Source organism: Lathyrus oleraceus, chromosome 6 (genome assembly GCF_024323335.1).
Source record: "Lathyrus oleraceus cultivar Zhongwan6 chromosome 6, CAAS_Psat_ZW6_1.0, whole genome shotgun sequence".
In the NCBI taxonomy this organism is placed as follows: domain Eukaryota; kingdom Viridiplantae; phylum Streptophyta; class Magnoliopsida; order Fabales; family Fabaceae; genus Lathyrus; species Lathyrus oleraceus.
The window spans coordinates 198234506-198306594 of NC_066584.1; the positions used below are offsets into that span (position 1 = coordinate 198234506).

The following is a 72089-nucleotide window of genomic DNA, read 5'->3' on the forward strand; positions in this document are numbered from 1 at the left end:
ACTTAGGGAGAGGGTTGGCTTCGAAAGAGTCTGGCGGCGGCGCAAGGCGGCAGAGTGGCCTAATGCGAACAGGTGGCAATATGAAACGGCGGATGGAAGAGTTGAAAGAGAAGGAAAATGGGTGGTTACGATTGGTTTCCAAAGTTCATCAGAGGACATAGAATGTAGCCATGATCTTGATACGCATGAAGCTATGGCCAATGTTTTGGGGTCAAGATGATGTGCCACGAGGATAAGAACTTCCCATGATTGAATTGCAGGAGTTTCCTTTTCCATGGAGGTTTGAATCTTCTTTTTCATGATAATAAAATTGTTATGTCGTTTTAGGTTACTTTGAGGTTTATAGAACGTCAAAAGGCGGTTATTGATACAAAGGTTGTAGGAGGTGACGCGTGGAGGATGTTTGCGGTTTGCATGTCTGTAGAGTGCCACGCAAGATTCATGTTGGAGATTATGCCACGCAGCAAAAGACACGTATGTGCGTGTCTATGATTTTGACGAACACAACCCTAACAAATATTTTTACACACAACCGATCATAATTTTTTATTAATTAAAAAATAAAAATAAAATTTTATCTCTCCTTCATAATCAATAAATCCAATTAAAAATAAGTTATATCTTAAACAAATTTAAATTTTTTGAATGTGGATTTACTTAAGTTTCCATCACTAAATCTCCTTTTTGATGATTTCAATTAGTAAATCACTTTGAGCATACATAGTATCTCACTTGGAGGTTATCACGGATGATTCACGAAAGTACACATTAAATATGACTTGTAAGTTAGGATAGGATAGCGATGAAAATTACAGTTGAACATATACAGTAAGAATATTTTTAATCCTTATTTCTATTAAACTTACTTTACATTATTCTTAGAATAATAATAATATATATATATATATATATATATATATATATATATATATATATATATATATATAAAATTTTTAGCATTGATATTATTTGTTCTTGTTCTTTATCTCCTAAGGATGGATATAAAGTTTTTAGCATTGATACTATTTGTTCTTTAGTTGAAAAATATTATCCTATGGATTTTAGTGATCAAGAGAAGAATAATTTGTAATTTCAACTCCAACATTTTCTATTTGTTGCTCGTCAAGCATCAAACTTGAATAATTTATCAACTATTCAAGAACTATGTTCATGTTTGGTTGCATCTGGACAGGCTGAAACTTACTTCTTGATTGATAGACTACTTCGTCTTATCATGACTCTTCCTGTTTCTACGACCACAACTGAAAGGTCTTTTTCAGCAATGAAAATTATTAAGACTAAGTTGAGAAATAAGATGGATGATGAGTTTCTTGGAGATAGCATGACAGTATATATTGAAAGGGAGATTAGTGCAAGCATTAGTTCGGAGTCAATTATTGACGATTTCAAGTCACTCGGAACGCGTAAAGCATTACTTTAAGGTAGTTTTAAGTCATATAATTTAAATTTTTAGTAATTAACTTTGTATTTATTTTAACTTTAATGTTTTATTTAAAATACTATTTATATTTTATTTATAATCTTTATTTTATGTTAGCGGTCATCCCAAATTTTTTTATCTGGCTCCGCCACTGCTTCGACCTGCACTCCCTTTGTCATGATGTCTGCAATCTGATTCTCAGTTCTGCAATGTTCCACATTCATCTTCCCATCTGCTACCTGCTCTCGAAGATAATGGAACCTCATCTCGATGTGCTTGCTTCGACCATGTGCTATCGGATTCTTCGCCAAATTGATAGCTGACATGCTGTCGATCTTCATGGTAATTGCTCCATGACTCTTCGATGTTATCTCTTCGACCAGATTCACCATCCACGTTGCTTGACATGCACAAAGAGAAACAACTATGTATTCTGCTTCGCATGATGATAGTGCCACTACTGGCTCCTTTCTTGAACTCCAAGCAACTGGTGCACCACCTAGCATAAACACATAGCCAGCTGTGGACTTTTGATCCTCAGCATCACTGCACCAACTTGAGTTGGTGTATCCCACTACTTTGTATTCTTTTCCTTCATCAGCTGCAGGAAAAAAAATTCCATAGTCGAGAGTTCCTTTCAGATACCTTAGTATCCTCTTCACCGCTGCTAGATGTGATACCTTTGGCTTCTGCATGAACCTACTCATCATACCTACACTGTATGTTAAGTCAGGCCTTGTGTGACAAAGGTATCGAAGTGACCCAATAAGTCTTCTATATTGGGTTGGATCGACATCATCTTCATCTGAATCTTTCGACAATTGTAATCTGGGCTCAATTGGAGTCGAAGTTGGGTTGCAATCTTGCATCTCAAATCTCTTGAGAATTTTGCCTGCATACCTTCTTTGATGCATCATCAAACCTCTACCACTCTTGTAGAATTCGATGCCAAGGAAATATGAAATGTCACCCATATCTGACATTTTGAATTCCTTGTTTAGATCACCTTTGAAGTCTTCGATCTCCTTCTTGCAACTACCTGTTATCAACAGGTCATTGACATAGAGGCATAGTATAAGCAATTTACTATTGATTCTTCTTACATATACTTCATGTTCAGATTTGCACTTCATAGATTCCTTCTCCCTTAGAAAACCGTCTATCTTCTTGTTCCAAGCTCTTGGAGCTTGTTTAAGTCCGTACAGGGCTTTATGCAGCCTGTACACCTTTCTTTCTTCGCCATGTTTCACAAACCCAGCTGGTTGTGCAACATAAACTTCTTCTTCTAAGAGGCCATTAAGGAATGCACATTTCACATCCATATGACACATCTGCCAGTTGTTCATGTTTGCTAGACCAACAACCAACCTGATTGTTTTGATTCTAGCAACAGGTGCAAAAACTTCGTCGAAGTCGATTCCTTCTTTCTGAAGAAATCCTTTCGCCACAAGTCTCGCCTTGTGTCGAGTCACTTCTCCTTTGGGATTCAACTTCACCTTGTATACCTATTTCACATCGATTGCCTTCTTACCTTGGGGATATTCGACAAGTGACCAAGTGTTGTTGACTTCATGTAGGTGTTTAATTGGCTGCATTATATGGTAAAACACTAGCTGGATTCTAATGTCTTGACTGATGTCATGACATGGTGTGTATGTGTGATTGCATTGTAGGTTAGAATATCTAACTGTACTCTGATGTCTTGACTGATGTCATGACACACTTGAGTAGTTACTGCAGGATTAGCTAATACAGGATTTATTGAATGTCAAACTGGATACTGTGACATTCATCCCTGTCAGCAGATATTGAGGAATAGAACAGTTGGTGTTCTGTTAGAGCTCAGTATTCATTTGCAGTCTGGTTATCAAGGAAGAACCAGACCTGGCATAAGGCCTACTATATGAATGTCAAACTGGATGTTATGACATTCATCATGGACAGTATATACTGAATAATAGACAGAGTGGTGTTCTGCTACACTTCAGTATGTTTCTTAGTTTGTTCTTCAAGAGGATAACAGAACTGACTTAAGGCCAAATGTGTAAATGTCAAATTGGATACTTTGACATTTATTATTGTAAGCTGTTACTGTAGTATGGTCATTTTGGTCATGTACAGGTCAGCAAAATTGTACAGTCTGTTTTCTGGAAAAACAGACTCAGCATATGATGCTTGATGTCAAGCTGAATGTCGTGACATTCATTCCTGACAGCATATGCTACATTGTAGGTTGTTCAGTTTTCTGTTTCAGCTTTTTCTCAGGCTATTCTTCAGGGATTCAACAGCTTAGAGAAAATCCAGGAAATCAACAACCAAGCTACATTTAATGAACCTAACAAATAGCCTATTTGTTAGTAACCTAGATGTTGAATTTATGGGAACTCGCGTGACCTTAAATTCAGGAGAATACAAGTGCAAAAGGCCAGGTACTGCAATATAAAAGGAAGTCGTTCCTTCATTCAGTTTCGGGGATTTTGAGGCGTGAAGATTAAGTGTGTCCATCATACTTCACTGCTGTATTTTTGTGAGTCTTGTATTAGACATATCTTGTAAGCCAAGCCTTTATCACGTTGATGATTGCTTTGGCATAGGGTGTTCATTGAGTTGTAAGTGTTGTGTCGCTCAAAGCTTTTAAGCGTGAGTGCTGTGTATCTTGATTAAAGCTGCTAAGCACAATCAAGAGTTGTTTGAAGTGTGACTTCAAAATTGTCTTTAATATTGATTAAAGGTAGTAATCACTGAGGTGATTGAGGGGGAGTGAGTAGGAACTCTGATCTTAAAGTAAGATTGAAATTGCATTGGGTAGGGATTAAGTGACAAGTTGTAAACGGGTGAGTTTAGCTTTGAATTAATACTACTAATAGTGGATTTCCTCCCTGGCTTGGTAGCCCCCAGATGTAGGTCATGTTGGACTGAACTGGGTAAACAATTACTTGTGTTATTTACTGCACTTACTGTTAAGTTCTGCATAATTCTTGTCTGTGCAGAATTGGATGTCATAACAACCCGTGTGACATCTAAAGTCTGATAACTAGAATTTCAATTGGCATCAGAGCAGGCACCCTGCCTGTGAATTTCTGGGTGAGATCTAGGGAAGTTACTTTCTAGTACCATGGACAAGGATATAGGACACTCAAATAGACCACCCATGTTGGATGGCTCTAATTATGATGACTGGAAGCCTCGTATGATAGCCTTCTTAAGGTCTCTAGATAGCAAAGTCTGGAGAGCTGTCAACAAAGGATGGGAGCATCCAACGAAGACAGGTGAAGATGGAATCAGTGTGCAGATTCCTGAAGAAGAGTGGGACAAGGAGCAAGAGGCATTAGCTCTTGGAAATTCCAAGGCCTTGAATGCATTGTTCAATGGAATCAGTAAGAACATCTTCAGGCTGGTGCACCACTGTGAACTAGCTAAGGAAGTTTGGGATACCCTCAAGGTAACTCATGAAGGTACTTCCAAGGTGAAGATGTCCAAACTTCAGATGCTGACCACCAAGTTTGAAAATCTGAGGATGAAAGAGGATGAGACTATTCATGACTTTCACATGAATATTCTTGAAATTGCAAACACCTCTGGTGGACTAGGTGAGAAAATGGCTGAAGAGAAACTTGTAAGAAAGATTCTCAGGTCCTTGCCTAAGAGATTTGCTATGAAGGTCACAGCCATAGAGGAGGCGCAGGACATCTGCAATATGAAGGTGGATGAGCTCATTGGTTCTCTCCAAACCTTTGAAATGGGCTTGTGTGAGAATGCTGAAAAGAAGAACAAAAGCGTAGCTTTTGTATCTAATGCTGAAGAGGAGTCAGAAGCAGGATATACTGAAGGTGATGAAAGTATATCAGAAGCCTTAGCCATGCTTGGGAGACAGTTCAACAAGTTCGTGAAGAAGATTGGTCAAAGAGGGAGACCAAATGTCAAGAACATCACGTCTGACATCAGGAAAAGATCAACTTCTGAAGAAAAGTTCAACCAAGGCAAGGGAATCCAGTGTCATGGTTGTGAAGGGTATGGACACGTCAGAGCTGAATGTCCTACTTATCTCAAGATGCAAAAGAAGGGGCTAACTATCACATGGTCTGAAGGAGATTCTGAAAGTGAATCTGAAGGAGAATCTGCCAAACATGTCACTGCACTAACCAGTGTTTGTGCCTCTGATGATGACTCAAGTGCAGATGAACTGACCGTTGATGAACTTGCTGCAGCCTATAAGAAGTTGTGTACCACCAGTGCAGAAGTCCGTGCACAAGGAGAAAAGCAGAAGAAACTCATCAAGGAACTGGAAGATGAGAGGCAGAAGCATCTGACAGCCATAAAGGGTCTAAATGGTGAGATAGCCTTGCTGACCTCCAAGCTGAATCAGATGACTAAATCCATCAGAATGATGAACAAGGGAACTGACACCTTGGAAGAGATTCTAAAGGTGGGACAGAAGTCTGGAACCAAATTTGGCCTAGGATTTGGGAAAAGATCCTCAGCTGAACACAAACGCCCAAAGGCTAAAGTTCAGAAGTTCAAGCGGAAGTCAAAGCCAATGTCTCAACATCGGGGAACTAAGATGAATAATCATCAGAAGAGGAAATACCAGGAGTGGAGATGTCACCACTGTGGTAGGCTTGGACATATAAAAGCCTTCTGCTACTGGCTTCATGGTTTCCCTAACCAAACCTCGCATGTCAGGCCTAAGCACAAGACATATAAGCGCTATGTCCCCATCAAGAAGCAACAATGGTATGCTAGGTTAGCGCACACAGCTCTAAGGGCTTCTACCAGAGAAGACTGGTACTTTGACAGTGGATGCTCAAGACATATGACTGGTATGGAAAATCTACTGGTGGATATTCAACCTCACACTACCAGCTATGTGACCTTTGGTGATGGTGCCAAAGGAAAAATAAAAGGTGTGGGTAAGCTGGACTGCTCTGGAGTTCCAAAACTGAATAATGTGCTGTTAGTAAGAGGACTGACTGCAAATCTCATCAGCATAAGCCAACTGTGTGATCAAGGGTTCTATGTTCAATTTACTAAGGAGCTGTGCATTGTGACAAATGGTGACAATCAGGAAGTTATGAGAGGAACCAGGTCCAAAGATAAGTGTTATCTGTGGGAACCTAAAGTCTCTAACTTTTCCACAATATGCTCCTCAGCCAAGGAAGAACAGGAGGTGAAGCTGTGGCATAGACGTCTTGGACATCTTCACCTACGGGGAATGAAGAAGATTATATCCAAGGAAGCAATCAGAGGAATTCCAAAGCTGCTTATTGATGAAGGAAGAGTCTGTGGAGAATGCCAGGTGGGCAAGCAAACCAAGATGTCACATCCGAAGCTGGGACATCCTACAACTTCCAGAGTTCTGGAACTGTTGCACATGGACTTAATGGGACCTATGCAGGTTGAAAGTCTCGGTGGGAAGAGATATGCTTACGTGGTGGTTGATGACCATTCCAGATACACGTGGATAAGCTTCTTCAGAGAGAATTCAGATACATTTGATGTCTTCAAAGACCTGTGCATCAGACTTCAAAGGGAAAAGGACAGTTGTGTGGTCCGGATTAGGAGTGATCATGGTACGGAGTTCAAGAATTCCAAGTTTGATGAGTTCTGCTCGTCTGAAGGAATAAGTCATGAGTTCTCCTCCCCTATAACTCCCCAGCAGAATGGGATAGTTGAAAGAAAAAATAGAACTATTCAAGAATCTGCCAGAGCAATGATTCATGCAAAGAATCTCCCCATGCACTTTTGGGCTGAAGCGATGAATACCGCGTGCTATGTTCACAACAGAGTCACCTTGAGAAAAGGAACCTCCTCCACTCTATATGAAATATGGAAAGGCAGAAAACCCACAGTGAAGTACTTTCATATCTTTGGAAGTAAATGCTACATTCTCACAGATCGTGAACAGAGAAGGAAGCTGGATCCCAAAAGTGATGAGGGTATATTTCTAGGATACTCCACTAACAGCAGAGCCTACAGAGTGTTCAACTACAGGACCAACGTCCTGATGGAATCCATAAATGTTATTGTGGATGATAAAGAGGAAGGGATCGATGTCATAGAGGATGTTGAAACATTCCTTGACAGTTCAACTGACATTCCAGTCAAGTCTGAAGAAGTACAGGAACCTCCTCCTGAATGTGAAGTAGATGCAACCACCAAAATGCCATCTATCAGAATTCAGAAAGACCACCCTAAGGATATTATCATAGGGGATCCTAATAGTGGTGTGTGTAACACCCTTCTAAAATACCCCAAATATTTAATAACAACAACAAGTATATATATATCAGAGTAATCATGCACCAAGGGTGTCACACAATATTTCACACCATAATAACTGTCATGCTCTTTATTTAATCAAAACAATATTTTTGCAAAATTCGCAGCGGATAGAATCAACCAACCAATCAAAACATATAATGGTTTACAGGTAAAAAGGTTCAACAATCAACAGTAAACAATTAAAACATCCCGTCCCGATGTTACATCTATCAGAGCACGACCCACTACGTAGACTACACTAGACTCCAGGCACTAGCTTCTACTCACTCACTGCTCGTTACCTGAAAAATAGTTGTAAGGGTGAGTTCCTCAATCGATATAACAAACATTATAAATTATCATGTTATGTTAAGTAAATTTACACGTTAATCATCCTAATCGTATCATGCATTCAGTAACGGCACATCAACTCAAATATCATACTCAATAACAACGTAAAATGCAACTCAATAACGACATAAATTGCAACTCAACAACAACATAAAATGCAACTCAAATGAGACTCGACTCGTCATGCATGTGGTACCATTCGGAGTAAAACTCCCAACTTAAAATCATTGCCAGTTTAGTGGGCATCAAGGCATAAGCCTTCAACTTTCAACTTAAAATTTTGCCAATCCAGGCCAACGTGGTGTGAGCAAAGCTCCGATTTTTGCCAATCCAGGCCAACGTGGTGTGAGCAAAGCTCCGACTTAATGCATATGAATGTACATGGCATACACGACTTTAAATTCCGACAACATAATAATAACAGCAACACAACAATGTTTTCAACATAATCAACTTATAATCAACGTTGGCTCATCAAGCCTACAACTCAGTATTTTCAACAACTTAACACAACTTATCAACATATTTACATCAACACTTCATAACATAAACTCAACAAAATTACTCATCGAAATCAACGAGAATATGCCAATCACCAATTATGTTCACAACATTAAAATATCCAATTTTCCAATTTCCAACAGTGTTAACCGGTTAACGCCCTGGGTTAACCGGTTAACGCAGGATAAAATACACTTTCTGGCAAAACGCAACAGTGTTAACCGGTTAACGCCCTGGGTTAACCGGTTAACGCAGGCAAAACAACACATTTTCACAAATTATAACAGTGTTAACCGGTTAACACCCTGGGTTAACTGGTTAACGCAGGCAAAACAGCAGTCCCTGCGCTAACACAAGGCAGAATGCAGAGTTCTCCGCATTTTCCGCCGTTGGAGGACTTCCGGACCTCCGATTCCAATTCCGTAAAAAGCTATACGTTCGGAAATTCACAACTAACCCAAACACATATTCAATTACAGCCTAAACACAGTTTCATCCAACGTAATTTTCCAGCATTCATAATCCCAATTAGGGTCAATTCAACGGCTATCACTACCCATGACATGTTAATCTATAATACCCATCAAACGACGATAAACCCCCCTTACCTGAGTTAATCCGGCAAAATCTCTAAGCTCCAAGCTCTTCTCCAACCTTTGCTCTCTGGTTCTTCCTCTTTGCCTTTTCTCCACCTTTCACCTTTCAGCCGCTTCTCTGTTTCACGTGAAAACTCTTTACCAATACTGAAACCCTTTTTCCTTATTCCAACTTATATATTTTCCAATAATTATTATTCCAAATAATAATAATAATAATAATCCAATAATTCAATTTATTTAATTAAATTAATAAATATATTATTAACTTAAATAAAATAATTCTCTTATTTTATTCGGGGTGTTACAACTCTCCCCCACTAAAAGAGTTTTCGTCCTCGAAAACATACCTCAAGCAAATAACTCTGGATAAGACTCTTTCATCTGACTCTCCAGTTCCCAAGTCACATTGCCACCTGCTGGTCCTCCCCAAGCTACTTTCACTAAGGCAATCTCTTTACCCCGCAACTGCTTCAACTCTCGATCCTCAATCCTCATAGGCGATATTTCGACAGTCAGGTTATCTCTCACCTGTACATCATCTACTTGGATCACATGCGACGGATCATGAATGTACCTCCTCAACTGAGACACATGAAAAACCTCATGCAAATTCGCAAGTGACGGCGGTAAAGCGATACGATAGGCTACCTCTCCTATCCTCTCCAAAATCTGATAAGGACCAATAAATCGAGGTGTCAACTTCTTTGACTTCAAAGCTCGACCAACCCCAGTTATCGGAGTAACACGAAGAAACACGTGATCTCCCTCTAGGAACTCAAGTGATTTCCTCCTCTTGTCATGATAACTCTTCTGACGACTCTGAGCAATTCTCATCTTCTCCTGAATCATCTTAATCTTTTCCGTAGTTTGTTGAACAATCTCCGGTCCAACCACAGCACTCTCACCGGACTCATACCAACATAACGGTGTCCGACATCTCCTACCATACAAAGCTTCAAACGGCGCCATACCAATGCTCAAATGAAAACTATTGTTGTAGGTAAACTCAATCAAAGGTAAATAACAATCCCGAGTACCTCCCTTTTCCAAAACACAAGCTCTCAAAAGATCCTCTAGTGACTGAATCGTCCTCTCAGTCTGACCATCAGTCTGCGGGTGATATGCAGAACTCAATCTCAGCTTAGTTCCCAAAGCCTTCTGCAAACCTTCCCAGAATTTCGATGTAAATCTAGGATCTCTGTCCGAAACAATACTCGACGGAATACCATGCAAACTTACAATTTTCTCAATATACAACTCAGCTAATTTCTCTAACGGATAATCCATTCTGATCGGAATGAAATGAGCCGACTTTGTCAATCTGTCAACAATCACCCAAATAGCTTCAAAATTCTTAATTGTCCTCGGTAAACCAGAAACAAAATCCATACTGATACTATCCCACTTCCACTCTGGAATAGCCAACGGTTGCATTAGCCCAGACGGCTTCTGATGCTCAATCTTTGACTTCTGACAAGTCAAACAAGAATAAACAAAACTCACAATTTCTCTTTTCATTCCCGGCCACCAAAATAACTTTTTCAAATCATGATACATCTTCGTAGCTCCAGGATGAATACTCAGACCACTACGATGTCCTTCTTCAAGAATACTCTTCTTAAGCTCAGTAACATCCGGAATACACACCCGATTACCAAATTTCAAAACACCATTCTCATCAACTCTGAATTCGCCACCTTGACCTTGATTCACTAGAGTCAACTTATCAACCAAAAGTACATCGGATTTCTGACCCTCTCTGATCTCATCCAGAATACCACTTGTTAATTTCAACATTCTCAATTTAACACTATTGTGAGTACTCTCACACACCAAACTCAAGTCTCTAAACTGCTCAATTAAATCCAATTCCTTAACCATTAGCATAGACATATGTAATGATTTCCGACTCAATGCATCAGCCACTACGTTTGCTTTACCCGGATGGTAATTCAAACCAAAGTCATAATCCTTCAGAAACTCTAACCATCTTCTCTGTCTCATATTCAGCTCTTTCTGATCAAATAAATACTTTAAACTTTTATGGTCACTGAAAACCTCAAATCTTGACCCATACAAGTAATGCCTCCATAACTTCAGAACAAATACCACAGCCGCCAACTCTAAATCATGCGTCGGATAGTTCCTCTCATGAACCCTCAACTGTCTCGAAGCATAAGCTATAACCTGCTTATTCTGCATCAACACGCCACCCAAACCCAACAATGAAGCATCACAGTAAACTTCAAATGATTCCGACGAACTCGGTAATATCAGAATAGGAGCAGTAGTTAACCTTCTCTTTAACTCTTGGAAACTTCCTTCACATTTTGAGTCCCAAACAAACGCTTGCCCCTTCCTAGTCAACATCGTCAATGGTAACGCCAACTTAGAAAATCCCTCAATGAACTTCCTATAATAACCAGCCAAACCAAGGAAACTTCGAATCTCAGCAGCCGACTTCGGAGCTTCCCACTTAGATACCGCTTCTATCTTAGAAGGATCAACAGCAACGCCGCCTCTTGAAATCACATGACCAAGAAAACTAACCTCTTCTAACCAAAATTCACATTTAGATAGTTTAGCAAATAACTTCTTTTCTCGTAGAACTTCTAAAACCACTCTCAAATGCTCAGCATGCTCTTCTTCAGACTTCGAATACACCAAAATATCATCAATAAACACCACAACAAACTTGTCTAAGTACGGATGGAAAATCCTATTCATATACTCCATAAATACTCCAGGCGCATTAGTCACACCAAAAGGCATTACAGAATACTCATAATGTCCATACCTTGTTCTGAAAGCAGTCTTCTGAATATCCTCAGTTTTCACACGGATCTGATGATACCCAGATCTCAAATCTATTTTGCTGAACACACTTGCACCAACCAACTGATCCATCAAATCATCAATCCTCGGCAAAGGATACCGATTCTTGATCGTCACTTTATTCAGTTGCCTGTAGTCCACACACAACCTCATAGTACCTTCTTTCTTCTTAACCAATAGCACTGGTGCACCCCACGGTGACACACTCGGACGAATAAATTTCTTATCCAACAGATCTTCCAACTGACTCTTCAATTCAGTTAACTCAACAGCAGACATACGATACGGAGCCATCGATATCGGCCTAGTACCAGGTACCAAATCAATCGAGAACTCCACTTCGCGTTCTGGTGGTAATTCATTCACCTCTTCCGGAAACACATCAGGAAAATCACACACCACGGCTAGATCGCCAATCACCAGTTTATCTTTAGCCTCCAAAGTTGCTAACAGCATAAACAACTCTGCCCCATCAACTACTTCTTCATTCACTTGCCTTGCTGATAGAAACAAACTCTTTCCCTCCTCCATCTCAGGAAAGACCACCGTCTTATCAAAACAATTGATAGAAACTCGGTTAAACACCAACCAGTTCATACCCAGAATAACATCAATCTGCACTAGTGGAAGACACACTAGGTCCATCCCAAATTCTCTACCAAAAATACTCAAAGGACAATTTAAACAAACCGAAGTAGTAGTCACTGAACCCTTCGCAGGAGTATCAATCACCATACTACCAAACATCTCAGATATCTCTAACTTAAGTTTCACAGCACAATCCAAAGATATAAAGGAATGAGTCGCACCTGTGTCAATAATAGCTACAAGAGGAAAGCCATTAATATAACACGTACCTCGGATAAGTCTGTCCTCACTGGAGGTTTGAGTTCCGGTCAATGCGAACACCCTCCCCGTCTGAGATTTCTTTGGCTTCTGACACTGACTTCCAATATGCCCTTCTTCGCCACAATTAAAACAAATCACTTCCTTGTGCTTGCAATCAGCTATTGCATGACCAATCTTACCACAGCGAAAACACCTCTTTACTTCAGCAGTGCATACATTACTCTTATGACCAGCCTGACCACATTTGAAGCAAACTATACCAGCAGGAGCATCATACGGCTTGCCACGATTTTGATGTTGCTTGCCTCTGCGGTCACTGACAATCTTGTAATGAGCATTATTGTCTTCCTCAAATATCCTGCAGCTATCAACCAATTCAGTAAAAATGCGTATCTTTTGATACCCAACAGCCTTCTTAATTTCAGAGCGCAGTCCGTTTTCAAACTTGATGCACTTTGAAAATTCAGCACCAGCACCAGTGTAATGAGGATAAAATTTGGACAGCTCCACAAATTTCGCAGCATAATCAGTGACAGACATGCTTCCTTGCTTCAGTTCAAGGAACTCAATTTCCTTCTTACCACGGACATCTTCCGGATAGTACTTTCTCAGAAATTCCCTACGGAATACATCCCAAGTAATGGCTTCACCTGCCACGGTCAACCTCTCGTGAGTCTCTAGCCACCAGTCATCAGCTTCGACTGCTAGCATGTGAGTACCATACCGGACCTTCTGAGCTGGAGTGCAATCCATAACACGGAAGATTCTCTCAATCTCTTTCAACCATCCCAAGGCTGCATCTGGATCATGCTTCTCTTTAAACACCGGCGAATTCTCTCTTTGAAAAGTCGCCAAGCTACGTGATCCAGTATCACCACCAGCATTTGGCAAGTTCTGCATAGCTTGTGCCATTGCTTGCATTGCGGCAGCCATTGCAGCGTCATTCCTTCCAGCCATTTCAACTTATCACTACAACACAACTTAAAAGTTAGACTAGTAACAATTACACAATTGTTAGACAGTAACGACACGACAACTGGCCGGACAGACCGACCTGCTCTGATACCACTAATGTAACACCCTTCTAAAATACCCCAAATATTTAATAACAACAACAAGTATATATATATCAGAGTAATCATGCACCAAGGGTGTCACACAACATTTCACACCATAATAACTGTCATGCTCTTTATTTAATCAAAACAATATTTTTGCAAAATTCGCAGCGGATAGAATCAACCAGCCAATCAAAACATATAATGGTTTACAGGTAAAAAGGTTCAACAATCAACAGTAAACAATTAAAACATCCCGTCCCGATGTTACATCTATCAGAGCACGACCCACTACGTAGACTACACTAGACTCCAGGCACTAGCTTCTACTCACTCACTGCTCGTTACCTGAAAAATAGTTGTAAGGGTGAGTTCCTCAATCGATATAACAAACATTATAAATTATCATGTTATGTTAAGTAAATTTACACGTTAATCATCCTAATCGTATCATGCATTCAGTAACGGCACATCAACTCAAATATCATACTCAATAACAACGTAAAATGCAACTCAATAACGACATAAATTGCAACTCAACAACAACATAAAATGCAACTCAAATGAGAATCGACTCGTCATGCATGTGGTACCATTCGGAGTAAAACTCCCAACTTAAAATCATTGCCAGTTTAGTGGGCATCAAGGCATAAGCCTTCAACTTTCAACTTAAAATTTTGCCAATCCAGGCCAACGTGGTGTGAGCAAAGCTCCGATTTTTGCCAATCCAGGCCAACGTGGTGTGAGCAAAGCTCCGACTTAATGCATATGAATGTACATGGCATACACGACTTTAAATTCCGACAACATAATAATAACAGCAACACAACAATGTTTTCAACATAATCAACTTATAATCAACGTTGGCTCATCAAGCCTACAACTCAGTATTTTCAACAACTTAACACAACTTATCAACATATTTACATCAACACTTCATAACATAAACTCAACAAAATTACTCATCGAAATCAACGAGAATATGCCAATCACCAATTATGTTCACAACATTAAAATATCCAATTTTCCAATTTCCAACAGTGTTAACCGGTTAACGCCCTGGGTTAACCGGTTAACGCAGGATAAAATACACTTTCTGGCAAAACGCAACAGTGTTAACCGGTTAACGCCCTGGGTTAACCGGTTAACGCAGGCAAAACAGCACATTTTCACAAATTATAACAGTGTTAACCGGTTAACACCCTGGGTTAACCGGTTAACGCAGGCAAAACAGCAGTCCCTGCGCTAACACAAGGCAGAATGCAGAGTTCTCCGCATTTTCCGCCGTTGGAGGACTTCCGGACCTCCGATTCCAATTCCGTAAAAAGCTATACGTTCGGAAATTCACAACTAACCCAAACACATATTCAATTACAGCCTAAACACAGTTTCATCCAACGTAATTTTCCAGCATTCATAATCCCAATTAGGGTCAATTCAACGGCTATCACTACCCATGACATGTTAATCTATAATACCCATCAAACGACGATAAACCCCCCTTACCTGAGTTAATCCGGCAAAATCTCTAAGCTCCAAGCTCTTCTCCAACCTTTGCTCTCTGGTTCTTCCTCTTTGCCTTTTCTCCACCTTTCACCTTTCAGCCGCTTCTCTGTTTCACGTGAAAACTCTTTACCAATACTGAAACCCTTTTTCCTTATTCCAACTTATATATTTTCCAATAATTATTATTCCAAATAATAATAATAATAATAATCCAATAATTCAATTTATTTAATTAAATTAATAAATATATTATTAACTTAAATAAAATAATTCTCTTATTTTATTCGGGGTGTTACAGTGTGACTACCAGGTCACGGGGAATAAGCTCAAATTCCTGCTTTGTATCCAAGGTTGAACCAAAGAATGTGAAAGAAGCCCTGACTGACGAATACTGGATCAATGCCATGCAAGAGGAACTTGAGCAGTTCAAAAGGAATGAAGTATGGGAGCTAGTTCCAAGACCTGAAGGGACCAACATCATTGGTACCAAGTGGATCTACAAAAACAAATCTGATGAGAAAGGAGTAATTACTAGGAATAAAGCAAGACTAGTAGCTCAAGGATACACTCAAGTTGAAGGGGTTGATTTTGATGAGACATTTGCTCCTGTGGCTAGACTTGAGTCCATCAGATTGCTGTTAGGGGTAGCATGCATTCTGAAGTTTAAACTATTCCAAATGGATGTGAAGAGTGCATTCTTGAATGGCTACTTGAATGAAGAAGTCTATGTGGAACAACCCAAAGGGTTCTGTGATCCTAACCAACCTAAGCATGTATACAAGTTGAGGAAAGCCTTGTATGGGTTGAAACAAGCACCTAGAGCATGGTATGAAAGGTTGACCGAATTTCTGACCTCAAATGGATACAGAAAAGGTGGAATAGATAAAACCTTGTTTGTGAAGGATGAAGACGGCAAAATCATGATTGCTCAAATCTATGTGGATGATATAGTCTTTGGTGGTATGCCAGAACAAATGGTAACACATTTTGTTCAACAGATGCAATCTGAGTTTGAGATGAGTCTGGTTGGGGAACTAACCTACTTTCTTGGAATGCAAGTCAACCAAATGGAGGACTCTATGTTTCTCTCCCAAAGCAAGTATGCCAAAAACATCGTTAAGAAGTTTGGTATGGATAATGCTAGGCACAAAAGGACTCCTGCTCCTACTCATATGAAGTTAACCAAAGATGATGGAGGGCCTAGTGTTGATCAATGCTTGTATAGAAGCATGATAGGCAGTCTACTATATCTAACTGCAAGTAGACCTGACATTTCTTATGCAGTTGGAGTGTGTGCGAGATACCAAGCAGAGCCTAAGGTGAGCCACTTGAATCAAGTCAAAAGGATCCTCAAGTACATCAATGGGACGTGTGACTATGGGATGTTGTACTCACATGGGTCTGAGCCTGTCCTATCTGGGTACTGTGATGCTGACTGGGCTGGAAGTGCTGATGACAGAAAAAGCACATCTGGAGGATGTTTCTTCTTGGGAGACAATCTCATATCTTGGTTCAGCAAGAAGCAGAACTGTGTATCCCTGTCCACTGCAGAGGCTGAATACATAGCTGCTGGAAGCAGTTGTTCCCAACTGGTGTGGATGAAACAGATGCTCACTGAGTACAATGTCACTCAAAATGTCATGACATTATTCTGTGATAATCTCAGTGCCATCAATATTTCCAAGAATCCCATTCAACACAGCAGGACCAAACATATTGACATTAGACATCACTTCATCAGAGATCTGGTGGAAGACAAGGTGATTACTTTGGAACATGTAGCCACTGAACTACAACTGGCTGACATATTTACAAAGGCTCTGGATGCTACTCAGTTTGAAAATTTAAGGGGCAAACTGGGAATATGTCTCTCTGAGACCTTATAGCAACCAATGATGTTTGGAATGTATTTGTTGGAACTATGTTCTGATTGGTCAACAGATCATAGCTATACCACTTGCAACAAGTGTGGCAACAAGAGGGTAAGGAGACACCCTAACGTGAGAAGGCCTATGCACCTGCAGGAATTCAAGGACGATGTTCATGCAGGAGTGGTACTGGATGTCAGAAACAAAGTCATGGCATCTGATATGGTTGTACCTACAGTAAAGCAAAAGTGGGTGATTACTTGATCAAAGCTATGAAGCAAGATCAAGTGGGTACTAACTTGGTTGAAACTGTGAAGTAAAACCAAGTCTGTAAGTCTGTCATTTTTCTCTATTTATGTTGTTGGCTTTGACAACATTTTTGACAAAAAGGGGGAGTAACAGGTGATACCCCAGACAACAGATTGGTCTGTGACAACAGACGTTCATGACAGACTTGAAGATTCCTCCCCTGCAGCTGATGTGTGTTGAAGTTTTGTATTTAACTTCTGCTCCTCTGTATGTGTGCTGCTTTGTGAAGTTTTTATTTAACTTCAATGTGTGTGAGTGTGCTGCCACTCTGAGTGTATTAACTAGGTTTATTTCCTGCTAGATGTGTGATTCCGCTAGTATGAACTCTGTTATGGGGATCAAAGTGTTTTAGCCAAAAATTTGCCAAAGGGGGAGTTTGTAGGTGTTTAATTGGCTGCATTATATGGTAAAACACTAGCTGGATTCTAATGTCTTGACTGATGTCATGACATGGTGTGTATGTGTGACTGCATTGTAGGTTAGAATATCTAACTGTACTCTGATGTCTTGACTGATGTCATGACACACTTGAGTAGTTACTGCAGGATTAGCTAATACAGGATTTATTGAATGTCAAACTGGATACTGTGACATTCATCCCTGTCAGTAGATACTGAGGAATAGAACAGTTGATGTTCTGTTAGAGCTCAGTATTCATTTGCAGTCTGGTTATCAAGGAAGAACCAGGCCTGGCATAAGGCCTACTATATGAATGTCAAACTGGATGTTATGACATTCATCATGGACAGTATATACTGAATAATAGACAGAGTGGTGTTCTGCTACACTTCAGTATGTTTCTTAGTCTGTTCTTCAAGAGGATAACAGAACTGACTTAAGGCCAAATGTGTAAATGTCAAATTGGATACTTTGACATTTATTATTGTAAGCTGTTACTGTAGTATGGTCATTTTGGTCATGTACAGGTCAGCAAAATTGTACAGTCTGTTTTCTGGAAAAACAGACTCAGCATATGATCCTTGATGTCAAGCTGAATGTCGTGACATTCATTCCTGACAGCATATGCTATATTGTAGGTTGTTCAGTTTTCTGTTTCAGCTTTTTCTCAGGCTATTCTTCAGGGATTCAACAGCTTAGAGAAAATCCAGGAAATCAACAACCAAACTACATTTAATGAACCTAACAAATAGCCTATTTGTTAGTAACCTAGATGTTGAATTTATGGGAACTCGCGTGACCTTAAATTCAGGAGAATACAAGTGCAAAAGCCCAGGTACTGCAATATAAAAGGAAGTCGTTCCTTCATTCAGTTTCGGGGATTTTGAGGCGTGAAGATTAAGTGTGTCCATCATACTTCACTGCTGTATTTTTGTGAGTTTTGTATTAGACATATCTTGTAAGCCAAGCCTTTATCACGTTGATGATTGCTTTGACATAGGGTGTTCATTGAGTTGTAAGTGTTGTGTCGCTCAAAGCTTTTAAGCGTGAGTGCTGTGTATCTTGATTAAAGCTGCTAAGCACAATCAAGAGTTGTTTGAAGTGTGACTTCAAAATTGTCTTTAATATTGATTAAAGGTAGTAATCATGAGGTGATTGAGGGGGAGTGAGTAGGAACTCTGATCTTAGAGTAAGATTGAAATTGCATTGGGTAGGGATTAAGTGACAAGTTGTAAACGGGTGAGTTTAGCTTTGAATTAATACTACTAATAATGGATTTCCTCCCTGGCTTGGTAGCCCCCAGATGTAGGTCATGTTGGACTGAACTGGGTAAACAATTACTTGTGTTATTTACTGCACTTACTGTTAAGTTCTGCATAATTCTTGTCTGTGAAGAATTGGATGTCATAACAACCCGTGTGACATCTAAAGTCTGATAACTAGAATTTCACTTCAGCTCTTTGTCAATTGCTTTCATCCACTTCAAATTTCCAATGCCTTAGTTGCATTGACAGGTTCGACATCTGCGTAGAAAGCATAGTGTACCATCTCACCTTCTTCATTGACCACATCATCTGATGTAATCACACATTCTTGCAACCTTGCATACATGTGTCTTGTTCTTTGAGGTCTGCTTGTACTTGCTTCACCTCTGACTTCTTCCTGTCGAACTTCTCTTTCGACTTCACTAGCTGGTTCGTCACAAAAGATTCTCACTGAATCTTTCTTGACATTCTCAGTCCAATCCCACTCCCTAAGCTCATCTATGATCACATCCATACTGATCACCACTTGCTTATTCACTGGGTCGAACAATTTGTATCCTCCAGTCGAATGATATCCTATCAGGATCATCTGACTGTACTTTTCATCAAGTTTTCTTCTCAATTGATATGGCACATGTCTATGTGCTATAGATCCAAACACCCTCAGATGACTCAAGCTAGGCTTTACACCAGACCAACATTCTTCTGGCGTGATTCCTTCCAGCTTCTTCGTCAAACATCTGCTCAGGATATATGTCGCAGTCGACACAGCTTCTCCACATAATTGTTTGGGTAGATGCTTGCCTTTCAACATACTTCTAACCATATTCATGATGGTTCTATTCTTCCTTTTTACGACTCCATTCTGCCGTGGAGTGTATGGTGGCACCACCTCATGCACAATCCCTTCTTTCACACATAATACATCAAAGTCTTTCAACACATATTCTCCACCACCATCAGTCCTCAAAATCTTGATCTTTCGACCGTTCTGTCTTTCGACCATAGATTTAAACTTGGAAAATACCTCGATCACTTCACTTTTTTTTTGGATCATGTAAGACCACAATTTTCGACTGAAATTATCTATGAATGTAATAAAGTATTTGTTACCTCCAATCGAATCCACCTAGAGAGGACCACATACATCAGAGTATATGACTTCAAGAATTTCCTTCGACCTGCTTCATGCATCCTTACTGAAGTTGTTCTTATGTTGCTTCGCTTGCACACAATCTTCACATACCTCGTTTGGAATGTCGATTTCTGGTAATCCTGAAACCATATTTCTTCTCTTCAAATCTCTGATGTCTTTGAAATTGAGATGACCAAGTCTATAATGCCATATCCATTCATCTTTGTTGGCTGCTGTTGCAAGATACTTATGCTCCATCACATTAAGCTCAATCTTGAAGGTTCTATTATGAGACATTGGAGCCTTCAAGATCAACCTTCTATTTGAGTCGAGAACTCTCATCATCTTGTCTTTGATTGACACCTTGTAGTTCTTTTCGACCAACTACCCTATGCTGAGAAAATTACTCTTCATACCTGGTATGTACAAAACATTTGAAATTACTGACCTCTTTCCATCTTTCCTCATAATCAGAACATCACCAACACCTTCAGCTGCTAGAGTGTTGTCATTTGCAAATTTCACCATGTTCTTCATTGAGGGCTTTATGTTGACAAATCAATCTTTTCTTCCAGACATGTGTGATGAGCATCCTGAGTCCAAGTACCACTGGTCCTTGAATCTCTCTTCGTCTATTGTTGTAACCATCAGTAACGTCTCTTCTTCTTCATGTTTCGCCAGCTTTGCATAAGTTTCTTGATTCTTCTGCTTTTCTGGACAATCACTAGAATAGTGACCATAATTCTGACAATTGCAACACTGAATGTGACTCTTGTCTGCCTTTTGACCTCCACCTCTTCCTCTACCTGCAACACCACCTCTTTGGTTGCCTTGGTTCTAAGGTTTTCTCTGATTCGACCAGTTTCCTTCTTGCTGATTTCGACTAGTCGAATTGTTGTAGCCTCCTTTTCCTTTGTTGCCATTCCAGCTACCTTTTCCTTTTCTTTCTTTTGCCGATTGAGCCTGCAAAGCCATATCAATCTTCAACTTTCCTGCAGCTCTTTCATCCATTCTTTATTCATTAGATTCAAGCGTCCCTTGAATCTCTTCCTTTGTCAGTTTTGGCAAATCTTTTGACTCTTCTATGGCTACTACCACGTGGTCGAACTTTGGAGCCAATGACCTCAAGATCTTTCTAACAACAGATCTTGATGTCAACACTTCTCCACATACCTTCATTTGATTCACCAGTTTCGTAAACTTGGTGAATGAATCATTTATGCTTTCATTGTCTTCCATCTGAAGCAATTCATACGTTCTTTTGTGAGTTTGTAACGTCACCTCTTTCACCTTCTCTGCGCCTCCAAACGATTTCTCCAGAATTTCCCATGCTTCTTTCGCTGACTCTGCATCACTAACCTTTTCAAAGTTATCTGCATTAGCATATTGGTGGATTATAAAGAGAGCTTTATAATCTCTCTTCTTCAATTCTTTATGTGCATCCTTTTCTTGATCTCTCGCGGCTTCTGCAAGCGTTGTTACTCCTTCCTTCACAAAATCCCAAAGATCTTGATAACAGAACACAACCTTTATCTGCTTGCACCAATTCTCATAATTGTTGTTCTTGAGAATCAGAAGATTTGCTGGAAAATACCCGTTTGGATGATTCGTTGCCATGGCGTTTTTCTTCACACGAATCGATTAAACCGGAGCTCTTGATACCAGATGTTGGAAATCCCCCAAAGCCCATGGAGAATTTCAATCAATCTTGATGAACAAGATTGTTATTACCCACACAATAACAATGAAAAGAAAGAACAATGGAGAAAGAAAGAGTGTATAGAACGATGAAGGAGAAGAATAATTAAATTTTGCAGAGTTTCTCTCTGCCCACAAATTGTGGAAAACTTGATTCACTTTGCAACTGCAAAATACTGTGAATTACAAGTGTTATGAACACTCTATTCACCTCTGTTACAAAAATAAGGGTTACTCCTTCTATTTATAGATTTAGGTTAACTTGGACCTCAAGCCAAAGCCCAAAACTATGAAAGCTCAAAATTGTAAGAGCCCAAAATAGCTAACACTACTTAACACATTAGGTGATTCTACACTTCCTTGTTCTGTCGAGCAACCTGTTTGACACAAGGAATTACAATTCAACACTTTTTATATCCTCAAGTTCCCACATATTCTTCAATGACTTCCATTTGTGTTCGAAATTCTGACTGTTTTTTTTTTGCAATTTGATAAATATGATTCCTTGGTGGATACATTAGCATTGCATTAGAGAGCACAAGTCTTTTGTCACTAGCAAACTCTTCTGGTGTTGCATATAACCTCAATTTTCTCTCTATTTCCTCAAACATATTGCCTTTATCTTAGACTTATCAAATATTGCTATTTTTGGAGGATCTTTCAAATCCCAACCACCTCTATCTACTAACATTCTCTTCAAAATCAACCAACATTGCCTCCTATTATCACACTCCATCGGTTTCTTCAAACCACATTCTTCAGCTCTTGCCACAAAGGTTGTTTTTGATGAATCCTTCACCATCAAGATGCTTTTTGAACAAAGTCTTGAACTTTCTTTCGGACCATTAAAAGCTATTTCTGTTTTTGAAACTTGGTTTTTGAGTATCTTCTTATTTTCAGTAACAATGTTATTATCCTTTGGTTGAGACATAACTACCTTGGAAACTTGGTTCTTGATCACCTTCTTGTTTTCAACGACATTGTTATCCTTTGGTTGAGACAAAGTTGTTGATTTGGTACGATAATCTAAATCAACCCAATAACAGGTTACAATTGGTTTTACAGAATCTTGAATCTTCCTTCTCTTGTTTTCATCTCTATCATAAGAATCTGAACCGCATTTCCTAGAACTAGGAGGGTAATTGAGTTTGATGATAAGTCTTTTACGAGGTTTTGTGTTCTCGGACATGGATGCGGAACAAAGTTTTGTGTTGGATGCTGTAAAAGAAGAAGGTTTGGTGTTGTGTGACATGGATGATGTAAAGGAAAATTATTAAATAAGATATTTCTTTGTAAATATTGAGGTCTTCCTCACTTGTGTGTATATATAACTGAGTTTGGTGAAAATTAATAATGATAAGTAGTAAGATTTGATTTGATTGTGCTAAGATTTAGGGATATATCATTAATGTTTAAAACAAACTTTAATATCTAATATTATTTTTATTTTTATTATTTTTTAAAGGTTTACCATCTAAAGAATAAGTCATCGCAAAAGCAAAAGAAAGTAGCATTTAATTTTTGAGATATGCTATTCCTACACCTAAATTGTTACACCAAATACTGTTCACCGTATTTATACGGTGAACAGTATTTTTTTGATAAAATAATATTAAATTTTTATTTTAAATAAAAAAATATTTTAAAAAAATATTTAAAAAAAAAATTTAATTTCGTAATAAAAATATAATATTTATCATTAACCAATTTTATTATTCTATTAACCGCAAATATATATGTTATTAACCACATATTTTTCTAGTATCTTATTAACCAATTTCACTATTTTATTAACCAATAAAACACATAATATTAACCAAATTATGATATTAACTTATAATTTAATTTATAAATTAATGTCAGAATTTTGTTAATATTATGTTTTATATTGATTAATGAAATAGTGAAGTCGGTTAATAACGTATTAGGAGGAAAATACGTAGTTAATAATATATATTTTTGTGATTAATGTAATAATAAAATTTGTTAATGACAAATATTATATTTTTATTATAAAATTAATTTTAAAAAAATATTTTTTATTTAAAATAAATATTTTATATTATTTTATTAAAAAAACACTGTTCACCGTATAAATACGGTGAACAGTGTTTGGTGTAAGAATTTAGGTGTAGGAATAACATTACTCTTAATTTTGTATGAGAAGTTGTTTTAACTAACTTTTCATTTGAAGTTTTTTTTATAAAAAAATATCACTTAAAACTTTATAACAGAAAATTGAAATATTTTAAATAATTTAACAAACAAGCCTTAAGATTATTTAGAAAATAAGTCTTCAAATATTGTCATTCTCTTTATATTAGATAATAATTTTAATTTATCTTTTTGTTTTTGTTTTTGTTTTAAAGTTTAAAATATTTAATATTTATACTTAATAAAAAAATATAATGATGGACAATACTTTGTTGTGTAGGGTTGTGAATGATGCTTAAGGTGCTTCATAATGTTTTAGGGTTAGTTCACATAGGATTGTGAAACGCTCTGTATTTAAGTTTTTGGTCAAAGATTGGATATATCTTTTGCATTCTATGAATGATGTATTTAGACAATTTGAAAACCTTTTTAGGTCTCATATAACGAAATCGAGGATTTTGAGAAGCACATAAGTAAAATACAAACACGAGAACTTGGAATAATCTTAGTGAATCAATAGCATATGAAATGGTACATGAGGTTACCATGAGATTTATTGCTTATAGTGCAAATCACTTACATGACAACTAAAGTCACTTTAAACAAAGCGATTTAAAACACATTACTTAGATGTTATTAACAATGCACAATTGACTTCATGATGATTCCTTAAGATTGATACACCACATACCTAAGCATGATCTAACCTATATGGTATACAATTAATGCAATCTTACAAATATGTAACATCAAATATGAATGAATGAATGCTTGTAAAGTAAAAGGATATGGAAAGAGAAAGATATACATGGATATATAGTGTTTAGACATTCGCCCTTACTTTGCCTACATGCACTCTTCAATGGATGATGCCATCGAAACATAATCATGATCTTTGACTATGATGATAAAATATTTACAACATTTTGATTACAAAAAGTATCATACGATAATTCCCTTTGATGATGCAGACACTAAACCGCTAACACAATACAAGATCCCATAACCTCGTTATCAATAATAACCTGCTCTAAGTGTTTGTGTGTGGCAATCCCCTTGATCCCACCAATTTCTTGTTCGAGAGATTGCCATTAACTAAGTGTATATTAGACAACTCCCCATTTTGTCTACAAGCAATCTTTCTCCAATGCCACCAAAGAAGGACAACTTCCAACTCCTTCTTACAAACCGTTTGATGCTTGATTCTGCCAAAGTCTTCCTTGGAGTATAATAGAAACTCTCATCTTGTTAGATAACAACTATATGCCAAACTCCCTTCGATAAATGATACCTGCACATGTTACGATAAGAAAAACCAGCTACACATAAAAATATTAGATACCATAAATGTAACACTAGTCTCCCTTATACTCAACCTTTAGAGGAGGGTCCATAAACAAGAAATAAGACTAAGGTTAAAGATGGTGAACTGTGCCAAGAAATCTTATCAATAAATGACATTACAAGTGATTAGTCAAGTAATTCAGTTTTGATGAATGAAGAACACACACACAAGGTTCAATCAAGTTTCTAGATGAGTGGGTCTTGGTTCTTGATTGTTATTAAAAGCTTGATCAATTTTCAATAAGATCGATCCATTCATTCTCAAATTCACACAAGAACAACAACCAAATTGGACAAAATAAGATGCAACAAAAAAGGATAAAGAATTGACACGGGTTCAATATCAAAAGGTTGATGCTTGGAGAAGAAGAGAGAAGAATGATGTAAAGATGAAGCCACTAAGAAGAAAATACATAAATCACAAATTTTGCCTCTATGGATCACAATAGGTTTCCCACAATTGTTATTTTCACCATAAGAAACAATCATTTAAATAAGTGATGAAAATTGGATTTTTTTAAAGGTTTGATTTGAATTAAGAAGGATTTGTGATTCGAATTAATATGGACAATGTCAAAAAATGTGCTTTTTAAAGCTAATGTATCGAATCATTATTTTCACTTGATTTAAATCAAATGAGGTTATGATTCAAATCAAATATAACACATGCTTCAAATCAAATACGAAATCATCAAAACTCAAATGTTCTAACTTGTGATTCAAGCTACTCATGTAGAAATGACAAAATAATAACTTTCACAAGCTCAAAAAGGAAATAGGTAACAAGGATCAAATGAATATATCATAAAATGTAAATGGTTCTTAGTGGTACAGTTAAGTAGCAAAAGTGATTACAATCAAATGAAAAGAACATTACAATCACATTGATGAATTGAAATAACAGACAAATTACAAATACGCAATGAAACAATTATTGAGTTGTAAAACATCAAAACAAAATTGATACTTAAAGCACGTAAACAATACCAAGTGATACTATGTGCTTTCTGTCTCGCCCTTTTTGATGTTTGGAAAAACTGTGAGATTATTGTTGATGAACTAATCCAAAGCGGTATTTGGAATTTGGGGACAACTTCATTAAATTCCAATCTCATCATTGAGATATTTCAAAAGTTTTATCACACATGGCAATAGGTTCTTAGGTTAGGGCATGTCATTTTCCCCTAGAGAGCTCGTGTGTACTCAAGTGTCGTTACATTTTTAAGGTGTCATCTAGACCGTTCATTTTCACCTCTCATTTTATTTCATTCTACGATGTTGATTCACTACATCTCTTCCATTATATAAAGGTTTCTTTGACCTTTCAAACAATTTTCGTTCCCTCTAAAAACTGGACTTTATATTTTTTTGCAAACCATTTCTTCTCATTCTTCTCTCAAGTTCTGGTGATTTATGCTATTTTCATATTTTCCTTCTTGTTTTGGTCCATAATTCTTGGTTCATCCTCATTATCAAGATCCTATTATCCTTAGTAGTCTATTCACTTCATCTCTTACTCAGTACCATTTATAACCCCCTCCCTTGCATTTTCTATTTATCTTTCTAGCATTCACCATGGACAACTTAGATAATGCTCCTAAGAATATAAATGAAGTTGATGGGGGAGATTCTCTAGTATCAATAATTCACGAGAACCATGATGTCCCAATTGATGAACATTTAGAAGTTAACGCCTTTAATCCTAATTTTATTATGTTTAATGATAGTTATAGATTTGGATGAAGTTTTCGTAGAAAGTGGTGATCATCCTCTCATTACCTCTAAAGAATATGGAGAGGGGAACTTCAGTAATTTCGATTTTAATGAGGTGGTTACCCACCGGGCCTACTCCATCAAATCTTACACTGATCTAGATGCATCCGTAACGACTCGAGATAAGCGATAAACTCTCTTCCTTATCAATAATTTTAGGGTGACACATGGACAATACTGTAGCAATATAGAACTTAGAGATCATTCTGTTTTTAGGAATAAAAATGAAATGTATAGCCATCGTTACCTTTTTCATGAGAGTCATGAAAAAATGGTTAGACAGAGAGATACAAACTTAGTGGATCCGACAAATGTTGGGATGTACCACTAGGTGGATCTTGAATTGGTGGGAAAGATTTATTTCTTTGATATTGCCGAGAAAATGAAGGAGGCACACGTGGAAGTGGATCCATCTTCTAACTGGTGGGTCTCACATTTCAATGTTGGCAAAAGGGTTTGCATATATTTTGATAGATGCTTTATCGCTTTCTATGAGTGGCTTTTTACTCGGTTTAAGTTCAAGTTTCTTTTTAGTGAGTTTGAGGAGAAGTTTTTGGAGCTGTCAATATTTCTCCTTCCTAATTGCACCCTTATTCTTGGGCCTTTGCTAAGGTATTTCATTATTGGTGTGAATACCAAGGAAACATGTTGTTTGACCTCTTCTTCAATTTTTTTTATATATCTCATACCTCCAAGGATCCCCTCCGTGGGTCAGAGATTCTTTACTTTTCCAGGCATCTAAGATGTTCAGCGTTTACATTGATCAATTGAAGAATATAAAAGAATGTTTTTGTTAGTGTAAGCCCTAGAGGCGAATACTTTTGGTACTTGTATCGATTTATTTATTAATAATAAAAGACTTTTTATTTATTATGCTTGTTTAATAAAGTCCCTAGAATAGCTAGTCCGTTTAATGTATCAAGTGTGACTTAATCATGAGATCCCATTAAACATAAGGACATTATTCTTAAAGTATCCGTAGTCGAGATTTGTTATGAAGTGAGATAATATTAAAGCATTAAGATTATTATGTATATAGACTGACGATCACATATCATGGATCATGGATAAAGAGTTATCAAGTCTTAAACATAAGTATGAATATTAGAAGTAATATTTATACTGGATTGACCCGCTATGGGAATACTACATAGAATGTTATACAAAGTGTCATAAGTTATTCTCATGGTGATAGTGGTGTATACCACCCTTCGACCTGAAACCACTATGGACCCTAGATGTAGAGTCGAGTGATTTATTGTTGATCAAACATTGTCCGTAACTGGATGACCATAAAGACAATTGATGGGTACTCCACGAAGAATGCAGAGGGACATGAGTGACCTAGATGGAATTTGCCTATCCTGCGAAACAGGAAAAATGTCTAAGGGCCCAATATTGAATTGGACAAGGATGACACGATCTATGCCTTGTGTTCAATATATACATAAGGGCAAAAATGGTAATTATACACACAAGTATTATCACAAAAAGGGATTTGTCAAATCACATGACATTTTCATGTCTTGGGTAGCAGTGATGTGTTGTTAGATACCGCTCACTATTTATTATGTTAAATACGTTATTTAATATAATTGTCAATGTCGCAAAAACCTACATGGTCACACACAAAAGGATGGATTGATGATAGATAAAGTAAATAAGGAACACCGTAAGGTATGGTGCACTTAAGTGAGTTGCAGAACATTGTAAGGTACGATGCATTTAAGTAGAATACGAAATATGGTAAGGTACCACACGCTTAAGCAGTTTTTGGTATATCATAAGATATGGGCCACATACACTTAAGTGGACTTTTTAGCTTGCAACCCATACAAGTGGTTCTATAAATAGAACCCTTGTGCAAAAGCATTTCACTTGATGAAATTTTCTCTCACTCTCTCTCTCTCTCTCTCACTCAAAACCTTCATTCGTAGCAGCTAGTGTTATACCCCAAAATTTTCCCTCCCCTTTCTCACTTATTCATCCAACCACTTGATCAGGAGATCACTTGCATACATTCGTAATCCATCCACATGCATCATTCATCATGGATTCAGAAGAAACTTGGGCTTATAAAGCTAGGGTTTGTGTGGATGTTAAAGCTCAAAGGCATGGTCTAACCATATCATCAGCATGAGGGATTGTGAAACCCTAATGATGGCGGTGAAGGCTTGAATTAAACAAAGGTGTGACCAGACAATCTAGGGCCTTTAAAGCCCTAATTCCTCAAGGCATGCTCTCATGGAGCTTCCCCAGGCCTTTATCTTGGTCTCCAAAGCTCTAATCAGGAGATGGTGAATCAAATGAACTTGGTGGCATGACTGTGCATTCATGATCCCTAAATCTTCACACATTATCAACCCGCTTGGTCTAATCTTTCATTGAGCATTAGTCTTGGTCCAAAGTCATTGGTGCCATTCATATGATTGTGGATACATCTTTGGTTCTGGTCAACCAAACAACCAAACTTCTTGTGTTTCAAGCCACTTGCTAGTTATATCAAAACCCTAACCTTATGGTCTCATTTCATGTCCTTGTTCATATACATTATCAGTCAAGTTATTTTCTTTTCAAAAGTCAAACATTCAAGTCATGATTAAACCAATTGTGAAACCAATTTCCAATCACTTTTCAAACCATTTCAATCCATTCCATGTCATTCTAAACCATTACATGTGTTTCTACACAAGAAAATACAAAACTTGACATTTTTGACCAATTGTTGACTTTGGTCAACAAATGACTTTTTGGTCAACTTTGACCAAAGTCAACCCAAATCCCGTAAACCCTAAAATCACACATAATCATCCATTCAATATCCATTTACAAGAAAAATACAAAAAAAACGAACTTTGACCAATTGTTGACTTTGGTAAACAATTGACTTTTTTGGTCAACTTTGACCAAAGTCAACCTCCCCATTTTGACCATCAAAAACCTAATCTAACCCACTTGGCCTTGATGCATCATCCAAAGGTCTTAATTTAATATGCTTTTGCTTGGTTTCTTCATTTTCAAGTAATTTGGCTCATGTTCAATTTCATGTCCCTCATGTCATGACCTATGTTTTGTTGCACTTCCAACCTTAACTCTATCTGGCCAAACAGGTCCTGTATCCACCCTACCAAGTGCCCTGATCACACAATTAAAAAACTGCACATATATCGACCAATTGGACAAAACTGTTCATGTGGATTTGGAATTGAACTCACCATGACAACCAATGCACAAGCCAGATGAAGGCTGTAGCAACCAAAGCCAAGCTTGCAAAAGCAGTTGGTACTTTGTCATGGATCTCAAACATAAAATGACAATGGTGCACCACAATGCTCCATCACACTAACCAGGAACTTGCCACGGAATAGAACAACAAGCAGCCAAGCATGTCAGTTCACTAACACCAACTGCAACAGCACCACAAGAGTGTGCTCATTCCTTGCTCACAATACACCACACTACAAGGCCAAGGCTCTATTCTTGAACCAACACAAGGCCATAACAAACCTACAATTGGCCATGCAGTAGACAGAAAACATGAATGGAAGCCACAATAATTTTGCACAAAACCTGCTAGATGCCATTGCCCTGTTTGAGCCAACCAAGAACCATAATGTAACCTGCAGCAAATCCTGCAATGACCAATCATTAGCCATGTGACAAAACCAAAACAATGTACCAAGCCCTGGAAATGCATGCCCTACTGCTGTAGCGATCCATTCCATATCCTGTCATTAGAATCCTGCAGCAACCATGAGCCTGCCACCAAACAACAACAACAACCTGCAAAATCAATCAATACATTACCATGGGTCTTGAGCAGAAATAGGGCAATGATTCACTATAACACTCCATCATCCAAAAGCATGTGCTGTTGGCTAAGCTTCACCTTGATCATAACTACATGGCATTTGGTTTTGACTAATTCAACTGGTATTAATCCTGCAAGTATCAACACCATTCTCCATTTGAAATACATGTTGCCAACTCAAGACATTGACCCTACAACAATGAATCTGAACCAAGCTTGCACCAGTTCAACATGGAAATAAGCAACCTGCAGTACAAGCTATCATTGTTCAAAACCAACCAAACAAATGCAAGGTCATGGGGATCTTACCACACAACTGACCAAGACAGACCTTGTAACAGACCAAGCATGAACCTGACCAATATCCAACAACACCATGAAACCTTGCCTTGAGCCAACCTTGTGGTGTAAAGAAAATAATGGAAGGCGATTGCAATACAATAAGGACATTCACATACAAATGTATTGACCTTTCAGCAGCCACACCACCATGAGATGCACATTAACCAAGTCTGCAATTCCCTACAAGTCAGCAACAAAACCATCTGCAACACTTTCATTCATCCAAGCAACTATGGGAAAATGTCTTACATCAACATGAACCAAGACCATTTCTAAACCCTGCAGCAAAACTAGTTGAATGCCCTGGTTTAACCAAGCCATAACAATTCAATAAAGTGCAAAGAAAATCAAAGCAAGCATATGTCCGGGCTTGTAAAGCATAACAGTGAAATAACATTGCAAAGTCCCAATTCACAAACCAATTCATTAATCACTAAAGGGAAAACCTGCTCAGCAGGTTATCATTCATGAGTAAGTCCAATTCCACTTAAGCCACCTATAACAGCCAGTCACAAATGCTTCTTCACTCATTAACCAACTAACCAATCCTAACTAACTGAGTCAAGATTAACTAACTGAGTTAACCACCAACTCAATGAGCAATCCCTAACTAACTCCAAGCCTCTCTCTAACAGAACCCTAACCTCATTCCAAGCCTAGCCAAATCCCAAACCTCATCTCTATTTAAACACAATCATCATCATCATTTCATCACTCTTAGCATTTTGCTCGAAACTAACTCACTCTGCAACAATCTCTCCCTCACCTTCACCAGAGCTCTATTTCTCTCTCAAAAAGCCATTGAAGCTTCAATTTCACTTGAGATTAACCACTGCATTTTCATTTCATTGTTCACCATTCTCAAATTCAGAAGAAGAGGAAGAAGAGGAAGAAGAAGAAGAAAGAGGAAGAAAAAGAAGAAAGAGGAAGAAGGAACGTGCAAATCAAGATCAAGAACTCACCTGCTGAAGTTTCAGATCGTCTTCTCCGGTAAGTCCGTTTCTCTTATGTAGCATTTTCTTGCTTTGAGCGTACCAAAGTGTAGTATCTAGGCTAGGGAGTGAAAGCCCTATGGTATTAGAGGTCAATTCAGGATGAGCTCCATTTAATTTAACTTTGAGAGGCTAGGGTTCTTCCATTGTTTAGGCTCGAATCGACCAATCCAAGAACCGTTTCACAAATCCATTATCATATTCATGTCTAGTAAGAACTTGTGCATCTGATGGTGGTGAAAATTTAGGCTAAGCTACCACTGTCGTCGGCGACAGCTGCCGGCGCGGTGGTCCATGGTAGAGGGACGGTGAGGCTGAGGGAGAGATTGAGAGTGCAGTGAAAACCAGTTTGAATCTGTTGACTTGAACAAGTAAACAGAGTTGAGGGGTTGGACTTAGCATGTTCAAGCCCATTGAATTCCGTTTCATACACCATTATTGACAATACACCCCAGTGGCTTTTGAAATAAATGAGATTTGGGCTTAGCCAAGCCCATTGGTATTTCTTCTGATTCACTATGCGCTTTGCTAACACACCCCCAGGAAACGATTGAAGTGGTCATGGGCTCAGACACATCCCATGTAGCTTTTCTATTTCACACCCCACCCTCATTTTGGAGTATACTTTCTGCACCAAAAATTAGCGTTGGGCTCGCCTAAAGCCCATTTAGCCATTTCAGTTTCTCACCCCATTTACTAGTTTACACCTCCCATTTAATTACATTTCTTTTATTTTTCTTAATTGTTTTATTTGCAATTAGATCAATTAGGATAATATTAGATGCTAATTAGATTGTTAGCTTAATTAGGTTAATAAATCTTGATTTTAGGATTTAATTAGAAAAAATAGAATTTAAATAGAATTTCCTTTAGAAGTTAATTATGACTTTTTATTAGAATTTTAGTTAGGTTTTAGACTCTAATTAGAATTGATTTAGCTCTTGATTAAATTTACTATCTTGGCATTTTTCAACTTTAGGTTAGAATCAACTTTAGGTCGTGAATAAAATTTGACATATTTTGAAAATAACCATTTTGCCCTTATGGGCCTATTTTTGGTATTTTTGTGTTAAAATTGCATGATCCCTTTAGGATTAGAATAAGACATAGAATTTGATCACTTCCTTACAATTTGGGACTTAACATATAACTTTAATCAACATTTTGACCAATATGTACTTGCTCCCTTAGGACTTCTAACTTAGAATTTTAATCAATTTTAATCAATCAATGCATGATCCCTTAGGATAATTTCTAACAATTACTAACTTTGAGTAGATCCAAACCTAGTTCCCCAAAATAAAACGAAACCCATGATTAAATTGATCAAAAGCAATTTTGATTAATTAAATCCTTTGAACTTGTATAATCCCACAGTCTAATTTGAGTGACCAAAAGACCTTTGGTCACTTAATAAGACTTTTCTTCCAAGCTGTGGAGCTCAAGGCCTCAAGACAAGATCTTCAATCAAGGCATCCTCAGTCATACCAAGCAGCGGATTATTCAAGCACATCAAAGGTGGCATCTTCAAAACTTGTTAAATCAAGGTTAGAAGGGTGTGGCACGAGCCTTAAGCAATAGAGAAGGAGTGGGACATGAGTATTCCTACCCCCATTATGAGTATCTTTGGGTATGGGACGTATGACCCATCGCTCATCGTACTCACCTCTATTCATAGACTTTAGCACAATTCTAATTATACGATTGACAAGTCTCTTCACAAAGAAAAAAACAACAAAAGCAAGGACTATAATCAACAACTTATCAATCATGAATCAAGTTGTACGATACGAGCCTTAAGTAACGGAGAAGGAGTGAGACTGGAGTATTCCTACCCCCATTTTGAGTATCTTTGGGTATGGGACGTATGACCCAACGTTCATCGTATTCATCTCCGTTCATAGACTGTAATGCAATTCGAATCTAACGATTGATAAGGTCTTCATCATCATCACAAGAAACAATACAAAGACTCTTCTCTCTCCACTTGAAGTTTAAGACGAGAGTTACATGCCACAAGCCTTAAGTAGTAAAGAAGGAATGAGACTGGAGCTTTCCTACACTCATTCTGGATATCTTTGGATGCGAGACGTTTGGCTCATTGCTTATTGTATCCACCTTTACCCATAGACTTTAGTGTGATTCTCATCCAGTAACTATCAAGTCTATCCATTCTAATCATTCCAACTCAATCATTCTATCATCTCTTCTTGCCTCCAATCAATTTGCTTTCATCCCTAGTAGGATGAACTACGAAAGCTCTGATTTCCTTATTGCAGTATAAGGATACGTAGGCAGGAGAACCTAGTTTCTTCGTGAGCTGCCATATTTATCAATCATTCATTCAATCTATACCATCTTTTTGAGATCGATCATACTTCTCCTTGGATTCCTTGTCAATCCTTTTGGGACGTCCTAATGACAGTCCACCTCGTCAATCGAGAGTTATTTGGCCCTTAACCCAAACACTTAATTCAGTCTTTCTTTTTGGCTTTACCCTATAGTGGCGGCCTGCTAGTCCACGTATTGGTAAATGCCTACTTTTCTCTTCGATTAAGAGTTTATCCTTCTCTTGGATCCAAGATACTATCCTTACTTGATCTCGAATTGTTGATTCCCCAGCAAGTGGCACACAACTCCTTGCACTCCAATACTGCAATCCTTCCTTGAAGAAGTGTTTGTCTTGTGAGTCCCTGTTTCTTAGACAAATATCTCTCTCTTTCTATTCTCGTAGTCCCGAACAACGATTGCTCTGACTTTCTCATTGCACAATGAGAATACGTAGGCACGAGGAGTTCAAACAACATTATCCTTTGGTTCAAACCATATTTCTATCACAATTCTTTTCATCTCCCACCATTAGTTCTTCGAACTATGGAGCTCTGAATTCCTCATTGCACTATGAGGATACATAGACATGAGGGCCCCAATCCTCACCGAGCACTTTATCTATTTCTTTTCCTTTCCCCCTTCTTTTGCGATTAATCTTTAAATATTCACACCTATTCAAGCGAGAATAATCAAAATGGTTCCCATGGAGTACCATGGATGTTTGGGGTGCTAATACCTTCCCCTTGTATAACCGACTTCCTTACCCAACATATCTCTTTCCCCTGGGTTTTATCGATGTTTTCCCTTCCCTTTGGGGATAAATAAAGTTTGATGGCGACTCTGTTGTATGTTCGAGCGTGCGATACATTGGGGTATATTTCCGCTAGCTTCAGCTAGCACTGAGACTGAAGGGATCCGTTTGTATGGACTGAGTAGAGGCGTTGTCACCATTTAACGCTCATGATCACTCCTTAGACCTGCATCAAAGATTTCAATTGCCACAAGAGGTAACGATTTCTATCACTAATCATGCCCATTTGTAAGGATCACTAAAGGATTTTTTTTTAATTTCCGCTGCGTCTTGGATCATAATTTTCCTTTAGTTTTCTCCTAGTGAATCCTCAAACTCTTGAGTTCCACTCCATTTTCTGCAAGATTCTTATGGGAGAGTATACTCTGAATAGCGCCTCAACCCTTTTGTTCTCCAAGGGAAAAAGGAAGATCCAAAAGTATTGGGTATGGAATCACTTTACCTGGGAGTCACATAACTATGTCGTCCTTTTTGAGAATATGACTCAATCAGTAGAAATTAAAATGATAAATATTGGAAATTCAAAAGATAGGGTTAAAGAGATTGCACCATAGATTTATACAGGTTTGGCAGAACGTTGACCTAGTTATGTCCTTGTCATACCCTAAATTTAACCATGTGTTTTTTCACTTGCATCGTCATAGCGTAATCATTTCATTTTATCATGCATTACATCAATCAAAAGCATTTATCAAGATTTAAATGAAAAGTCAGGAGTTTTGGAATTTTATCTGGTCTTAATGAAATTCGTTCAATCATCTGTTGATTAAGAAGTCAAAAGGCTTGTCTTCTCAATCTCAATGCATTGTCCATTCCATTGCATCATGTTTCAGAAGTCCAAAGGATAACAGTCAAGAGTACTGTCGTTGTAGGGTTTTGATTATGATTGAGAATTATAAGAAAATGATCCAAGAGTGATTCCTTTGCATATGATTATCTATTCACAATTCCTCAATTAATGAATCAATGCATTCACCATGAAATATGCCTCATCTACCCATCATAGTAAGCATTTCGTTCCGTATAGTGCTTAAAATGTTAACTAGAATAAATTTTTGGATCTACAGACAAACCAGTTGAATCAATTTTCAAATGTACATAGAATTAGAGGGCATAAAATTTCAAAATAGAGCATATAGACGTCATTATTATTATTATCTGAATCAAATAGTTTAACATGACATGCTCATTTTTTTTACTACTTTTTCGATCACATTTTGATCAGTCTGAGCGTTTTAACCGACCATTTTTTACTTCAAAATTTGGATCAAAACTTGTCTATTTTCAGAGGCTTATTTCGCGCTGATCATTTTAGTGCATTCATTTTATTTTTCCGGGAACTTTCGTGCCCAAGTTTTATTCATTTTTATCCTTTTATTTTTGTTTTTTTAAATCAAAATAATCACTAAAATTAATTAGAATTAAGTGTGTATTAAGTTTGAGTTTATTATGTTTTATTTTATTTTCAATCTAATTATTGGAACTCATTTTACCAATCAAAAATCAAGGCAAAAATAAAAAGAGAAGCTAGAGAAATAAAAGAAATAATTGAATTGAAAATAGAAGGAAGAGGGGCACTTATCTATTTAAGAATGGAGGCTTAACTCATATCAAACAAATCCTTTTTCTCATTTTTTTCATATACTCTCTCATGTTTTCAACAGAAAAGGAGGAAAAGGGAGAAACTTTTCCGGTTTGTCTCCTTTCTCGCCATCACTTCCTCTTACACCCTTAACTTCCCTTTTCCTCACCACAAAAATAATAACTTTAACAACACATATTTCACATTACAATACGAACTCCTACAAGTTGTACCTCAAAAAATGAGAACACGACCTCGCGGAGCGCAATCGCACGCTCGCGGGATGGACTCAACAAAGTCGCCACCAAACTTTATTTATTCCGAAATAAGGAAAGGAGAAAATATCGATAAAACCCCTAAAAGAAAATATAATATATGGTCATCGTAACCAATATCGGGGTTTGGGAGTCAGTTACACAAGGGGAAGGTATTAACACCCCTTACGTCAGTTGTATTCAACGGGAACCGTTTAGTTAGATTAATTTGAATGCTAGCTTATGTTAGTTTCTAATCTTCTACTTATTTGGGATAGAAAAAGAGAGAAGGGAAATGTTTTTGAAGTTTTTATTAATGAGAGAAGATCTAAAAAAAGTTTTTATTATTAGGGGGAAAAGAGGAACTAAACCTAATTTTTTTATTAATGGGCCTAATAAGATTTCGCAATCCCGCTCCTACGTATCTCCGGGTGCAATAGATAATTCAAAGCTTACGTAGTTCTGGGTAGAAAATATTTGTTTGTTGGTCGATTTTAGCGAAAGCTATCTTGTATTAATCAACGAGAAACATTGTTTTCCCAAACTAGATGAGGAGCGAACGTATACATCACATCGAATGAATTTACAAATCAACATTAGGAAAAACTTCAGTTATCTCAACTCGACAATTTTGGATGAAGCATTATTTTGCATCATTTTAAGGCAAGATGCATTTCATTTATGAAAAGGTTCTGAAGATTAATCACACGACGACGAGAAAAAAGAGTTGATTGGTTTGATATATTTTATAGGTGAATGACAAACGTTTGATGAGAATGAGACCTAAGCCTCGGGATCAAACATTCGGGGTTCCACCGGAATGCTAGATTCCAATGGTCCTTTTTCATTCAAGGTTAATTGAGAAAAATATTTGATGAACAATGAACGCTTGATAATAATGAATTGTTCAAAGAGTTGCATCAGAATGCTTGATCCCAATGACCCTTATTTTGTCCAAGTTAATTAAAGTGTTTTAGGGACAAAAGAAAAGAATGAAAGGTTAATCCAAAATGCGAAGCTCGGGATCGATCATTCGAGGGTTCCCATCGGAATGCTAGAGTCCAATGGTCCTTTTCTTTCGAGTTATTTGAAAAAAGGTTTTAATATTTTAACTTAAATGATAAAACATTTGAATCGGGATAAGAAACAAATTAATCGGATTAAAAGGTACAACTTGGGGTATGACCAACGTTTAAGAAATTAATCATAAATATTTTATTCTATTAATTAATCAACATTATTACTAGATATTTATTTTATTATTTATCTATAATATTCTAACAATAATAAATAAAACTACAAAGAAATCGACATTATTTGAAAATAATAACTCTATAATTATTTAAACATTTAGGGAAAATAGAAAGAAATTAAGTTGGAGACAAATAAAATTATATTCCTTTTATGTCTATTAAAATGAAGTGAGAAAATAAGACCAACTTAATATTAGGCACATGCATATTATTTTACTAAATTTATTTTAATAATAAAACAATTAAATACTCTTTTTGTTCTTTTTAAAACCCAATTAAAAAAAATAAAATAAAAACCTAAATCCTTTTTTAACATAATCCAAAAATAATAATGAAAATAACTAAATTAACTTTTTTAAAAATATTTTTATAACACAATCTAAAAATAATTATGAAAGTATTAATTTTTTAAAAATATTTTTATAACATAATCTAAAATAATAAAAGAAAATAAATGAAATAACTTTTTTTGTGATTTTTATAATATGATCTAAAATAATAAAAGAAAATAAATGCTAAAACTTTTTTTATGATTTTTATAACGTGATCTAAAATAATAAAATAAAATAAATACTAAATTTTTTTTTGTGATTTTTATAACATGATCTAAAATAATAAAATAAAATAAATGCTAAACCTTTTTTGCAATTTTTATAATATGATCTAAAATATTAAAATAAAATAAATGCTAAAACTTTTTTTGTGATTTTTATAACGTGATCTAAAATAATAAAATAAAATAAATGTTAAAACTTTTTTTATGATTTTTATAACATGATCTAAAATAATAGAAGAAAATAAATTTTTATTTTTATTTTTATTTTTATAACGTGATCTAAAATAATAAAATAAAATAAATGCTAAAACTTTTTTTGTGATTTTTATAACATGGTTTAAAATAAATAAAAGAAAATAAATGAAATAACTTTTTTTTGTTAATTTTATAACATGATCTAAAATAATAAAATAAAATAAATGCTATAACTTTTTTTGTGTTTTTTATAACGTGATCTAAAATAATAAAATAAAATAAATGCTAAAACTTTTTTTGTGATTTTTATAATGTGATCTAAAATAAATAAAAGAAAATAAATGAAATAACTTTTTGTACTTTTTAGGAAAACGATTTGGGTATTACAATATCTTAACTTTGAAAAAAAATTGAAACGGAATAAAAATGATTTTAATTGGATCTAAAGAAAGTATATAAAGTTGAACCAAAATCACTTATTGTACTTATTTAATCGATGTCTTCATATAGTTTTTAGCAACAAATTAATCAAATTGTAAAATGAATAATAAGTTAAAATTTATACCAAAATGTATTATCTATTTTTTTTATTTAAAAAAATAAATAAAAATTAAGAAAATAGATTTTTTGTTTTTTTATATTTTATAACTCAAACTTGATTAAAAACTAATGATGCCTTGAGTTTCTTAAAAAAAATCAAATAAAAAAATTGTTGGGATTGTAAATGGCGTGGGTAGGGGGCAAAGAATGAAAACCCAAAGAATCATGGCGGGCTGGGTGAATCCTGGGAGGATGGGTCAGTTGACCCGAACCAAACCCAATTGGATTTCTTACAAGAGAAAAGAGAGAACCCTAATCCCAAACAACCATTTTTCTCCTATTTTTGGAAGAAAAAAATCTCGTTCATTCTCAGTACAACTCATGAAATCGTTTGCTTTCAACTCTCTTCAAGAAAAAAAAAACTCCCACTATCTCTCTTTTTGCCTCTCTGAAATGCAACATTGATCCCTTACCCTAAATGATTTTTCGCTCATGGGACAAAACACACACATCGAAATCGGTCTCTCCATCGCGTGGTGGAACAAAAATGAAACGACAGAAGCTCAAAATAAACCACAATAATAAAAAAGGGATACGATAAATCATGGTAGTAGTGAGGCAAGTCGTGATAACTCAAACTTGATTAAAAAACTAATGATGCCTTGAGTTTCTTAAAAAAAATCAAATAAAAAAATTGTTGGGATTGGGGTGTAAATGGCGTGGGTAGGGGGCAAAGAATGAAAACCCAAAGAATCATGACGGGCTGGGTGAATCCTGGGAGGATGGGTCAGTTGACCCGAACCAAACCCAATTGGATTTCTTACAAGAGAAAAGAGAGAACCCTAATCCTAAACAACCGTTTTTCTCCTATCTTGGGAAGAAAAAGAAATCTTTCATTCTCAATACAACTCATGAAATCGTTTTCTTTCAACTCTCTTCAAGAAAAAAAATAACTCCCACTATCTCTCTTTTTACATCTCTGAAATGCAACATTGATCCCTTACCCTAAATGATTTTTCGCTCACAGGACGAAACACACACATCGAAACCGGTCTCTCCATCGCATGGTGGAACAAAAATGAAACGACAGAAGCTCAAAATAAACCACAATAATAAAAAAGGGATACGATAAATCATGGTAGTAGTGAGGCAAGTCGAGATAATAATAGATGTTCAAATCATATTGAAGTAAATAGAAGTTCAAGCAAAGTTAGCCATGAGAGGGGAAGAAACGAGTTTTACCGTAAAAATGTGTTTGGTTTTGATTATCTGGTGTGTGCTGGTCTTGAACCGAGTCCTTGCAGAGATGTGTTTTCAGGTATTCTATGTTTTTTCTATTTGTTGTTGTGTATTGGGATGTTTAAGTTTTTGTAACGGTTTCTTATTTTTATTATAATAATTATTAATAATAAAAAACCAATTTTAATGTGGTCCATAGTATCAGGAACATATCAACGTGAACAATAATAAAATTATTTTTCAGTTTTTGCTATAGCTGGATACTAAACCCAAGTCCTGATCCATGGCATTCATGAATGTTACCGCTGAGCTGCTTTGTTAAACATGTATTTTAATTCTATTCATATCCATATGATTTCATTTTTACTGATCATTATGCCTTATTATTTAATCTTTGAATTAAATTTGTGCATAAATTAAAATTGATTTATAATGTTATTATTTTATTAAGCAATTGTATAAGAGATCTTATTTATTTAATTTTGTTCTCTCATATAATTGAGTTACTATGTCTAGTGATCGTTATAATTTTGATTAATTTGGATTAGCCACAACATCCTTAAATTAATTGATTTTTTTTTAAAGTTTTGAGATCACATAAATTATTAGACATAAAATTGTAATTAAGTATACGTGGTATAATGAATTTTATCCTACAGGAATTTTTATTATATTTGTATGATTAATGAGGATAAAATATCAAAATATTTTCATAACTTGCCCACAGGAATTATGAATTGGTACATAATTTGATAATTTTATCATAAAGTATTAATTTTGGATAGAAAAAACAAAATTGTATCATGCACATAAAGTGTGAGGTTTGAAAAATCTATCGCAATTTTTTTTTATAAAAAAAATCTTATTACATTAAAATTTAGCCCACAGGTAATTTTTATGTTGCAAGATTTATTTTATGGTATGTTTATATTGATAATACATACAATTTGGATAATATTTATGCCTCAAATTTTGACATCAATTTTGTTTATCTTTTTAGCTTCTCAACCTGCTAATTTTTCTGATATCCGATGTGATATTCCCGAGCTCAGAGGAGATAACTATAAGGTGTGGAAGGAAAGAATTCTCCTCCATCTAGGATGGATGGATGGACATAGATTATGCTATTAGGAAAGACAAACCACCTGCAATTACAGATGAAAGTACTCCAGCTGCAATCGCACTATATGAGCGGTGGGAGAGATCCAACCGGCTCAGTGTGATGTTCATTAAGACTAAGGTCACAGGTGGAATACGTGGTTCTGTCGATCAACATGAGAATGTTTGTGATTTGCTGAAAGCCATTGATGATCCGTTCGTCACTTCTGAAAAGGCTTTGGCAAACACATTAATTATGAAATTTTCCTCCTACCGACTCACCAGTGTGAAAGGTGTGCGTGAGCACATAATGAAAATGCGTGACATTTCAGCTCAACTTAAGAAACTTGAGGTTGATATGTCTGACTCCTTCCTGGTGCACTATATTTTGAACTCTCTTCCGTCTGAGTATGGGCCTTTCAAGATCTCCTACAATACACATAAAGACAAATGGTTAATCAATGAATTAATGACCATGTGTGTTCAAGAAGAAGAAAGGCTTGTAATGGAACATAGTGAGAGTGAATTGCTGACAAGCACTCACGGGAAGAACAAAGCTTTCAAAACTGACAAGTCACAAGCCAATCAGAAAGGGAAATTCAAAATACCACCGCAAGGTGATATCAAGAAAGAAGCAAAGTATTACTTCTGTAAAAAGGGAGGACACATGAAGAAGGAATGCTCTGGATTCAAATAATGGCTTGAGAAGAAAGGTAATTTATTCTCATTTGTTTGTTATGAATCTAATATGACCGATATTAATATTAACACCTGGTGGATTGATTCTGGATCAACAATCCATATAACAAATTCCTTACAGGGTATGCAAAACCTAAGGAAGCCAGTGGGAAGTGAGTGGATTGTCCTATCAGGAAGCAAGATGGACTCACATGTGGAAGCTATTGGAACTTGCAATTTATTGAATAATGGTTTTGTTTTGAAATTAGAAAGGACCTTTTATGTACCAAGTTTCTCACTAAACTTGATTTCAGTTTCTAGACTTGTACCTTTTGGATATTCCTTTAATTTTAAAGACACCTTGTTTGAATTATTTTATAATTCAAAATGTATTGGGAATGGTATATTGTCTGATGGTCTTTATCATATTAATTTACAAATCGAATCCATTTATAGTTCAATGCATGTTCAAACTGGCACTAAGCGGTGTAATATTAATGAGAATTCTTCTATGTTATGGCATCAGACATTAGGACATATCTCCATAGAGAGAATTAAAAGGTTAGTAAAAGATGGGGTACTTAATACTCTACACTTTGCTGATTTTGAAACTTGTGTTGACTGCATTAAAGGAAAGCAAACCAACATGTCTAAGAAAGGTGCCAATAGAAGTTCAAGTATATTAGAAATAATTCATACAGACATATGCTGTCCTGATATGGATGCACATGGTCAGAAATATTTCATCACTTTCATTGATGATTACTCACGATATATGAATATTTATTTGCTTAACAATAAATATGAAGCATTGGATTCCTTCAAAGTCTTTAAGGCTGAAGTTGAGAACTAGTGTGGAAAACAAATAAAGATAGTGAGATCAGATAGGGGTGGTGAATACTATGGTAGATACACTGAGAGTGGACAAGCACCTGGTCCATTTGCTAAGTTTCTTCAAGAACATGGGATTGTTGCCCAATACACCATGCCCGGTTATCCAAACCAAAATGGTGTTGCAGAAAGAAGAAACCGAACATTATTGAACATGGTGCAGAGTATGCTTAGCAAATCTATTCTTCCTAAATCATTGTGGAATGAAGCACTAAAGACGGCTGTGTATACTCTAAACCGGGTTCCATCCAAGGCTGTGCCAAAGACACCATTTGAGTTATTTAAAGGATGGAAGCCGAGTTTACGACATATGCGCGTTTGGGGATGTCCGTCCGAGGTGAGGATTTATAACCCACAAGAAAAGAAACTAGATCTGAGGACCATTAGTGGGTATTTCATTGGATATGCCGAGAGGTCTAAAGGTTATAGGTTTTATTGTCCATCTCATACAACTAGGATTATGGAGTCAAGAAATGCAAAGTTTCTTGAAAATCATTTGACTAGTGGGAGGGATCAAATCAAAAATTCAATTTTTGTGCATGATCATATAGAGTATGAACCTTCCACTTCAAGTAATAGATTGGTTACTATTTACAACATCCCTCAAGTTCAAATGGATGTTGATCAACCAATCATCGAGACTCCACAAGCTACTGATGATCCAGTAAATCAAGTTGGTCATCAAGATGATGAACAATTAGTTGAACAACAAGATCCACAAGAAAATGTTGATCAAACATTAAGAAGATCTACTAGGGCAAGAAAATCAGCTATTCCTAATGATTACATTGTGTATCTATAAGAATCTGACTATAATGTTGAAGCTGAGAATGATCCTGAGAGCTTTAGACAAGCCACGAGTTGCAAAGAGTCAAATTTGTGGTATGATGCCATGAATGATGAAATGAATTCCATGAAAAACAACTATGTATAGGATCTTGTAGAGTTACCTAATGAGGTAAAGGCCATTGGTTGTAAATGGGTTTTTAAAACCAAGAAAGATTCATTAGGCAACATTGAGAGATACAAGGCCAGACTCGTTGCTAAGGGATTTACTCAAAAGGAGGGAATCAATTACACTGATACTTTTTCTCCTGTATCTAAGAAAGATTCTCTTCATGTCATCTTGGTATTAGTTGCACATTTTGACCTTGAGTTGCATCAAATGGATGTTAAAACAACCTTTCTTAATGGTGATTTAGAGGAGGAGGTTTATATGAAACAACCTGAAGGTTTCTCTTCTAATAGTGGTGAGCATTTCGTTTGCAAGCTTAAGAGATCCATATATGGGTTAAAACAAGCCTCTCGTCAATGGTATCTTAAATTCCATGAAACGATATCCTCATTTGGGTTTATTGAAAACCCCATGGATCAATGTATATACCAAAAGGTCAGTGGGAGTAAAATTTGTTTTCTCATTTTGTATGTGGATGACATACTACTTGCAACCAATGATAAAGGTTTTCTACATGAGGTGAAACAATTCCTCTCTAAAAACTTTGATATGAAGGATATGAGTGAGGTATCTTATGTCATTGGCATTAAGATCCACATAGATAGACTTCGAGGAATTTTGGGTCTATCACAAGAAACCTACATCAATAAAGTTTTAGAGAGATTTAGAATAAAATATTGTTCACCAAGTGTTGCACCCATTGTCAAGGGCGGTAGATATAATTTGAATCAATGCCCTAAGAATGATTTTGAGCGGGAACAAATGAAGAACATTCCATATTCTTCTGTTGTTGGAAGTCTTATGTATGCTCAAGTATGCACAAGGCCCGACATTGCATTTGCTGTTGGAATCTTAGGAAGATATCAGAGTAATCCAAGTATGCATCACTGGAAAGCTGCAAAGAAGGTGTTGAGATATCTTAAAGGAACAAAATATTACATGCTAATGTATAGGCAGACGGACATTATTGATGTGATCGGCTATTCAGACTCCGACTTTGCTGGTTGTGTTGATTCTTGCAAATCATCATCAGGATATATTTTTATGATGGTTGATGGAGCTATTTCATGGAGAAGTACTAAGCAAATCTTGGTTGCTACTTCTACTATGGAAGTCGAGTTTGTCTCCTGTTTTGAGGCTACTTCTCATGGTGTGTGGCTTAAGAGTTTTATTTCTGGGCTTAGAATCATGGATTCTATTTCTAAACCTTTGAAGATTTTTTGCGATAATTCAGCAGCTGTCTTATGGCTAAGAACAATAAAAGTGGAAGTCGAAGCAAGCACATTGACATAAAGTATTTAGCCATTAGAGAAAGAGTTAAAGATAAAATAGTAGTTATTAATCACATTAGTACTAATTTAATGATCGTTGAGCCTTTGACTAAGGGCATGCCACCAATAAAATTTAAGGATCATGTAGAGAACATGGGACTTAGGTCCTCCTTATGATTGTATACATACGGTTTATTAATAAAACTCTTATATTGTGATGTTTTCTCATTTTCATGCGCACATCAGTTTGAGAAAATATGTTACATCTGGACCAAGAGTAAACATTGGTTTATTCATCAAGTTAGTTACCACATTACAGATATATACTTCAAAATAAACATGTTATAATATATAGATGAGACTACTCGCTTTAAGAGGGACTATCTCTATGATTCACATATTTATTTCTTGAGTAAGTTTTCTATGACTCACTTATGCCAATAATCAGTTCTATGGACCAAGTGGGAGAATGTAACAGTTTCTTATTTTTATTATAATAATAATTAATAATAAAAAACCAATTTTAATATGGTCCATAGTTTTGGGATTTTGGTTCTGAAAATGGTATGGTTTATTTTGGTTTTAATGTAAATTGATATGACCATTTAATTGGGTGATAATGAGTTTTAATGACTTTAAATTCTTGATGGTAGAATCAAGCCTATAAATAGTCTTTGATCCCCAAAACTTTCTCTCATCAGAAAAGAAATACACCATCTATATTGAGAGAGCAAGAGCTTGGAAGAATCAAAGGCAATGCACTCACAACACTGCAACAATGGCTGGAGGTAAAACCTCTAATTCTATTTTCGCATTTTGTTTTATTGATCTTGTTGTTCTTTTGTTATCAGGAACATAGGATCAATATATATTAATCTAACAGTTTTTTGATATGTATATTGTGTAATGCCTCTTGTGTGTCTGAAAACTGGGACTGGATTTTTTTCGTGTTGTTTTTACTTGATGTGTGATGCTTTTTTTTATTATGACTACTTGTTTTTTAAATGAATTTTAGATTTCCCTCTCCACCACCCCATTTTGTCAAATCCTGTTAACTGTTATATATATTGTAAGATTAGGGTTTGATTTGAATATAATAAGAATTTTGAATTGATTCCACCTCTCTGATGTTCTATGTAAATTCTGATAAAATTTGCTGAATTTTTTATTTGGTGATACCCTGCTTTCTTCTTTCTGCCATTGACCTCTCGAAACATGTTTAAATGATCAAAAGAATGCTAACTGTGTTCTCTGTATTCTCTACATCAAAAAGACAAAGAGCCCCCTACTCAAAGGCAGATGCAACGAGCATATGTCTTCAGGATTTGTGAACTGTATTTGAAATGTCTTCTAATTTTGTTAATGTAACAACAAGTTGCAAAAAACCCTCATATATAGAACCCTTTTTTTTTTAATTTAGTGGTTACTTCTAAAACAAAAACATTGAAATACTTTTCTTTTTGTAATGTTCTAATATGAAATTATTTTGATGCAATTGAAATCACATTTAGTGCTTTTAGTTCTAGTTAGTGTAACATAGAATTTAAACTAAAGACCCCTTTTTATTTAATTATTTTGTTTTTTTATGATGTAAAAAAAAACTAAAGTGTAAATCAATTTTTGAGTTTTTTTAAAAAAAAGAATAATAATAAAAATAATAAAAAATATAATTATAAATGTGACAAGAAACCTTTTTTTATGAAAGAAACAAAATATAAATACTATACTTTTTGAATTTTCATCTCAATTTTAAAATGTAGAATAAATTTGATTACTATTATTATTACCTATTTTCAAACAAAACACAAAAAAGACCTTTAATAAAATGTAATAAACAAAAATTAATAAAACAAAAATCAATTAAGACCTAATGTACTTTTGAAATGGATGCAAAAGTAATTAAAACTAAACCTTAATGAAATCAAAGACAAAACTGATTCGAAACTCCTAATGAACTCAATGTAATACCAAATGCCACCTTTTTTGAAATTGTAATGCCTGATAGAATAAATGCATGGAGAAAAAAAGCACACATATCATGGTATATGGCAAATGTCTGGAATGATGAGGTTCTAATTGATTAAAATCAAGTAGGAAACCCAATAAAAGATCAACATTAAAAACTTTAAGTCATTAATCTTACTACATACATGTAAGTAGAGACCTCAAAGACTGATTAGAACAAATAAACTAAACAAGGTGACTAAGAGTTCTTAACTTCTAACCCTGATTTAGACCTATATGACCAAATCAAATGGTCACAAGAAAGCTAAATCAAATAACGGGATTCAAATGGATGAAATGACCACATGTGGATGTATGAGAATGAATGACTTAAGTTCAGATGAATTAATGTCAATGGGTAAATGCAGATGAATTAAGTGGGGCAAAATTGGGGTATGACAGTACTCATCCTTCCCCTCCATCTTTTTTCTTCTCCTCCTTCATCTCTAGTCCATAACAAACTTCTCACAACAACCAAACCTCTAAATAAAACCCATCACATTAACTCATCTCCTTTTGCACTAAACAAAGAAAACAGTTCCACTGCAACTCAAAAGCCTACCGCATCATCTCCCTTACGCGACTAACCTCTTCAACACCTCTCAAAACCTTGAAACAACCAATGTGTCACCACATGTGATAACTCATCCACCTCTTTCCATTTTTCCAGACGTGCTCTTTTACTTATCTCCACCTATCATCATCAACCTTTCAAAAACTCACCGTAAAAAAACCTTCATACACCCTAAGCTTTACTACCACCATAAATCATACCCTATAAATTTATTCCACAAAAACATCAACATAATAACCACTTACAACAACACAAAAATAAATAGAACAATAACAACATTTGGTAGCTAGAACAGGCTCAAAATCTAAAATGAAAAGCAAAATAAAAAAAGTCGGCTCGACCACAACCGCCACAACTATAAAACGGAGACGAAGAGCTCACCCTCACCCCTCATTCACACCTCTCAATACCACCAATAGTTTATGACACCCCTCCCACGATCGAGACACTCCTTCGATCATTCTGATTAACACACATAACATAAATGTTGGTTCTATGTGTTGGCAGTAATTTTGGTAAAACCTGGAGTTTCACAAGTTGTCACAAGTGTTGTCTTAACAAAAGATAACAAGTTCCTGCAGGGTGTTTAAAATGTGGATATGCAGGATTTTACTGAGATGTCAGACCCGATGTCATGACATCTGTATACAGAATATTCAGTCTGAATGTTATGTATTGTGTGATTGCGTTTTTTATGCTAATCTCTGTGTGATTGATGAAATGGTTGAACGCGTCATTCAATCAGAAATTAAAACCAGATTGACTTATTTTCCAACGAGATATAATCAACTGTCATGAGAAGATATGAATGGAAAATAGTTTTAGGGTTTTATGATGTCCAAGCCCAACCAAACACTTCTATAAAAAGGGCATGGAATACCTGGTTTTAATACACAAGAAATAACGAACGAAATATTAAGAGAGAATAAGGGTTTTAGTCTTGTGTGGTCGTGTGTATTATGAGCCATTCATTCATCCATAGATGATTGAATCAGACTGACTTTTGAGTTGTAACTTGTCCACTCTAAGCTTTGAAGCATGAGTGTCTGTTTACTTGGTTGAAGCTTTTAAGCAAGATCAAGTATGTGTTCTTGAAGAGTGTCTTCTTTCATTGTAATATTTGTTTTACATCACTGCTGTGATTGAGGGGGACTCAGTAGGATCTCATATCTAAGAGTTCTTAGGTAGAAGTCACACGGATAGAGATTAGGTGAAAAGACTGTAACTTGAAGTTGTTTACTGAGAGTCTTTGAACTAATTCTGTTTAGTGGATTTCCTTCCTGGATTGGTAGCCCCCAAACATAGGTGAGTTTGCACCGAACTGGGTTAACAATGGCTTGTGTCACTTGTATTACTGTTCTTTATCTTTTATCATGTTTATATTGTTCAGATATTAGTGTCGTGACATTACCTTCGACATCTTATATCTGATACTAGAATTTCAATTGGTATTAGAGCAGGCATCCTGCTCTGGTTCTGGGTGAGATCTAGGGACGTTACTTTCTGGTACTATGGATAGAGACGGAGGATCTGTTCACAGACCACCAATTCTGGATGGATCTAGCTATGACTACTGGAAACCTCGAATGGTAGCCTTCCTGAAATCTTTGGATAATAAGGCTTGGAAGGCTGTTCTAACAGGCTGGGAACATCCAGTTATTACTAAGGAAGGAGAAGTTACAACTGATAAGAAGGCTGAGGAACAATGGACCAAGGAGGAGGATGAACCAGCCCTTGGAAACTCTAAAGCATTTTATGCCATATTCAATGGGGTTGAGAAGAACATATTCAGACTGGTGAACAACTGTGAGGTGGCTAAAGATGCTTGGAATATTCTCAAAACCACTCATGAAGGCACCTCTAGAGTGAAGATGTCTAAATTGCAGCTGCTCACTACCAAGTTTGAAAATTTGAGAATGAAAGAAGATGAAAATATTCATGACTTTCATATGAATATCCTTGAAATTGCTAATGCCTCAGGAGCCCTGGGTGAGAAGATGTCAGATGAAAAACTAGTGAGGAAAATACTCAGGTCACTTCCCAAGAGATTTGCCATGAAAGTGACAGCCATAGAAGAATCTCAAGACATTTGCAATATGAGAGTGGATGAGCTAATTGGATCCCTCCAAACATTTGAGTTGGGAATGTGTGATGGATCTGAAAAGAAAGTCAAAAGCATAGCCTTCATGTCAAACGCTAAAGAGAAAGAGGAAGAAAGTGGTCAAGATACTGATGAAGATCTAGCAAATGATGTAGCATTACTAGGGAGACAGTTCAACAAACTTCTGAAAAAGATGGACGTAAGGTCTAAGTCTAATGTCAAGAACATCTCATCTGACATCAGTAGGTCCAATAATGCTAGAAGAAAAACAAGATCTAATGAAAAGCCCAAAGAAGGAAAAGGAGTTCAGTGCCATGAATGTGATGGGTATGAACACATTAGAGCTGAATGTGGGACCTACCTCAAGAAACAGAAGAAGAGTCTTGCTGCTACTTGGTCTGATGAAAGTGAAACTGAAGGAGATTCTACAAATCTTGTGACTGCCTTGACTGGAAGATGGGGTTCTGATGAAGACTCAAGTGATGATGAAGTAACCTTTGATGAGTTAACCACTACCTATAGAAAGTTGTGTCACAGAAGTGAAGAAGTGTGTCAACAAGTAGAAAGTCAGAAGAAATTAATAACACAACTGGAGAATGAAAAGACAGAACACTTAGAAACCATCTCTAAGTTGAAGACTGAAGCAGTGTTCTTGAACTCCAAACTGGATGAGATGACAAAGCATGTCAGAATGCTAAACAATGGATCTGACACCTTAGACAAAATTCTCCAGACTGGAAAAATGGCAGGAGACAAGTCTGGCCTTGGTTTCAATGAATCCAAACCTGAGTGTAGTCACACTGATAGCAAACCAAAGATGTCACATCATGTGTCACAACATCATAAGGAAAGACAACATAAAGGAAAACACCAAAGATGGAGATGTCATTACTGTGGAAAATTTGGCCACATAAAACCATTCTGCTTCAAGTTGTATGGCTATCCTAGTCCTTCTCATCATCAACCTAGACCCAAACATCACATCCCTGTCAACAGAAAACAATGGGTTCCTAGGACTGGTGTTACTAACCTGATAGCTCACACTTCCTTCAGAGTTTCAGCCAAAGAAGACTGGTATTTTGACAGTGGATGCTCCAGACACATGACTGGAAGCAAAAACCTGTTAACTAACCTTCATCCTCATGCCACTAGCTATGTAACCTTTGGTGATGGAGCAAGGGTGAAATCAAGGGGATTGGAAAGCTAAACTGCCCTGGAGTCCCTAACCTTGACAATGTGCTACTTGTTAAAGGACTGATTGCAAACCTAATCAGCATCGGTCAACTATGTGACCAAGGTCTAACTGTAAACTTCACAAAAACTGAATGTCTGATTACTAATAAAGAAAATGAAGTGATCATGAAAGGAGTCAAGTCTAAGGACAACTGCTATATGTGGAGTTCTCAAGAAACTGGTTATTCTTCAATGTGTACTCTAGCCAAAGAAGAAGAAGTGAAGCTATGTCATCAAAAATTGGGCCATTTGCATTTTAAAGGAATGAAGAGGATTATATCTGTTGAAGCTGTCAGAGGAATCCCAAACTTAAAGATTGATGAAGGAAGAGTTTATGGAGAGTGTCAGATTGGAAAACAGACAAAGATGTCACATCAGAAGCTCAGACATGACATCACTTCTAGAGTGCTGGAACTTCTCCACATGGACTTGATGAGACCTATGCAGGTGGAAAGTCTTGGTGGGAAAAAGTATGCTTATGTGGTGGTGGATGACTTCTCCAGATACACCTGGGTCAATTTTATAAGGGAAAAATCTGATGTATTTGAGGTATTCAAAGATCTTTGCCTAGGACTTCAAAGAGAAAAAGAAAGTCAGGTTATCAGAATCAGAAGTGATCATGGGAAAGAATTTGAGAACAACAAATTTGCTGGATTCTGTGCATCTGAAGGAATTAGTCATGAGTTCTCATCTCCCATTACCCTTCAGCAAAATGGTGTAGTAGAAAGGAAAATATAACTCTCCAAGAATTTTCCAGAGCTATGATTCATGCTAAGAAATTGCCCTACCAATTCTGGGCTGAGGCTATGAACACAGCCTGCTATGTTCACAACAGAGTAACCTTGAAGAAAGGGACTCCTATTACTTTATATGAAGTCTGGAAAGGAAGAAGACCTACTGTCAAATACTTCCATGTGTTTGGTAGTAAATGTTATATCTTGACTGATCATGAACAAAGAAGGAAGATGGATCCCAAGAGTGATGAAGGAATATTTTTGGGCTACTCAACAAACAGCAGAGCATTTAGAGTCTTTAATTCCAGAACAAAAGTAATGATGGAATCTATCAATGTTGTGGTTGATGATTAATAGACTGATGTCACAGATGATGTTGAGACATCTCTAAATAATGCCCCAGCTAATTTCCCAGACAAAAGTAATGAGAAATAACTCACTCAAGCTGAAGCTGAAGCTGACAAAATTATAAGGGATCCTCTATCAGAATTTAGAAGGATCATCCAAAAGATCTCATTATAGGAGACCCAAATAAAAGGGTCACAACTAGATCAAGAGAAGTGATCTCACATGGTTGTTTTATGTCCAAGATTGAGCCTAGGAATGTCAAGGAAGCCTTGACTGATGAATTCTGGATCAATTCCATGCAGGAAGAGTTAGGCCAATTCAAGAGAAATGAAGTATCGGAACTGGTTCCAAGACCTGAAGGAATAAATGTTATTGGAACAAAGTGGGTTTACAAGAATAAATTTGATGAACAAGGGGTAGTTACTAAAAATAAAGCAAGATTAGTAGCACAAGAATACACTCAAGTTGAAGGAGTTGACTTTGATGAAACATTTGCCCCTGTAGCTCGCCTTGAGTCCATTAGACTATTGCTTGGAGTGACATGTATTCTGAAGTTTAAACTGTTCCAAATGGATGTAAAAAGTGCCTTTTTGAATGGTTACTTAAATGAGGAAGTGTATGTTGAACAACCTAAAGGGTTTACAGATCCAAATCTTCCAAAGCATGTGTATAAGTTAAGGAAAGCCCTCTATGGTTTGAAACAAGCTCCCAGGGCTTGGTATGATAGACTCACAGTGTTTCTCATTGACAATGGATACAGGAAGGGAGGCATTGATAAGACCTTATTTGTTAAGAATGAAGGAGGAAAACTCATGGTGGCTCAAATATATGTGGATGATATTGTGTTTGGTGGGATGTCAGATCAGATGGTCGAACATTTTGTTAAACAAATGCAGTCTGAATTTGAAATGAGCCTTGTTGAAGAGCTGACCTATTTTCTTGGGCTACAAGTCAAGCAGATGGAAGATTCTATCTTTTTATCTCAAAGCAAATATGTCAAAAACATTGTTAAGAAGTTTGGCATGGAGAATGCGAGTCATAAAAGGACACCTGCTCATACTCATCTGAAATTCTCCAAAGATGAAAATGGTGTTAGTGTAGATCAAAGTCTCTACAGAAGCATGATAGGGAGTCTACTATATCTCACAGCAAGCAGACCTGACATTGCTTTTGCTGTAGGTGTTTGTGCTAGATATCAAGCTGAACCAAAAGTCAGTCACATAAACCAAGTGAAAAGGATACTGAAATATGTCAATGGCACCAGTGACTATGAGATGTTGTACACTCATGGATCTGGATCTATGCTGACTGGATACTGTGATGCTGACTGGGCAGGAAGTGGTGATGATAGGAAAATAACACCAGGAGGATGCTTCTTCTTGGGGAACAACTTAATATCATGGTTTAGTAAGAAACAAAATTGTGTGTCTCTGTCCACTGCTGAAGCTGAATACATAGCAGCTGGAAGTAGTTATTCTCAACTGGTTTGGATGAAACAGATGCTGACTGAATATAATGTCACGCAAGATGTCATGAAATTGTACTGTGACAACCTGAGTGCTATAAATATTTCTAAGAATCCTATTCAGCACAGCAGAATAAAACATATTGATATTCGTCATCATTTTATTAGAGAACTAGTGGAATATAAAATCATAGCCCTGGAGCATGTTGCTACTGAAATGCAGTTAGCTGATATATTTACAAAGGATTTGGACGCTAATCAATTTGAATGTCTAAGAGGGAAATTAGGGATTTGTATCTATGAGAATTTGTAGCAATTAATTTGGAGTGGAAAAGGTAATAAAAATATTGTTTGCCCACTTAAAATAAAGTGCCCCATTTATGGTAAATCATCACCTAGTCTTGGAACTTCCATCTATAACCTTTTCACACGCAACCTCTACTCAAACATTTCCACCTTCCTTCAACTTCATCAACCTTCTCTGCTAGGGCAACAAAAACCTTTCCACAAGAACAACGAGATGTCACAACATCCTTCACCGTCTGGTTCTAAAACTACCAAACCTGCGCACAAAGATAGAACGCCCTCTATGGGCTTTCTTAACGAAGATATTTTGGACGTGATTCCCCTGTCTGTCATTCCAGGAGACGCTCCTGGTTCATCCTCCACTGCATGCCATACTCAAGGTAATAGTTCTAATACCCCTAGCGCTAAGGACGACATGCATCACACTGATCGTGTCATTAGAAATCTTGTCACGAGGATCCTGAATGAAGGACACTCTATAAAGGGAGTTTCTACTCCTCTATCAAGAAGGGACCCCTCTCCTGAGGTTGGACCTCACAATGAGAAGGATGATGATTCATCTAGGTCTGAAAAAGATATAGCTGCTGAAGGATTGTTCTCTTTAGGGAAAACTTTGTCTAGTAAGAAATCTGTGGCATCACCTACTGCCAATGCTTCTCAGTCTAAGAAGCATGACTCTGCTAAGAAGGTGATTGACCTAGAAGTTGAGAGTTCGGATGATGAAGATGATAGCTTGCTTCATCACTTGAAGCCTAGTGTGGCTAAGAGGATGAAGACCAGAAAGGGTAGGTCTGTGGCTAAGATGATGACAGCCAAAACTGTTAAGAAGGCTACTGGTGTAGGCCCCTCAAAGTCTTGGAGAAGGGTTGAGGTGAAGAAGAGGAAAGTGAGAGACAGTTCTGACTCAGATAAAGATGTTGAAGAAGATGTCCCTGACATCTCCCCGGTCAAGAGGACAACTGTTAGGAAATCCCCTGCAAAAGTTGTTGCTGTACACTTGGATAATATTTCCTTCCATCTTGAAGATGAAGCAGCAAAATGGAAGTTTGTAATCCAAAGAAGAGTGGCTGTGGAAAGAGAACTGGGCAAGGATGCTGTGGAGGTTAAAGAGGTCATGGACCTAATTAAATCTGTTGGATTAATGAAAACTGTTACTGGGTGATCTCAGTGTTTTGAAGGTCTGGTTAAAGAATTTGTGGTAAGAGGGAAGTGTGTCAATTTTTCTCCAATTGTGATTAATATGTTTCTAGGAAGAGGAACAGAAGGTGCATGTGAACTAGAAGCCACAAACAATGAGGTCTGTAGGGAAATAACTGCAAGACAGGTCAAGGAGTGGCCTAGCAAGAAGCATCTCCCTACTGGAAAGCTAACTGTGAAATATGCTATTTTGCACAAGATAGGGTCAGCAAATTGGGTGCCAACCAATCATATCTCTACAATCTCAAATGCTCTTGGAAGGTTCATCTTTGCTGTTGGAACCAAGCTGAAGTTTGATTATGGTAGATTCATGTTTGAACAAATTGTCAAACATGCTTCTACAAATGCAGTGAAGCTGCCCATAGCTTTTCCCTCAATAATTTGTGGGATTATCCTGAGCCAACAACCTAGAATTCTGAGCACAAATGATCTTCCTAGTAGAAGAAAACCTCCTCTATCAGTTCATTACAAATTGTTTGAAGGTAGTCATGTCAATGACATTGTCATGACATCTGCTGTTAAGAAGACAACCTCAAAAGGTGGTCTGATTGCTGAACTGAAAGAAACTTGTAAGGAATTGGAGACTGAGATAAGGGTAGCTAAAGCTAGGAAAGAAGCTTTGGAGGTTCTGATTGAAAGCTTAGAGCAAGCTGATAGAGATAATGTTGGACATGCCAAGGAAACAGAAGCCCAAACCTCTAGTGAGAGGTCTGAATCTCAAGATGAATCAAGTGGCAGTTCTGGTTCTGAAGCTGATGAAGATGCAAGCTCCTTTGACTAGTTTTGGTGAAGTTGTCCCCCACTTTTCTGATGGTGTGTTGTTCTAGATGTTCTGATGGTGTGCTGTTCTGGATGTTCTGGATGTTCTTTTGGCAATCATGTTCTGATGCCTTGTTATAATTTTTCTGGTTTTGTTTATGATTTCTGGATTTTTATCTCAGCTTGTATAGCTGTGTATGTTTATGGATCTGTAACACCTAACAATATGCTTTGACATTCTGTGTGACATTCTGTGTGACATTCTGTTTGACTAATAGACATTTATTTTGTCTCATTGGTCTCTTTTGGCTAAAAAGGGGGAGAAGTAGCTAAAGGAGATGTAGCTAAAGTAGCTATGCTATAAACAAATGACAGATGATATGTAGATATGCTATAAACAGATGACTGATGTACGTTAGAGATAATCTGTTTAGTATAGGTGTTGTTGAAGGAGATGTTAGATGAGGAGGTGTATGTTACAGGTGATGTTGAAGGTGATGTCTGTGTTGAGCAGACTGAGGGGGAGAAGGAGCACAAGCGTATGTGTGTTTAATATGTGTTTACTAGTTGCTATCTTAGCTAGTAATGTGTGTTTTATAACTTCTGCTGCTAAAACTAATATTGTGATTATACTCTTGTGAACAAATAGTCTGATGTATGTTTTAGCCAAAATTTGCCAAAGGGGGAGTTTGTTGGTTCTATGTGTTGGCAGCAATTTTGGTAAAACCTAGAGTGTTCACAAGTTGTCACAAGTGTTGTCTTGACATAAGATAACATGTTCCTGCAGGGTGTTTAAAATATGGATATGCATGATTTTACTGAGATGTCAAACCCGATGTCATGACATCTGTATACAGAACATTCAGTCTGAATGTTATGTATTGTGTGATTGCGTTTTTTATGCTAATCTCTATGTGATTGATGAGATGATTGAACGCGTCATTCAATCAGAAATTAAAACCAGATTGACTTATTTTCCAACGAGATATAATCAGCTGTCATGAGAAGATATGAATGGAAAATAGTTTTAGGGTTTTATGATGTCCAAGCCCAGCCAAACACTTCTATAAAAAGGGCATGGAATACCTGGTTGTAATACACAAGAAATAACTAACGAAATATTAAGAGAGAATAAGGGTTTTAGTCTTGTGCGGCCGTGTGTATTGTGAGCCATTCATTCATTCATAGATGATTGAATTGGACTGACTTTTGAGTTGTAATTTGTCCACTCTAAGCTTTGAAGCATGAGTGTGTGTTTACTTGGTTGAAGCTTTTAAGAAAGATCAAGTATGTGTTCTTGAAGAGTATCTTCTTTCATTGTAATATTTGTTTTGCATCACTGCTGCGATTGAGGGGGAGTGAGTAGGATCTCATATCTAAGAGTTCTTAGGTAGAAGTCACACGGGTAGAGATTAGGTGAAAAGACTGTAACTTGAAGTTGTTTACTGAGAGTCTTTGAACTAATTCTGTTTAGTGGATTTCCTTCCTGGATTGGTAGCCCCCAGATGTAGGTGAGTTTGCACCGAACTGGGTTAACAATTGCTTGTGTCACTTGTATTACTGTTCTTTATCTTTTATCCTGTTTATATTGTTCAGATATTAGTGTCGTGACATTACCTTCGACATCTCATATCTGATACCAGAATTTTAATCAACACAAGAGGTTGTTGTTCTTGTCCTTTCCTTTTGATGTTTCAAATGGTGTTTTAGTTTTGGTGACTCACCACGTGCATGTGAGAGAGAAGCAAAGAAATTATTTTCTGAAACTTGGTTTGTTGTGTTCACGAGAAATAGGGAGATGGAGTTTTGAGTTGTTTTATTTTCCCCCCTCCTTTGCCACATGTCCAATTTTGATTGGAGACTTTTGTGATTTTGAAAAATTTCAAGAAACTCTCTCTGACTAAGCATTGCCTTTCTCTCTTCTCAAACTTGTTTTTTTTATTTTCTATTTATTTTATTTTAGTTTACTTATTATTATTATTATTATTATTATTATTATTATTATTATTATTATTATTATTATTATTATTATTATTATTATTATTATTATTATTGTGATATTATTCAATTAAGATTATTTGTGTTTGGATTTGGCTTAAGACCATGTTTTCTTTTGCACCTCCATATCATTGTTACAATCCCCTCATGTGTTTTTTTTTAAATTTTATTATTTTCATTTATATTATTTCTTTTGTTTAGTCTAAATTAGTAATTATAATTAATGATTTAATTGATTAATTGAATATTTTAACTTATTAATGGATTTTAATGGTTAAATAGTTTCTTTGATTAATTATTTCACGGTTCCAGTGCGTTGCGAATTCAGAGTATACATTTAGTTTTGCTTCCGAACACGTTTGGATGCATAGATTAGGTTGCCCAATTTCTTATAGAGTTTTTCCTACATGAATCCACTTTAATTTAGTTTAACTTATAGCTAAATTCATTACTCTGTTCAGTTTATTTTACCATTGTGATTGTTGTACATAATTTATCGAGTTGCTGGACTTTTTATTGCATGGTGATTTCGAAGCTAAAATCCAATTTAGCTTTCAAAAATCACTTAGATACATAGATTCGGTTGCTCGACTTTTTATAGAGTGATTCATACATGAGTCCACTTTAAGTTAGCTTAACTTAAAGCTAAATTCATTACTTTAAGTCCAGTTTATTTTACAAATGTAAATGTTGTATATAGTTTATCGAATTGCTGGATTTCTTTTAGCGTTACACTTTCAACTTTGTAAATATCAGTTTTGCTTGGATTCTTATAGAGTGATTCCTACATGAATCCACCTTAAGTTAACTTAGAGCTAAATTCAGTACTCTTAGACTTCATTTTATTTTTGGTCCCTTGGCTTTCTCTTGGGCCTTCTTATAATGAGCTCCTTTTTGTTTACATTTGCTTGTTTAATGGGCTTGTATTTTAATCATTTTATTATATCCCTATTCAAAAAAAATGTACCCTCATTCCCATGATGTGTAACTATTTTACCGTTTCCCTTTGCTTTTGTTCTTATTACATTAGTTAATTGTTAATTCAAGATTAACGTAGAATCAACCACTTTCAGGAAAGAACGGAAATAACGCTCATTCTAACGTCGAGCCCTTTGCTAAATCAAATTTGAATTGAATGCAACACGAGTGCTTGATCAAACGTCAAGTGATATTATCCGGCTATGCATTCAAATCTCAAGAGAATCATTCTGAAACCTAAGAGGTGTAAACCATGTGCTTTTCTTCACACACATCAAGAAGTGTCGAAGCAATAAAAAATCCAAAGGTATAGTGGTTGTTCCTCAATAATCAAGGATATGGCAGACACCATCCTGTTAAAACCAAAAGAACACATGTCACACACATTATTCCAAAAATGAAAAAAAAGTAGAAAAAAAAAGGAAAAAGCCCACTAAGTTGAACAGCAAGAAGGCGATTTAGGCAAAAATTAGGGCATCCCGGTGGACTGAGAGTTCAAAAGAAATAGTCCATGCAAAAGTTAGGGAAACAAAGAAAAAGAGAAAAGAAATAAAAATTGAAAATAGTGACCATCATATCAAGAAACAAAGGGTCACCCAAATTCTTAACAAAATCAAATTTTGTGATTACCAAACAAAGACGGTGTCTGCCACCTCAAATGAATGATCATCATTGGTTCTCAAGCCATCATATCATGTTTACACCTTCAAATTTCTCTTGGAAATTGCATGCGTTTGTCAAATTAACTAAATGTAGGAATGAAGATCATCAATGGGATTGTGATGGGTTAAAATTAAAACTTCGAGCCTATAACCTTTTGTTTAAAAATCGAGAACCAAGTCACGTTACAACCCTCAAAAGACCTAATTGAAGCAAGGTTCATTTCAAAAGCATACTCAGCAAGGTTGCGTTAACCTGAATCCTAGATATTTACTAATCATTTGTATTGGTATCATATTCCATTGTCTTTCGCACTTTGAGTAAATCTGTTATCCATTCACTATATACCACAATATCATCTCAAAAGTGATTTTGAAACCAACATGAGTACTACATTAGAATTACCGTTTTAAAGTAACAATTTTATTTGCAAATTGGCACTTAGGATCAAGGAAATCCTTCTGATGACTTCTAGGTAAGTGTATCATTATTTCCGAAGTAATAAAAATATCGAATCCACGGGGACTGCCTCCAAGCAAGACAAAATTCGTGAAATTTGAAAAAACTAGTAAAATTTTTTTTTCCAAGTTTCAGTGCGACAAGTAAATAAACGGGTGAACAATGTCACGAAAGTGGTCAGGTTGTGTTGTAGAATCCCATATTCCTCTCTTGTTGATGTTTGATGCCCTGTATGAATGATCTAATAACTATAATCTCACGACGAATTAACAAAACCGTTATAGCCGATCCCTCATGAAATAACTCACTAACCACTACCAGGTGCTTTCTATTCCTAGTACGCCAACGTAAACATGGTTAAGTGATGTATAAAACGTTAATTCTCTATGCCACTACTCGGGGTCTCCTATCTCTATTTAACCAGTGTAAGTATAACAACTGCCCTAGGTCTAAGACATATGCTAATGGTCAGTATTCTCTATGTGCCCAAAATCAGATCAAAAGAGTCTCTCACATAAAAAAGCATTACGAACAAGAAGAAATTGAATAAAATTATAGATCAATAAGTTCATACAGTGGTCAAATTAACATAGAATCCAACAATTGAGAAACAGGTTCATCATAACACAACCTAACCTAGAAGAATTTAGCTACTCATAGTGCAATTAAAAATACCACAATTGATAAACAATGATAACATAAGAAGCTCCTTGAAGAGATGGCCTCCAATGGCTTCAAATGCTCTAAAAATCACCACTTGTGCTCTCTAATTCGTGCTTCAATTTCCCAATATCATAACACATGTGAAAGTGCTAAAAAACCTATTTTAAATGCATCTGAATGGACCAGAACGTGTCAGAAAAGGCCATAAAAGTGACCATCGCCCGCACAATACCCTACATCGCACGCGCGATGCGGTTTTTAATTCCCTATCGCATGTCTGATGGTGGATGTGATTATTTCGGAAGCTTCACTCTTTTTTTCCTCCTTTTTCATACTTATCTATGTACGTACTTATCTATTTTTCCTTCATTCTTTGGTAATTCTTCCTTAAATTTTCTCGACTTTCACTTGTTTTGCTCCGATTCTTCAACTAAATATATGCAATGATAGTCTGTCATTGCAACTCCAAACTTGAATCGTTGCTTGTCCTCAAGTAACTTGCATTCAACTGCACATTTCAACAGATAACAAGTCGCACAATAAAAATCGAACATCACCAAATTAAATATTTCTTTTACCTGACCATGGTTCTAGCTCCCAACTTCTATCCGACAAATTTGGAAAACATCCTCAACCTTGACGAGTACTCAACCTATCTCTCAGTTTAATATAACCCACTCAATGGATATGGTGATCACTCAATTAACATGCAAAATCAATTAAACTTAGCTTGATCATGTTCTAGTCGAGCTCATCATAGAAATCACAACACACGTATTAGAGGATTTTTCATATTGTAACTTGCCTTATGTTAGGGTAGAATATTTTTAGGAAAGTGGGTTTAAACCTTTAGATTTAGGTTCCTTGTTCTCATTCATTCATCATACCTTTTTTGTTCCTTTTTTATAGTACTAGAGAGTTTTGATCCTTCCTTTTCTTTTCTTATTCATTTTATTTGAAAAAGTGTCCTTTTCCACTTCTTTTTCACAATAATTTTTGAAATTTTGATTCACATTCTCTAGTACCCCAACCCCAACCCCAACCCCAAACTTAAAAACTTTTCTCATTTCCAAGAGCAACCACAAACTTAATCTTTTTCATATATGTTAAGAACTATACTTCTACCTAACTTCAAAGAGAGGGTGGAAAGAAAATATCTTTCAAGTAATATGGCTTAAGAATTTAAGGCTACGTCATCGAAAGAAAGGCTTAGGCTCAAAGTGTTTATCAATTGATAAACCTATTACTAAAGAGTGGTTTACAAAGGCTCAAAGTTGTAAACAAAAAATATTTCCTCAGTGTGTGTTGTTCAAACCAGATAACTTATTCAAAAATAAATTAAACCAGATAAAAGAATAATGCATGGATACACTCATAAAGAAAGAAAAGTTAACAATGGAATTTATTTGGCTCAAACCTTACTAGATGAGGTATCTGTAGGTTGAGTACAAGTCCGTTGATTCTTTTCTCATCCTTCGCCTTCAAGTTGCTAGTTGTTATTGTGATGATAAAATTTCTTTTGAATCATTTGTTCAATGCTAAAGTGGTAAACTTGCAATCTAAAAGAAACAAAAAAACTACGAACTTGTTTATTAAGCACAACATGGATCTTCATGGAAGGGTTATTCTTGAGTAGCTAATTTCTCTTGTGGATGGTCTTGAATAAAAAGAAAGAAAATTCTGCAAAACAAAAACTAATTAAAATTGATGGGTTGCCCCCCATCCTAAGCTTGAACTTTTGATTTTTGTGTTAGAGCAGCATATATGACAAGAAAAATACACCATCCTTCTTCTTCCTTTTGTTTGGTAGGAATTCCATCACTTTTAGGAATTAAAGGTTTTTCTTCCATATTCTCTTCATCTTGATAGTATCGAACAAGACATAAATCTCATCCAATACTTTATCTATTTCTCCTCTTTTATCAACCTTGTTTCTAGGTGTATGAATAATATTTTTTCGAAGATCTTGTAGTTGGATATCTACGTATAAACGAATTATTGAATTTGGAGCTTCATCCAAAACTATATAATCTTCATTGCATTCTTACTTTTATCCCACATATCTTTTTCACCTCTGCTGCTTCTATTTTTGCTTCTATCTCTTTATCAAGTGTTTTGAATATTTCTTCTTCTTTCTCTTTTTCAACTCCTCCTTCATCGAATACCTCACATTCCTGTTTGACTTCTCTTTCAATTTCCTTATCTCTAGGACTATCTAACATATTTTCATAGAATACCCACTAGATCTCAACTTTAATGCTAATTGGCTAGATACTTGACCAAGTTGCATCTCTAAATTCTCAAAGGATATTTCCATGTTACTTCACATAGTTTTTTGATGCCTATTTATTTTCTCAAAATTGACTTGAGTCATCTTTATAAACCGAGTCAAGGTTTCTTCAAGTTGAGATAATGAATCCTCCTCCCATGAATGATCACTGTATGGTTCTGGTTCTGAATAATTTCTAGCATTTTCTAGAATGAGTGTTTATGCTGCAAGTTCCTTTGCACATGCTTCAAACTTTGCAAAGGTAGCATAGACGTCATTTTACATGGTTGTCTTGACCTTGCATACAATCAAAAAGAAAAATACCTTAGTAGCATTATAGTAGATAAAAAATTAAACAAAAATAAAACTAAAAAGAGAAAGAATGGAAAAGACAATTTAAGAGGAAACAAATATAACTAATTACAAAAAAATACAATTGAAAAAAATAATTAAAAGTTGCACAAGCACCGCCTTGTCAAAAAATCAATAGTCCCCGACAACGATGCCAAAAACTTGATGACTTCTCGACAAGTGTACCGATATTGTCGAAGTAATAAAAAGATCCAATCCACGGGACTGCCTCCAAGCAAGACAAAATGTGTGCAATTTGGAAAACTAGTAAAAACGGGGTGGATGGGTGGGGGTGGGGGTGTTCAGGTTTCAGTGTGAAAAATAAATAAATGAGTAAAAAATGTCATGAAAGCGGTCAAATTGTGTTGTAGAATCCCTTATTCCTCTCTTGTTGATGTTTGATGCCCTGTATGAATTATCTAATCACTATGACCTCACGACGAATCAACAAAACCATTACAGCTGATCCCTCACTAAATAGCTCACTAACCACTACCATGATATTTCTACTCCTATCCCTATTTGTCGCGGTGAGAATCGGAGATCAAGCTATTGGATTAACTTGACTCGTAAAATATTAATATCACCACCGAACTTTTATTTTCTCCAAGGAAAGGGGAAAATATTCAAAATAAACCCAAAAATAAACATGCATAGCAAATATTAAAACTAGAAGCAAAGCAAGTAGAGATCAAAGGTACGGGGGTTGGTTATGCGAATGTAAGGTATTAACATCCTAAGCATTTGTAGTACTCTACAAGAACCTTTTGAATTTTTCTATTTTTGTTTAAAAGTTGATTGCATTTTTGAATGGAGAAATAAAAGGGGTAAAAATGTTTTGGAAAGTGTTACTTGACTAAAGGTAAGTCAAAGTTCTAGTTTGAGATGCTTCATGTGTACTAAAGCATTTTTGAAAGTGTAGTTGAAAGTCCATTGACTAAAAGTAAGTCAAGGTTTGTATGGGTGTTTTAGCTTGAAAAAGGGATAGGGTTTTGTTTAGGGTAAATGCATTAATGGACAAACAAAGTCAACAAACAAACAAACAGTACATGACTAGGAAGTCAACATAAGATCCTTTCCCTTGTATAACACGTACATAAAGATATATTGGCAATACATGAGCAAGCTACTTACATGTTTTGAGGCATGATGAACATAAACAAGATATAAGTATGAGATACATATTCAATCATTATGGAAGTTTATGAAGGAGATACTTGAATGAAATGATAAACAATTACAGGACATGGATATAATATCATAAGTTGAGATAGAATACAAGTGGGGTGTCACAAGACAAGATTAAACAAGTGTATATTATTCAATACAAGGGTATCAAACCACATTAAGCAAACACGACAAGTATCATTTAGCAAGGGTATCAAACCACATTAAACAAACAAAACAAGTATCATAATCAAGATATTAAGTGAAGTTGTGATAAAAGAAAGATATTCAAAAACATGGATCATATTAACATGGTAGGGACAAAGTAAAACCCTAAGTGGATAACTATGCATACAAGTCAAATAAGAGATAATAACATGTTCGGGACACGTTTAGACCTAAACCCTAGTCATGGCATGAATAAGAAATAATCAAGTGGAAACCCTAATCATCTCCTAACCATTCATTCAAACTTGTTTTCAAGGTGAATCAATTTAGACGTGGTATGAAAATAATCAAATTTAAACATGTTAAGGATAACAATCAATACTTAAAAGAGTGTGATATGATCATACAAGTTGCAAAATCAAGAACAACCAAGAAATAAACCAAATGAATCAATTAGGAACCTTAAAAACACTTAAAAAGTACATATTTTCCATCAAACAAAAGTGGTGAAATATATAATGTTTTTTGGGATTTTTTGTATCATCATAAAATAGATGTTCTAATGAACACATGGCAAAAAGAATGGGTCAAAAATGTTAAAGGATCGTGAAGTTATGACTTTTTAACGTTACGAAGAAACATGGAAATTAACAAGTGATAAAAATTAAAACACATTGCCTTTGGCTAGATTCGAACCCACGCCCTTAAGGTTCCATGCACTTCTTGGTGAAAAAATAAAAACAAAAGGGCTTGGGCAAAGGGGATTCGAACCCCATACCCTTTGGTTACAAGGGACTTAAGGCACACGCTTCTGCCGGGTGGTGATACATCTGTTAATTAAAACACAAACACACACACACACAAATATATATATATATATATATATATATATATATATATATATATATATATATATATATATATATATATATATATATATATATATATTATATATATATATATATATATATATATATATATATATATATATATATATATATATATATATATATATTAAAACACATTCTGTTTGACTTTTCAACGTCACCTCAACATTATCATCAACCTCACGCTCCTCTCTCTCTCATTCTTCTTCTTTCATTTTTTTCTAGATCTTTCATCAATCATATCTCTCTCATTTCTCAACCATTTTTCACGAAATAAAGATCAAAGTTTCTTAGAAAAGTGTAAGGAACACAATGGTATGATAGGTTTCAGCTAACACTCAAAGATGAGAACGCACGAAGGCCAAAACCAGACCTGCATGTTTCGTGCAACTCAAACTCACATAAACAACAGGATAAATGACATCTAAGCTAATGATCAATCTCAGCACAATAAATGCTACATGTTTGCTTCAGAAATCGAATGAAAATGATGCATGTATAGTGAGTTTCAAAATCAAGAATATACTTATTGGAGAAAGGTACAATGCCTCTTCAACACTACTTCCAACTACTATTTGATGCTTCTGCTAATACTTATGAGTTCACAGAAGATGATTGGAATCCTTAGTTTGCAGAATGCACGAGCAAAATAAAAGAATGAAGGTTAAGGTTGAAAAGCTCTCAAGAATGAATTTTTTCTTGGAAAGCTTGGTGTGTGAATAGATGAGGCCTTGCCCTCTATTTATAGTGACCCTTGAGGGTCTGAGAATCCTCATATATCATAAAATAATCGTGTCCTTTACTAGTTTGCTTGCTTGGTTGGGTTTTGCACAAAATACCAAGTGTGAAGCATGGCAAAAGTATGAAGTGCATGAAGTTTACATTGCTTTTATTGAACCATAAGGGTTGACTTGAGGTTTAGAGTTGGTGTGTATCTGAACCAAATCAATTTGGGAGCTCAATGGTATTAATTGTTGGATTAAAGTCACTTTACATAAGTGGAAGTGTGACCTTTATGCCAAAAATGGAATGACTCAATGTGTAATGACTTAGTTGCTTGGAAAATCGCTCACAAGTTTATGTTACCTTATGATTAGAGTGGGATTTAGAAGAAAGAAGGACATGTACTTGAAGATCTTGCAGATTTGCTTGGATTTGCAATGCAACTTGGCGTGTAACTTGACCTATGAACCACTTCATGATGTTGTCTTCCCAAATTAGATTCTCTTAGCTCAAGCATGGAAAATTCTTGCTCTTGGACATTTTGGAAATATGAAATCATGATCTACAACTTTCATGTTGAGAATTTTTCTTGAATCAGTTAGGATCTTGGTGAAAAATTGGTATAAAGTTGGTCATTTGATTAGGTCAGCATGCTGAAAATTTCACTAAGTGTTTTATTACTTGAAAAGCAAATTAATCCTCCACTTCATGGCCACCTATCTCCTCATCCATGATTTTTTGGGGTTTCATCACCTAGGAAAAAGTTGAATTATGAATAAATACCTTTAATTTGATTATTGGAGCAAAGAAAATGGTGGCTTGGATCACAAGTTATGGACTTGGAAAGTTGGGTACTTGGGCATGATTTTTAAGGACTTGGTAAAAATTCCAAATTCTCCATCTTTGACCCTTTTGCAAGTAATATTGATTTTCTTGATTAAAATGATAAAATGACTTCATTGATCATATTTTATTGATACTTGACTTGAAAAGTCCATAGTTGACCAAAAATCTTAAAAATCAAACTTTGACTTTAGGCATCTGTTGACCTTTCATCAGTTGTGTTCAAAACTTTCATCTGCTCATGAACCTAACTTATTGAGCCATTTGAATTATATGAGTGGGTTATGAGTATAAATTTTAGGACCTTGGATTACACCTCAAACCATAGGATCATGCTTTGGTCAAAGAGTCAACATTAAGCCTACTTTGGAGTGCCAGATAAATTGTGGCTTGATGAACTTGAATTGAGGTGAATACAAACTTTGATTGTTGATGGATGGTGACTCTTGATCACCTTGAGATATTTACGATCACACTAAGACTTGATTTATCCATACTTTGAACTTCTTGATTCCAAAACCCTATCTTGCAAACAAAGCAAAGCAAGGCATACTTTGTATTTTTGTGGGGTTAGCAAGGCATAACGATATACACAAAAGTATTTGATGACCTTGATGTTATGCAAATGATAAGGGATCTCAGAGGTGAAAATTATGGTATTACATCTTCCCCTATTTAAGTTTCCTCCATCCAGAGATATGAAGGTTGAAATCTTCGTCTCGACGAGATTGGAGATACTTAAATATTGAAATGCACAATTTTTGACCCTAAGATACCGCAATGATGCTTATAATATGATGTGAATGCAAGACTCTGGATTCCGTGGGTAATGATGCCATAAGAGACACATTAGTGCTGGAGAAACCAAGCAGAGAGAAGAGGGACTAACACCGGGGAATAACACCAAAGGCTAACAAACTAGGGAAAATGTTTAAGTTACCGGGGATAAAATTAACACTCCACCAGGGAACGAGAACATAAGTTCTGATAATTGAATGAGAACCAACTTCTAATATTGGAAAAAGGATCCAGTTTCTTCTTTAATAGACTTTCATTTGAGAAAAGGGTGATCACTAAATGGAAGATGGGAACCAATGACTCCAATGGGGATCTTCAAAATAAATTTCTCAAGTAAAGAGAAAATATCAACATCTAAAAGGAATCTTGTCAAACTTCTCTAGCGGATTTTTTTTGGAGAGATAGCCATTTGATAAGAGGATGATTTTTGATAACGGGCTTACTGGGGAAATTGTCATTAGCCGTAGTGAACTTCACTCTGGGGAAAAAATATCTTAACAAATTATCTTAAATAAGGAGAAAAGCACGAGTGATAATTTTCGACAAACTTCTCTGACGGGAATTTTCTGGAGAGATAGACATTTGACGGAAGAGTAATTGATATGTTGATAAACTTCAACTGGGGAATGGATAAACTTCTCGGAGAAGAGACGTTCATTTATCATTAAGAGCGAAATAAGATTCTTAAATAAGAGACCGCCACTTGTCGTCGGATAATAAACTTTAACCATGATTCGGGTTGTATGACACAAATGGGTTTCCATTTCTTCCTTAATCAAGCATTCCACTTGAAAAGGGTAAATAAACTTCAACAAACTATTCGGGTTGTATGCCGCGAAAGAGTCTCTATTTCTTCTTTAATCAAGTTTTCCACTTGAAAAGGGTAAAATAGATCCAACAAACTTCTCTGAAGGGAATTTTCCGGAAAGATAACCATTTGGTGAAAGGACCTCACTGGGGATAGACAAACTTATCAGAAAAAACTTCCATTTGTCGTCCAAAACAAAACAAACTTCTCAAATAAAGAGACCGCCACTTGTTGTCGAATAAATTTCCATACGATTCGGGTCGTATGCTACGAATGGGTTTCTGTTTCTTCTTTAATCAAGTCTTCCACTTGAAAGGGTAAATAAACTTCAACAAATGATTCGGTTTGTGTGCCACGAACGGGTTTCGGGTTCTTCTTTAGTCAAGTCTTCCTCTTAAAAAGGGCAAAAGAGCTCTGTAGCACCTCAAATTTGCACCTACCATTGTACATACTATCTCATATTAGGTCATAGCATATCATGATCCATTGCATAACATTTGCATTGTCCTCAGTTGCCTCAAGAGCAAGCAAGTCAAGAAATTAGGTCAAACTGATCAGGAGATCAGTCCACCAAACAAGCAAGGTTGTTTCCCAAGGAGCCAAGGCCCTAGGGTTTGTCCAACAAGTTCACATGACTTGGAGGTCCATTTGAAGTGTTTAAGTCAAGGGTTGGATGTTCAGAAGTCATCAGTTCATGCACAATCAATCAGAAACCCTAGAAAGTCAAAGTTGGTCAACTGTGGTTGATTTTGTGAATTTGATGGATGGAAATGGTTTGAGAGAGCTTATTCATGTCCTAATAGGCCTCATGTGTCATGCCAATCAACATCATGGAAGAATTTGAAGCCAATCAGAAAATTTCCCAAAATAGAAACTGGACCTGTAATTTTAACTGCCAAAAATGGAAACTTCTTGATCCTCAACTTGCATCATGATACAAGCTTCAAATGAATTTTTGCCCAACATGAAAGTTGAAGATCTTGTTCTCCCATTTTCAAAAAGTCCAAGAACTCTCAAATCCCATGTGTGGTTGTCAAGATATGATCAATTCATTTTCATCAATTTGTGAACTTCAAAGAGGCATATCTCTCAAACCATAAGGCCAAATTTGGTGGGGTTTTTTCCTACAAACCACATTTTTCATCCTCTTTCCAAAAATATAAATTTCACCCTCCAAAACCTTGCCAATCAAAATGGCATTTTTTGACCTTTTCATTTAAAAATCAAAGTTTGACCAAACTTTGACTTTTTGATTCATTGATTTTTTCACCATTTTGCCAATTGGGAAATGTTTCATATGTCATTTGTAACTTGTCTAGAGCTTAAACTCATGTTCATACCATTGCCATACCATCATTTTGGACCAAGGTGCATAATTGGCATTTTTTGCAAATAGCTTCATTAAGTGAAAGCAAGGTGTAGCAATTCTTTCAGCAGACCACAAACAGCATTTGGATGGTCATGTACAGCTGGTTTCAGGCCCAATTCGACCAAGGCTTTGCACCTCCATGTTAATTCTTTTTCAAACTTAGCAAAAATGCAAGTGATGTCATTAAACATAATCCAGCTTAGCATTCCTTAAACCAGAACTAAACAGACCATATAAAGTCTTTTTTCTGCATTTTCAACCCTAGAGATAGCAGCCTCCAAGTTCAAAAAACAGACATTCTCTCTTTCTTGCATATTGGCTCGACTTGATTTTCTGCTCAAAGGTCTCAAAGAAACTCGAATACCCTTGGTTCCTCCCTGCTCTAGACAACATTTAGAGGCTTTTTGAACCATCCATTACCAACTGGAACTCTCATTCGAGTACTGCATCTTCAAGGCACCCTTCAATGGCAGAAATCATTTCAAGCTAGCTTGTGCATCCTGGAGTGGAAATAGCTTCATCATCCATCAACATAAAGCACAAGAGCCACCTGTTTCGAGCTGTAGCATTCAAATAATACTGCATTTCGATTTTCTTCAAATTAAGTAAGTTTTTCGACCAATTCTTTTCTCAAAATGATGCCATGCTTTAGGTAGTTTACATCTTGCTGATTCCAACAAACTAAAGCTTGCTTGAAATGGTTGTGACATGAGGGAGAAATCTGGATTTTATTTTGCATGCTCAAACCTTTGTTCCATCGATTTGCTTATTTTTTGTTGATTCAGTGAAGATCATTGCTGGATTTATGTTGTTTGATGTTTGATGATGATATTAGCATGTTTAATTTTAAGTTCTGGGCATGTGAAAATTTCGATGCATGATGATGATGAATTTATGCTCTGCTGTTCTAACCCTAAAACCTGCCCAGAAATCCTCATGAAACGTGTCCTGTTTGTTGGTGTTATGATGCTACATGAGTACTAATGCTATGTCATTGTGTGTTTTTGCTCGAATTTTGTTTGATGATGATGAAACATGAACATGAACTTGATGTATGCTGTGCTAAAACCCTAGGGTTTTGT

At 36.1% G+C, this 72089-nt stretch overlaps 3 protein-coding genes across 3 annotated transcripts in view; 1 reads left to right on the forward strand and 2 right to left on the reverse strand.

The window, feature by feature from the left end:
• The window catches only part of LOC127097357 (probable F-box protein At5g04010), a 989-nt gene extending 669 nt beyond the window's left edge, over positions 1-320 (reverse strand). The window contains exon 1 of the mRNA XM_051035852.1: positions 1-320. This exon is cut by the window's left edge and continues 669 nt beyond it. Within this exon, the coding sequence (XP_050891809.1) occupies positions 1-300 (300 nt within the window). The 5' untranslated portion in view covers positions 301-320.
• Positions 321-22670: 22350 nt separating this feature from the next.
• LOC127094744 (uncharacterized) lies at positions 22671-23264 on the reverse strand. The gene has a single exon (XM_051033534.1). The coding sequence runs from the start codon at positions 23262-23264 to the stop codon at positions 22671-22673; it is 594 nt and encodes a 197-aa protein (XP_050889491.1).
• A 19096-nt stretch (positions 23265-42360) lies between these two features.
• LOC127094745 (uncharacterized) lies at positions 42361-43047 on the forward strand. The gene has a single exon (XM_051033535.1). It carries the CDS (start codon positions 42361-42363, stop codon positions 43045-43047), a length of 687 nt encoding a protein of 228 aa, XP_050889492.1.
• The last annotated feature ends 29042 nt before the right edge of the window (positions 43048-72089 follow it).

What these genes read in the sequence shown, in the direction of transcription:
- LOC127094744 (XM_051033534.1), bottom strand. Translation starts at nt 23,264, where the DNA reads ATGTCCGAGAACACAAAACCTCGTAAAAGACTTATCATCAAACTCAAT.
- LOC127094745 (XM_051033535.1), top strand. Translation starts at nt 42,361, where the DNA reads ATGGACATAGATTATGCTATTAGGAAAGACAAACCACCTGCAATTACA.